Here is a 72,089-nt window from a genome sequence, read left to right as displayed (position 1 = left end):
TCTCTCTGGGGATCGGATTGAAATTTCATAAGAAGGTGTAGAAAGAGAACGGACTGTAGTTTCTTGGTTGTGTGTTTCCTATTCAAAGGTTGAAACAGTGACTTGTGGCACGTCGTACAAGTTCGATCTACTGAACAAGTCTAAAAGCAAGTCACTGTGGGAGATTTCACATAACTCTTCCTTGGAGAATCCAATTTGGCTCAGACTTGTGGCATTGGAAAGAGGACACAGAAGGCTACTACAGGTAGCAATTTTAGAACTGGATGATCTGAAATTACAGAGATACATCAGATTCAATATCATGCTTCTATAAAGTGAAAAAAGGTGTGTAGTTTTTTTTTTAATTTTTGTGTAAGCTTGGTTTAACGGAATTCAAAGGGCATAGTAAAGCATTATTATCGGTAACTGATGCCCCGAGGAAAGAAAATGCAAACACCTAGTAAGGAACCTGAAAGCTCTAGCATGACTCATGAAGAAGAGGAAGAAATGCTACATGATATATCAAAATTACAAGAACAAGTGCAACAAATGTCACGCTCACAAAAGCTAACAGAAGCTAAGATAAGTGGCGTGGAATCTAAGATAAATGGCATGGAATCTAAGATAAAGGGCATGGAAGCTAAGATGGAGGATTCGATGGCAGATTTGAAGATAGACTTGAAGACAGACATGGAAGAATTGAAGAAGTTGCTACAAGAAAGGGTCACTAATGGTGAAAAGGTAGTAAAGGAAACTCATGATGAGAACAAAAGAAATGTTAATCATGATTCCATAGATGCTAATGTTGGATCGAAGAATCACCATATTCCAAAAATCGATATGAGGAAGTTTGATGGCAAGGATCCCACCACATGGATATTACAGATGGAGCAATTCTTCGATCTCAATAATGTGCAAAACGCACAAAAGGTACGTATGGCAACTGTATATTTGGAACCAAATCAGTTTGTATGGTATCAATGGCTTTGCTCTCGTAAACAATTTATCACTTGGGCAATTTTTACGGAAGAATTGATAGCACATTATGAAGATACAAAAAGCAACACTTTTTTTAGCCAATTGATAAGTCTCAAACAAAAGGGTTCAGTAATGGAGCACATTGAGGAGTTCCAAAAATTGAACATAAGGGTAAAAGATATTCCAGAGGAGCATAGGATTGATGTGTTCATAGGGTCTTTAAAGGATAATATCCAACATGATGTTCGCCTTTGGGAACCTGATTCATTAGAGAAGGCATTCAGGTTAGCAAGAAAAATGGAAAGCAAAATTATGGCAACCAGGAAGCATACCACTCACAACTATAAAGACGGAAGTGTTGTTGCCCCTAGTCTTCCACAACCTATAAGGTTGACACCACAACAATTGGAAGAAAAAAGAGCAAAAGGGCTTTGTTACAGTTGTGATAGCAAATACACTAAAGGTCATAAGTGTGCTGAGAAGAAATTATTCTACATAGATTGTGAAGAGGAAGAAGAAAAGGAGCAAGAAAGGTCAAAAGAAGAAGATATACTCCAGGAACAAAGCCTAGATGAAGAACAAATAAATCCGACCATATCTTGTAATGCATTGGCGGGAATTACCACTCCTCAAACCATCAAGATAGAAGGACAAATCAAGAAGAAAAAGGTAATAGTGTTGATTGATTCAGGAAGCACCCACAATTTTATTCATTGTAGGGTAGCAAAAGAATTGAATTGCTTCCTATATCCAGCACCAGAGTGTCAAGTGATGATTGCAAATGGAGGAACAATAAATTGCTCTGGAAAGTGCCATAATATCAAGCTATCCATGGGAGAATATGTATTGACTAGCCCAATGCTTTCCATTCCAATGGGAGGTGCTGATGTTGTACTAGGAGTCCAATGGCTACAATCCTTGGGTACAATAGCTTTTAATTTTCAAGAACTTTTCATCAAATTTTCTATGGAAGGAAAGGAAGTTGAATTAAGGGGTATTGCAGGGAAACCAGGAAAGATAATCAGCTCTAATGGCATGACAAAGCTTCTAAAAAGGAGCAAAGAGGTGTAATTGCACAATTATGTTCGCTAGATGTTTCCACATTGGAATCATCTATTTCTCCAGATCTCCAAAAAGTCCTGGACAATCATTCCAAGGTATTTGAGACTCCCAAAGGTCTCCCACCTATGCGTGATCATGATCATGCTATTCATCTGATTCCAGGAAGTGTTCCTCCAAACATCAGGCCGTACAGATATCCCTATGTCCAAAAAAGTGAAATTGAACGTATGGTTGCAGAAATGCTAGAGGCTGGTATAATTCAACCAAGTCAAAGTTCTTTCTCAGCTCCAGTAGTATTGGTGCACAAGAAGGATGGATCATGGCGCATGTGTCCGGATTATAGGGAGCTCAACAAGCTCACTATTAAAGATAAGTTCCCCATTCCTGTTATTGATGAATTACTGGATGAATTGCATGGATCAATTTACTTCACCAAGTTGGATCTTCGTTCGGGATATCATCAAATCAGAATGAAGATTGAAGACATTCCGAAAACGGCATTTAGAACTCATGAGGGTCATTATGAATTTTTGGTCATGCCTTTTGGCCTTACCAATGCACCTTCAACATTTCAAGGTTTGATGAATTCAATTTTCAAACCATTCCTTAGAAAATTTGTGTTAGTATTTTTTGATGATATACTAATCTACAGCAAGTCTTGGAAGGATCATGTTGAACATGTTGACAGGGTGCTACAACTATTGGAGGAGAAACAATTATATGCAAAAAGATCCAAATGTTTCTTTGGAGTCCAGGAGGTGGAATATTTGGGTCATATTGTATCTCATGAAGGAGTTAAGGTAGACCCTAGCAAAATTAAAGCCATTAAGGAATGGAAAATCCCCACATCCATAAAGCATCTGCGAGGATTTCTTGGGTTGACAGGGTATTATCGCAAGTTTGTTAAGAATTATGGGAGAATAGCAGCACCTCTAACAACATTATTGAAGAAAGATTCATTTTCATGGACTCCGGAAGCAACAAAGGCCTTTGAACATCTTAAAGAGGCAATGTGCCAAGCACCGGTCTTAGCTACACCGGACTTCACAAAAACCTTTATTGTGGAATGTGATGCTTCAGGAAATGGAATTGGTGCTGTTCTAATGCAAGATGAAAGACCCATTGCTTTTGAAAGTCGTCCAATCAAGGGAAAGTTTTTAAGCAAAGCTATTTATGAGAAGGAAATGTTGGCAATACTCCATGCACTTAAGAAATGGCGACCCTACCTAATGGGAAGACACTTCAAGGTAAAAACGGATCATGATAGCCTTAAATACTTTTTAGAACAAAGATTATCCTCTGAAGAGCAACAAAAGTGGGTCACAAAGATGTTGGGTTATGACTTTGAAATCATCTACAAAAAAGGGAAGCAAAATGTGGTGGCAGATGCACTCTCAAGAAAGGATGAGGATGTGGAAGCATTGTTGTGTGCCATTTCTATTATCCAACCAGATTGGATAAACGAAGCAAGGGAGGAATGGAAGAATGACGAAGAAGTGTGGGCACTTATTCGAAAGCTACAACAAGATTCCAGTACTTCTGATACATTTAGCTGGCAAAATGATTCGTTATGGTACAAAGATCGCTTATACCTCTGTAAGAATTCCCAGCTAAAACAAAAGATTCTTATGGAATTGCACACTTCTCCCTTAGGAGGGCACTCAGGATTTTTAAAAACTTACCACAGGGTTAAGAAGGAATTTTTTTGGGATGGCCTTAAATCAGATATTCAAAAGTTTGTGGCGGAATGTTTGGTTTGCCAGCAAAATAAAGTTGAAACAATTAAGACACCGGGTCTATTACAACCTTTATCCATTCCAAGCCAACGTTGGGAGGAGGTTTCAATGGATTTTATCACAGGTTTACCCAAGTCTGAGGGAAAGAGTGTCATCATGGTGGTAGTTGACAGACTTACCAAGTATGCACACTTTTGTGCATTATCACATCCATTTAAAGCCAGTACAGTTTCTACTGCATTTATGGAAACAGTTCAAAAGCTACATGGAAACCCAAAGATTATTGTAAGTGACAGAGATCCCATTTTCACTGGAAATTTTTGGACAGATTATTTTCTTGTCTTGGTACTCAGTTAGCTCATAGCTCATCTTATCATCCTCAATCTGATGGGAAAACTGAGATAGTAAACAAATGTTTGGAAGGATATCTTCGTTGCTTTGTATCTGATAAACAGACACAATGGGTCAAATGGTTGCCTCTGGCTGAATGGTGGTATAACACTTCCTTCCATACAGCAACAAAAATGACCCCATTTATGGCACTTTATGGGTATCAACCACCATCCATCACATCATATTTAAGAGAAAATTCTAAGGTTCAGGCAGTGGAACATCACATCGAACATCAACAACAAGTCCTCCAACTCTTAAAGGATAACCTCGTGTTGGCACAAAATAGAATGAAACAACAGGCAGATCAACATCGCAGTGAAAGAAGTTTTGATGTAGGTGATTGGGTATTCCTACGGCTACAACCATATAAGCAAATGTCCCTAAAGCAAGCTAAGAAGGATAATAAATTATCACCAAAGTATTATGGTCCGTACAAGGTGTTGCAAAAGATTGGTACTATGGCATACAAATTGGAGCTTCCTGCAGCTTCTCGATTGCACCCAGTTTTCCATGTTTCATGTTTAAAGAAGGTTATAGGTGACAAGCTCCCAATTCAAACAATATTGCCAGAACTTGACGAGGAAGGAAAAATTATATTGGAATCGGAAGCAGTCACAGAAACAAGAACTCGACAGCTACGAAATCGATCAATTTCAGAGTATCTTATCAAGTGGAAGAACTTATCCGCTGAAGATTCCACATGGGAGGATGAGAATTTTATGCAGAAGTATCCAGAACTACTCAAGCGTTGAGGACAACACTTTTTTGAAGGAGAGGGGCATGTTGGGTCCCTATAATACTAGTGATTACCCCATTACTATTGTAGTTATACCCCTTATTTATATTGTTGTGCCCCTATTACCCCCATATTGTTATTTCTATGCCCCATAGAATCCCTCTATTGTTATTTTTGTGGCTTTATGTTATTATTGTTAGGTCGGCTGGATTATATTGTGACTCCTTAGACTCCTATATATAGAAAGGAGGTTTTTTCATTTGTATCATCGAAGAATTGTTCATTTATGTAATGTAAAGGAGGTTGCCCCCTCGAAGAGGCTGAATTCTAAGGCGTTGATCTATCTTTTCTATCTTTTCTTGAGCTGGTTTCATAACAAATTACCATGTCTGTAGCTTGCCTTGTCAGAATGGCCTCAATCCACTTGGTGAAGTAATCGGTAGCTATCAAAATCCATCTGTGTTGTTCTGATGATGTAGGATGGATTTCTCCTATGAAATCAAATCCTCACTGTTGGAAAGGTGCATTTACTTCCACTGGCTTTAGAGGAAGAGGAAGCAACTTCCTTTTTCCTTGAAAAACTTGGCATTCATGGCAACTCGTAACTGTCTTATATAAATCTGAAAACAAAGTTGGCCAATAATATCTTGCTCTCAACACTTTGTTAGCTGTTGTTTTCAAAGACAAATGACTGCCACAATCACCTCTATGAAAATCATTCATCACCTGTTGAGCTTCATCTTCAACCAAACAATTAAGAAGAACCCCTCCTGGATCTTTCCAATAGAGAGAACTATTTGAAAGGCAGAAATTTGCAGACTTTAGTTTTAGTGATCTACCTTTACTTATTAACATTCCAAGAGGTGGTGAAATATGTTGAAGAACATAAACTATATTGGAATACCAAGGCGATTTGAGAAACATTTTTGATACTTGAATGAGTGAGCCACCATCTTCATCATTTGACATTACTGCAATGAGATTTATGTCTAGAGCATGCAAATTTGATTCAGCCATTAGTTTTGCCAAGCCTTGTCCTTTGATCAGTTTGGTAGGCTTAATCTCAAGATCATATTCCAACATTGCTGCTATCTACTTACCTCTTCTTCCCTCCGGATTAGTTTGCATGAGAACATCCTTGACGGCTGTGTTAGGAACATATGCTATGGTATGTGAATGCAGAATGTGTACTCTGAAATCCTTCAATGCTTTTATAAGAGCCAGAGCTTGTTTTTCAATGATATTGCAACGCAAGGTAGCATCTCTAAAAGTCCTACTGAAAAAAGCAATGGGTTGCTCCACCTGATCCCTCTTTTGCATCAACACCGCAGCCATAGTGTGCTTAGATGCAAATGAAAATATAATAAAATCATGAGTATAATCAGGACTGATCAAAACTGGGGTTGTGGTCAAAGCAAACTTTACCAAGTTGAACGATTTCATGGCATCCTCGATCCATTTCACAGTGCTGTCCTTCTTCAACATATTAGTTAATTCACGTAAATGCTCAGCCAAATTTGGTATAAATCTGCGTAAGAAATTCGTCTTACCATTGAAAGATTGAATCTCCTTTTTGTTGCGTGGAAAGTCTATTTCTTGGATTGCCTCCACCCTTGAAGGATCAATGCAAATACCATCTTTAGAAATTATATGACCAAGGAGTTTACCTTCTTCCATGGCAAAAAGACTCTTTTTCGGGTTTAGAGAAATCTTGAACTTCCTACATTTCTGAAAAACAATCCTTAAGTGGTGCAAATGCTCATCATTAGAACCAAAAAATACCATCAAATCATCTAAATAGACTACCAATAAAACATCCTTCTCATTAGCAAAAGCTATGTCCATCGCCCGCTGAAAAGTGGCTCCGACATTCTTCAACCCAAATGGCATCTTGGCATATTGAAAAGTTCCCCATGGTGTTGTGAAGGTAGTTTTGTCTTGGTCTCTTTCATGCACCAAGATCTGATTATAGCTCGAGTAGCCATCTAGTAGTGACATCTATGATGCTCCAACTACTCTTTGCAGAATATGGTCCATCTTAGGAAGAGGGTAATTATCCTTTAAGGACACTTTGTTGAGGTTCCAGAAATCTATGCACAACCTTATCTCTCCAGTCTTCTTTCGTACCGGGACCAAATTTGAAATCCAATCAGAAAATCTAATTGGAACAATGATGCCAACTTTAAACAATCTATTTACCTCTTTCTCGATGGATGGCAGCAGCTTTGGATTGATTCTTCTCAACTTTTGTCTAAAAGGTTTTTGATCCGGCTTGATAGGAATAGTATGTTGAATGATATTCTTGTCATACACTTTCAAATCTGAATAATCCCACACAAAAACATCAGAAAATTCAGAAAGTAACTTAACATACTTAGCCTTTATTTCGAGAGACAATGTTTTTGATAACTTTACAAGCTTGGGCTGGTCGGCTATTCCAAGATTTACATCTTCAACTCCTTTATCTGTAGGAATCAAGGTCAATTTTCTCGCCACATCATCCTGATCAAAGAGCTCCTTTAAAGGTATGAGACCTCTAGGAATAATATTACCCTTTAGCTCTAAAACCTCCATCTGATTTACCTCAATATATTGTTCATCAGAATCACAAACATCATCAATGAAAGCATTCTTAAACTTTTCTTCATTCTGCAAGAATGCATTAATTTCATTGTCATCCGACAAAACTTGCCAATACCTCAAATTATTAGGAACAGTAGGCCAATGTTTGACATGAATTTCAAATTTATTACTAGAATTCATTGGAATCTTCAAATTGCTGTCTGCAGTGGTGAGTGAATCTGAAATGATGTTTTGACTCCGGGGTATCATTTTCAAGGTGTATTACAGAAACATCTTCAAAATATCCAGAACTGCATTTATGTAGGCTCTCATCCGCGTATGATTTTCTTGATATTCTCGTTTTACTTGTTTAATCGCTAGCTTTGAATCACCATAAACAAAAATCCTTTTTGCACCCAGTTTCTTCAAGTTTTTTAGACCTGTAATCAACGCCTCATACTCTTCTTCATTATTAGATGAATCAAAAGCTAACTTGTAGGAACATACTCTAACATTACTTGGGACTTTGGCAGGCTGGAAATTAGGGCTTCGAATCCAAATTCCAATACCAACACCATATTTACCCACAGCACCATTGAAGTCCATGCTCCAAAGGCCAGTTTCATCTTCTAGATGCTGGAATTCTGTTCTTTCTCAACCTTACCTTCACTGATTACTTCATTTTTCTGCTCTTCACTAATCTTTTGCTGCTGTGTAAGTTGCTCAAAAGAAATTGCTATTTTTTCTTTTTCTTGATTAAGAACTGCTCTAAAATTCTCGAAAATTTCTGGTACATCATCTACTTCTACAAGCTGAATATCTACATCATTCAATCCACTATCAGAGTACAAAACAAAAGACTCTAAATCAATATGTACAACATTTATCGGATGATTCACAGGATTCTCTTTACTAGTGATCATATACTTCATTTCCTTTTCCAGATACAACTTCTTTAATTGACGAAAAATAGGGATTGTAGCATAAGAGAAGTCAAGTTGTAAAGTGCCTTTGAGTTTAGCTCCCCACGATCTAGATAAGAGAATACCAAATCATGGTGGTATATCAGCAACTACCACATCCATCAAGACATTTTTAGCTGGGATTTGATCTAAATAAACCACCAAATCTTTGATGAGACCAATGCAATGAGCTCTACCATAATCAAATGAATACAAATCGTGATATTTTTGGGTGATATCCAAGCCCAACATTTCCATAATGGCTTTGGGCATCAAATCATGGGAAGCTCCGGAATCTAACTTGGCATTATGGAGAATATACTCATGCAATCTAAGACTCAGATAAAAGGGGGGACTTCAATATCTTCAGGCTAACCTTCTATGCATGGACCAAAAATGAGTTTAGGATGATCATCCTTGACATTCACCATGTCAGTCAAAGGATCTATTTGCAATATTCTAGATACATGGTGTTTATAGTTGCTATTCTTAACAAGCTCAGTCAAAGGAATGGACACTTTTAATTTAGCAATTTCACTTTCTAAATTAAAGGATGAAACTTTCTCTACCTCTTTGACACCAATGTCCCTCTTATCCATTTTCTCTTTGGTTGCACTATATTTTTGCTGATTGTTCTTCTCGTTTGCAGTGGCACTTGTTGATGGTACCTTGCTAGGATTCAGATCAGAAAGCTCTTTGCCTTTCTTCTGAATTTTTGAGGAATCATTCTTTGATTGCACATCTTTTCTTTTCTGAATGGGATTGACCAGTACATCTCTGCTCCTTAAAGAGTACTACCTCTGCTGTGCAGTCAAAGCATTCATATAACCACGCTGATAATCATCAGATTTAGCCTCCAAAACCACATCATTTGCTAAGATGTAATCCTCATCCCTTTGAATGTCTGGAACTTTTGCGTATTCTTCATCTTCAGTTAGAAATATGTGCATACCATCAGTAGTGAAAAAGTGATTTGTTTCAATTACCAGATCGTCCTCATCTTCTTCTTCCATTCTTTGAACATAATTCTGTTGTAAGGGAGTTATGATTTTTTGTTGTTATTGTGCTGGTTGCTCTGGTGCTTTTTGTTCTCTCTGCTTGATTCGGAATTGGGACTGCTGCTGTCCTCTAAAATTTGGATTCTGGATTTGAGGTTCAGGTCTATCTGTGATGGAAACCGATAAACCATCCTTTCCTCTATTCGAATCAATGTATCCATCTTTACATCTGAAGTAGATGCTTCTTCTTTCATGGCCACTCTTTTCTTAGAACTCATTCTTTCTCTTTTTGCCAACAAGTTTGCTTCTACGCTCATAGCATTCTTTTGCATGTCTTCTAGTGTTGTAGGATCACGTTCCTACAACTGATATGCCATACAGTATTGAAACCATCCAGAAAATTGAGCAAATCCAATCCCTCCAGTGGTTTAATGTTTGCAGGAATAGCATTGTATACTGCATTAAACCTCACACAATAGTCTTGCACACTCTTGCCAACATTTCTTTTGATGTTCTCATACTTGGACGAAATATGAAGTGGATTCTTCTTCACCTCCCATCGATCCAGGAACTGCCTATGGAGGATTGGTAAAGTGGTGATAGAAGCTGTTGGTAAGGCTCTGAACCATTTCCAAACTTCACCTCCAAAACTTTGTACAAACAACCTCATCGTCACATCTTCAATTTCTACTTCATGGAGGTCAAAGAAATCATTCATTTTATCTACATGTTGCTAAGCTGTAATGGTTTGAGTGGCATCAAAGAACGGTATTTTGGTTTGATAATCAATGGGCATAGCACCAAGATTCTGAGGTAAAACAAGGGGTGCATACCAGGTAGCCATAACTCGAGGTGGGGGAGGTGTATTTAAACCAAGGATTGGGGTACTTGGTTGTTGGCTTATTGGGCCTCGACCCAGGTTCGGAAGAGTTATTAGCCAAACAAATCTCACAACTACCGGCCCTTTCGGCAACAGCCCGCGGAGCGTGGACTGAGGTCTCACCTGAGGTAGCAAGGGAGGGTGCTGGAACCAGGTTTCTACACCCTTGGGATGTTTTGATGTGGTCTAGAGGGGTCACAAACCGTTCTTTGGCCTCACGCCACTCTGTACTATTATCGGGCTTCCACATGGGTGTACTTTCTTATTAATGAAATTATTACAGATTTGATCTTCTTGTTACAATCTTTAAGAAAACATTTAACAATAAAACCCAGTGTGCGCAATTATAAAAAGATATAAACTCATATAACAGATGCATAAACCAGAATACGACAGATCCGCAATATTTCAGAAACAACTTATCTTTATTAATACCTTCTTTCCAGTACAATCTTCTTTCTTCCCTGCGCACACAGCTGCAGGGCTTTGCACACATAGTTGCAGACTCTATCAGGCCTCCGCGCACACAGCTGTGAAGCCTCTATCTACCCACTAACACCCTTGACTCAAACTTACAAATGCAGAACTTTGATTACTTTCACCAACCCATAATACATCAGATCTAGTCCAGAACAAAAACTGCCTTCTACCCTTAGAGCCTTGCTCTATTTATACATTCCCATGGTCTACAGACCATGGGTAGACCGACTTACTTTCTATTATTCTATATTATTTTTGGGCGGACAACCCCTTGACTCAACCTATTACATTTCGCACTCTGCGCATTTCGGAGATTTACAATATTATTACCCTAACTTCTAGGCTTTAAGCCCCAAAACCATTACGTGGGGCCTCCACTACCCAACAAGCCCCCAACACAATCATCGTGACTCGTCCTGAGTCACTCGTTGGTGTAGCAATACGTGTTTCCTAGACTTCACAGTCCACCATCCCTGTGAGTGATGCACTTCGTTCTGCTGCTCCCTCTTTGTCTCCTGCAACTCTTCTTCTATCTCCTGCTCCATTGCCTCCACTAATTCGCGAAACCGATGATGCTCATTCTACTCATAGGATTTTAGCTCAAGCTGGGGTGCCGCGTATGGGAATTCTTCATGCCAATGCAGCAAGTTTCCAATTTCTGGTCTCCTATATGCATTGTCTGCTGCAGCTTGTGTTGCAATTTTGCAAGACAATTGTTGCTATCCGCGAGATCCCAATCTTCAAGGTGCCTTAGAGACGAACTGTTAACTACACTTCCATCATTTGTCTCTGTATTGATAGTATTTCCCTTATCTTTTATGGTTCACCGGCCAACCCATGGGTTAGGCAGCAACATCCGGACTAGTTCTGCTTCATGTCTAAGAATTTCCAGCACATCCCCTATCGTTGGTGTTGAACTCTGCGCGGTGCCTGTGATCGTCGACACCATACTTACCAGAAAGTCCAGCATCTCCATTGGCCATATCACAACCCTTGGGCTTACTCCTTGAGTGTAAATAATGAATAGTTCCATATCAGCGAGAAGGCACAATAGCTTACTTTCCTCAAAATCGCAGATTGTTCGGCGGATGTCCCCCTGTGATTTATAAATGTTTCGAAATTCAAATTGGTCAGTTCCCTCCTTTTCTGGTGTCGTAACGTTAAGCCTGCAGTAGATCATTCCAGATTTGGCTCGTACTGTGTCTCTTAATTGCCCACCACCCACTCCCTTTTGCCATAACTGAGACATCTTGTCATGAATAGTGTCAGCAACAGTCACACTTTTGCTTGTCCACATAGCAGCGCAGCCCCTTCTGCGGAACCGCGACCCTGGTGACATACCAATTCTACGTGTCCCCTAATTGTCGTGCAACTTCCCCACAGACTGTTTTAATGTCCCGCACTCTCTTTCAACTGCCTGGAGCGGTGAGACTATCCTTCGGTCGGTTAGTCATGCGGTCGGCCCACCTGTGTAGAGCTTCAGGTGACTACCATTTACTCTGCCTGGGAAAAGTTCTCCATTCAGCTTGGCAAGCTGGACCGCGCCCCCATCTATGACTTCTTGGACTACATAGGGTCCCAACCAATGCATTCAGAGTTTTCCAGGGAATTTCTCGAACTTGTTGTCATAGAGTAATACTAGATCATTTTCTTTGAATGTGCGCATCTTGATATGGCGATCATGCCAAGCTTTTTCCCGCTGCTTCTGTACCTGCTGATGGAATCCTGCTAGAAACCGTTCCTCCACAAGTTCTTCTAGTTTCGTGATCCTCTCTTCCGAAGCCGTGCGGTCTGCCATGCCTGTCGTTGCTGCTATTCGCAAACTGGGTACAATGTATTTCATTGACATGATGACTTCCTTTCCATAGACTAACCGGAATGGCGTCTGGCTCGTCAACTTCTTGCACGTTGTTCGATATGCCCATAGCACAGTAGGTATGCACAAATCCCAATCATTCCATTGTGCATTACATACCTTTATCAATGTCATCTCCAAGATTTTGTTGAAATCTTCAGCAGTCCCGTTTTCCTGTGGATGGTACGTTGTGTTTTGTTGATGATATATCTAGAATTCCTCAGTGAGTGCGCTGATAGTCTCATTCAGGAAGTGCATTCCGCGGTTGCTCATTAGAATTTTTGGACATCCAAACCATGTTAACACATTCTTGAACAAAAATTTTGCAGTTGTAGTGGCCGTACAGTCCTTAACCAGCTGTGCTTCCGCCCATCGGGTCAAGTACTCTGTCGCAGTGATGATATAGCACGCCCCCATCTTTCCTGGAGGTGTGATAGGCCCCACAAAGCTGATTGCCCATTTCTTGAATAGTTGTAGCGTCATATGTGGCTTGAGTGGCATCTCATCCCTCCGCGATGGTTTCCCCATCCATTGACATACGTTGCAGGACCGATAGTACGCTTTTGAGTCTTGATGTAGGGTTGGCCACCAGAGCCCTGTGCGAAGAATATTTTGTGCTGTAGCGCGTCCTGCATAATGTCCTCCTGCAACCCCCCCATGTGCTTTGGCAAGGATCTGTCCTCACTCAAATTCCGGTACATATCTGCGTAATATTTCATCATTGCCCATTTTGTAGAGGTGCCCTGCAATAACAGTAAAGTCTGCTACGTGTATCACCAGTTCCTTCTTCTGCTAAACCGAATACCCCTGTGGTGTGGTTCCTGTGGTTAAAAAGTGGATTATATCCACAAAGTGGCCATCCACGATGCGCACTGCATAGAGTTGTACATCAGGTAGTCCCTCCTCTAAGTTTGTGGGTTCTTCACCATTCTCTATTCAGGATAGGTGATCTGGGCCTACGTTTAGACGCCTCGACTTTACGATGACTTCAAAATCATATTCCTGAAACAATAACAACCATCTACAAATGCGCCCCCCCCAACACAAACTTATTCACTAGGTATTTTAGTGCAGAGTGATCAGTATACATCTTAAAGTGTCCTCCGAGTAGGTAGTGGCAGTATCTCTGGAGCGTGTATACCATCGCCAATCCCTCACGCTTAGTAGTGGAGTAGTTCTTCTCAGCTTTGGACAATTGTTGACTTGCGAACACGAACGGGTGATCAATTCCTTCTTCTCCTTCCAATGTGAGTACCGCGCCCAACGCGATACATGACGCATCAACATGCACGTGAAATTCGATATCCCATTTTGGAAAGACCAATATAGGAGTTGATGCCATTTTTTCCTTAAGCATTTCTAGACTCTTGTTACATTCCTCATTCCAGCAATAAGTAGCGTCCTTTTTCAACAACTGTTCCATTGATTCCATGATCTACGTGCAGCTCTTGATGAACTTTCGATAGTAACCAGTGTGTCCCAACGTGGCGCGCAACTACTGACACTTCGCGGCGCTTGCAGATTGAGTATGACAACAATCTTTGCTGGGTCTACCATTAGGCCTTGCTTGCAGACCACATGGCTGAGCAAGTTCCCAAAGTGGATGAGGAAAGTACACTTCTTTATATTTAGCAAAATCTGGTGCTGTCGGCAAGTATCCAACATTAATTGTAAGCTCCTTGAATGTAGCTACCATAACGCGCAAGAATATCGCCAGCGCGTTCTTTAGTCCAAAGGGCATCATCTTATACTGAAAACATCCCCATTCAGTAGCGAACGTTGTTGTACTCCTATCCTCTGGCGCAATCTTGATCTGGTGGTACCCTAAGAAACCATCCCTAAAGGAGTAGGCTTGTCCCCCAACATTTTCCAGGACTTCGTCTGTAAATGGCGTTGGGAATGGATCGTTGACACATGCATCATTGAGCTTCCTGAGATCCACACAGATGCATATTTCTCCCTTCTGCTTTTTCTCCTATACAACCATAGGACTTACCCATTCGGATTCATCTACTGGTTCAATTATTCCTGCTGCAAGCATTTTATCCAATTCTTCACAAACCTTTACTTTATATTTTGGATTCAACTGATAGGGCCGCTACTTGAATGGCTTAGCATCTGGCTTCAAATTTATCTTCATCATCCCTAGGTCGCCGAGGATTCCTTTTAACTCCATGATTTTGGTCGGGAATAAATCCTGATATTCACAAAGTAACTCGACAACCTTATCCACCGTTGCATCATCCCAATAGTCCCCAAGCATTGCATACTTCGGTTCCTCCTCCATACCAATGTTCACTTGTTTTGTTTTCACCGGCGTGGTGATGTCAGGGTCCTTGATCATTGGTTCGCGCACCTCACGGCTCCCATCTGTTTCTGGAATATTGATGTTTCCATGGTCATCCTCATCATCTTCAACCTGTACATTGTAACATTTAAGGGCCCGGCTCAACTGGTGCGACTAGTCTGGCTGCACTATTTCTTCTGGTTCCAATGGTACTTTGAAAATGGCAGCCTTTACTACTTGCAATGCATCGTCAACAGTGTCCATCCATTGGTCCTCAAATAAGAATGTTAATAAAAACCCTTCGCTCAAGATATCCCATTCGCCTGTACCATGTCGGAGCTCTATTTCAGTGTACCAGTTCCTTCGGATGACATCAAGGGTATGATAAAATAAGTGTACCCACTCCAGTTGAGGCTCTTCTCCATAGACTCGGGCCCATCTGGTAAGGTGCATGTGTGGGTCATCACGCCCATCGTATTTCTCAGTTATTCATAGTTCCGGCTTCCCAAATGTTATTTGCATCATGCATCTGCAGCCGCGCCAATCTTCGAAGGTTCCTTCATGTGTTCCACACCAACGCGCAGGCATCACATGCAATGCCCATTTTAACGCATCGAACTGTTGGTGCTATGGTACCGTGCTTTCGAACTTGGTCAGGAATTCATCTGCTACTGTCAACCCATCATACATCGGCAGTTCGTGATCCTAAGCCCTTACACAATACATCGACCTAGTCATCATATTGCAATTTAACATTGTTACTCCATTCAACCAATTATGCCACCGCTCGTCTTCCTCATCTGAATCTTCAGTGCAGGACTCTACACGCTCCCACGATATTCTTCCTTCCACAGTTGGATTGACCCAATCTTGTTTTCGTGCAGTAATCTTGTAAATACAATCTAGTTCATCATCACTTCCTTCATCGTGCACGGGTTTATTGTAACGCGGTCCTTCAGCCGGGTCTAGTGGAATGACTATGCGGAGTGACTTCTTCTCAAATATCATTTTCCGCTTCTTTAAATTAATGACCCCATTCATATTAGTGGCCCAGCCTATCCCTAACAATGCAGGGTAAGTGCTACTTTCATCCACGAGTTCTATTACCTCGAAGTCCATTTGGGTGCTCGTGCCTTCTATATCTACTGTAATTCCTTGCAGTCTTCCCATGGGCAGGATCTTCTGTTGGTTCGCCATCCACAATTGAATAGGAGACCATTGTAGTGAGGGCTTGCCCATGCACTCCCAAGTCTATTTAGGTAGTACATTTGCATCCGAGCCTAAGTCCAGAATGATCTGATCCATCTCATAGTCACCAATCTACGCCATTAATCGCATTTCCCATCCAGTACGTGAAGCATGTTTCCCCAATTTTCGGACCACACGAGGTTCACCTGACCCTACGCACCTAGTTATCAGCTCTTGTAATCCTTTAACCGCCCTATTGTCACGAAGCAATTTCATGCATGTCTCTAAAAAGGTAGTTAGTATTGAGGGATCCCTTTCCGGCTTGGGTTGATCCTTACTACCTGGGGTAGAGACCTCCGCAAAGCTCTTCCTAGCTTCTAGACATGTCTCCTTGCGAACCCCTATGTCTTCCTTGGTTAGTTTCCCCTTATCCTCCCTTGTGGCCATGCCACTTCTGAGCACCATGCTCACGTTGGGATCTTCCTCGCACGGTTCAGACCTCATCATTTGGACGTTTTGTGTCGTCGTAGGTTGTGCTACCCTTTTCTCATGGATATGCGCTATCAGTGTGGGGCAATCTATCATTTCATGATCGAACTGCTCGCAATAGGGGCACGATATTCTAGTCGGGTTGGTACAATCTCGCGCGTAGTGCCATGGTCCTCCACAGTTGTAACAGATCAGTTGCCCATGGCCCCTTCTTAGCCCCATTCCTCCCCATCCTCGTCCTCGCCCTTGGAACCCACTGCGCACTATCGCTGTGGCTAGATCCTAACCTCGTGCCTCAGTCTGCATCCTGTAGGCAGGGGTGCAATCCATCAATAATTCATAACTATGGCAGTTTCGTTCATTGTGGCCCACCAATCTGCAAAAATTACAAAATAGCTGTTGGGGGGTCTGGGTAAACTTTTGCAGTAGGTGACAGTTGTCCGTGTTGTGCTTTCCTCCCACCTGACAGATTGCGCACCAGAGCGAGGGTGTCGCGCTTGGCCCCGCTTGTGCCTCTGGTCGCAATGGCATTGGTCCCCCTGGTGTCAAGTAGTTTGTGAATATCGGACAATGATCCTTATCGTGGCCCTGGCCTTTACACTTTACACACCACACCTCCTTGTGCACTTCTGGCCTGGGCACCTTCTCCTGTTTCAGACTCTGCATTTCCAAGCATAGATTTTGTATTTGCGTGTGGATCTGCTGAACTCCCAACCCAGGATCCTGTATTGGAGTCTCATGCAACCTCATCGCTATTTCTAATGCTTCAACCTGGGTCGAGATCTTCTACTGTGACAGCGTTGTCCTCAGGTGTGGTGTTAAAGATGCCACAAACCACGTGTAGTGCTGTGCATCCATTACCGTCGTGTTAGCCTCTCGGATCATACTCTTCAATCTCTGATCTAGATCCCAAGGGGTTTCTCCTGGTAGCATCATGATCTCATTGAATCCTATAATCGCTTGCGTTTCTGATTTCGGCCGACTAAACTCATTTTTTAGCGCATCCCTGATCTCTGTTATTCTAACATTGGGGTGATTGCTATAATGCTTAATATACCAAGTCACCACGTGATCTTGTAGTGCACTTACCAGGGTAGCCTTTTTAATATTATCGTTCGTAACTCCGTGCGCTTCCCACACTGCCCTTACTACAAACCAAAACTATTCTAGATCTTCACTTCCTACTCCTTTGAATACGAGCAACTTGATTGTGTTCAACATGCTAAACTTCTGGTTTGTGCACAGGTATGCTAAGGCCACCTACGAACTCGTGCTGCATCTGACCCAATCAATCTTCAATCTCTTTCTTCGTGGGGTTCCAAACTCCCAAAATCAACCATCCCTTAGGTAGATCCCGACCCCGGCAACGGAACCATTTGTTGGCTTATTGGGCCCCGACCCAGGTTCAAAAGAGTTATTAGCCAAACAAATCCCGCAACTACCGGCCCTTTCGGCAACAGCCCGCCGAGCGCGGACTGAGGTCTCACCCAAGGTAGTAGGGGAGGGTTCTGGAACCAAGTTTCCGCAACCTTGGGATGTTTTCATGTGGTATGAAGGGGTCATGAACCGTTCTATGGCCTCGCGCCACTTTTTACTATTATCAGGCTTCCGCACGGGTGTACTTTCTTATTAATGAAATTATTATAGATCTGATCTTCTTGTTGCAGTCTTTAAGAAAACATTTAACAATAAAACCTAGTGTGCACAATTATAAAAAGATATAAACTCATATAACAGATGCATAAACTAGAATACGACAGATCCACGATATTTTAGAAACAACTTATCTTTATTAATACCTTCTTTCCAGTACAATCTTCTTTCTTCCCTGTGCACACAGCTGCAAGGGTCTGCGCACACAACTACGGAGCCTCTATCTACCCACTAACACCCTTGAATCGAACTTACAAATGTAGAACTCTGATTACTTTCACCAACCCATAATACATCAGATCTAGTCTAGAACAAAAACTACCTTCTACCCTTAGAGCCTTACTCTATTTATACATTCCCATGGTCCACGAACCATAGGTAGACCGACTTACTTTCTATTATTCTATATTATTTTTGGGTGGACAACCCCTTGACTTGACCTATTACATTTGCACTCCACGCATTTCGTAGATTTACAATATTATTACCCTGACTTCTAGGCTTTAAGCCCCAAAACCGTTACACGGGGCCTCCACTACCCAACATCGGTATATTCAAAGGGGAATTAAAAACAGCTGGAGTAGTATGAATAATTTGTAAAGATGAAAGCAGTGGGTAAGGAATTGTTTGAGTTGCAGTAGATGTAAAGGAGCTATTTCAAAAATTAAAAGATGGCCTATTTTTCACCCAAGTGTCTACATTTGAAGAAAGGTTCTGCAACTGATCGAGAGCATGAATAAGCTGTGACCCTGATTTACTTTGTGTAAACAAGTCTTCAATGGGGTATTCAAGAGATATAGAGGAATCAACAACTATTTGATCAATCCAACTCAAAGATTTACTGTGAAATAGACTTTGCTCAAAATGAACATCAAACTCAATATCTTGCAGAGTGTCTAACCTTTCCGGGAGTGAATGAACATGAGGAATGAAAACTTCACTTGATTGTTCTTCTACTACACTGAATTTCTCTACAGATTTCTTAGATTTCCGCCCAATTTTATGAGGATCACTGACAATGGTTGGAGGATTCAGATCTGGATTGGATCTAGTGTACTTTCGCGAAGCCAATATGCTCAATTTTGAAATTTTATATATTGCTTTACAACTTTCCAATTCAGCCTAGTAAATTCTAAAACTCATCATCCACAAGCTTAAGAATTCAAATGAAAGATATTACCAACGTGATTAATCTTTCATTCCCCAGTATGGTCACCACTATGTTATCACCTGGATTAAACCTCAAGTTGAAGGAAGGCAATGATAGGGTAACCACAAACCACGCTTAGCCAAGTAGCTAAACCTACTAGGCCGAGAGAGGGCTCTCTCCGCAAGGACCTCAGCCAAGATGACTGGATCAGGAAAAGGATATTAGGCTAGGTATAGTATCATAGGTTTTATTTGATTTTGAAGGGGTTTTGTCGGATCAGGAGGAGCTGGACAGTTAGGGCTAGGGAATTAGGTCAAAATTGCAGGGTGTTCAATGGGGCAAGGTAGGCATAAGGTTTAACACTCTAGGGATTGATGGGTGAGGTGTTTTAAGACTGGTGAGAAGCTAGGAAGAGCATGTGATTACCATGGATCCTTCCTAAATTGTAGAAAACATATAATGGTGAATATTTCCCCAAAGCAGAGCAGTGATGTTATGAATTCTGCCTATCAACTTGAAAACATTCACTTAGAAGCAATGAAATGATTAATGAAGTACACAAAACATATTAACATATGATCACAAGAGAAGAAACTAAACTAAACTCCATACCACATGGATCCCAAAGAAATCGTTGCAATTTTTATTAATCTCCTGCTAAACTACTACAAATGATGTACAATCAAGGCATACGCATCTAGCTGAGTCCAACCGTTTACATTGAGAAAGAAGAAGAAGATATAGGAATTGTTTCAACCTCCTCCCATCCTTAGGGGTCAAATCCCTAAGATGAGGAGCTAATCTAACCAACACTGAACAAGAAACTGGAATATAGGCATCCTAACAACTTGCCTCTAAAAGTGAGAAAACTGATTCATTTGTGCTCAAATTGACTTTTAATCTAATGAATCTACCCTCTACTACTAATTATCCATCATATTTACAAGACAAGTAATCATTTACATCAGTAAAACATCCTCCATGAGAGAAAATCCATGAACATAGTCAAAACACAGAAAAATGGCCATCCTGTGCAAAATTTGTCCTACGCGCAGCGCCACTGGCCCTAAGCACAGCACCACTTTTAGGTCCCATTTGGAGGCCTTCCTGGAATCCAAACTAAGCTAATGATAGCTCATTGGAAATATCTTCAAGTGTACTTTCCAAAACATTTGGAATTTCATCATTTGAAGCTCATTTTACCCCTCAAAAGTTTATTCTCCCAAGACTGCTTCTGTGTGTCCAAAAAGTGGCAGAAAGGTCATTTTTAGGGTGTTTTTTGACTTTTTGGTGGACCAGTTCTGCCCCAAAATATTAGAAAATCCATAGGTTGCATGTACTCATTGCTCCGAATCCAAAAAGGCAAGCCATTTGTCCATTGGGTGTCCCTAGGAAAAGTGCAGCGCCGGTATCGCTGCACGTTGAGCCAGATTTTCTGTGTGTGCAATTTCCAAAATTTGCAAAAAACAAAATCTCCTCCAAACCTGACCAAAATTGGTGAGAAGCACCATCATCAAGAATCTTGATGAGCCAAGGAAGCTTCAGAAAGAATCCTAAGCCTGTCCTCCTCTTTTTTTCCCTTTAGAGCTCGCCTTAGCCTAGCTTTCATCTATTTGACCCTCATGTTGCAAATTTTGTTTCGAGTCCTGTAGTGGTAGGCCAAGTGCCCGATCATCTGGTTGTCCCTATTGGACTTCTGAAATAGCTTCTCTTGGTGCAAATTGATTCTTTCAAGCCAAATCTCTCTATCATCCAAAATTTCCTTCTCAATAGGAGTCAAAGTGACCGATGCCTCTTCCTTTTGCATAGTTGATTCACCCTTGTCACCTTGTCATTTTATCTTGAGAAGTTCCAACTCCATGAGGACTTGCTTGTCACTCAACTACTTGTACTCTTGTTCCAGATATATGATGACATACATGGCTCTCTCCAAATTGTCCATCAATGCTTGGACCTGAACCTCATTTTCCTATATGATGATGTCCTTTATTGTTTCTTCATCCTGAGCCTCTAATTCAATTGTTTCCATGTCGTGATGAGTATAATGCTACTTCGGGTCATCATGCCCTGTCAAATCAAGGTCTCTCTCTTCCTCCTCATCATCAAAACTTTCCTCCGGCATCTTTTCTTTCCCTTTGTGCAAATGTTGCACCTATTCCTGTTATGTTGATGAAGAAGGCAAAGCCCCTTTCACACCCTGTGGAGCAAGCATTTTCCTATCAGCTGCAAACAATTTCCTTGTGCCCCTCTAGTATGTCATGTAAGTCCCGGGCACCTCAGTAGCTCTGGTCTCTTTGGCCTTCTCATCACTGCTAGAAGGTCCTCTTGATTCTTGAGACACTGGTGGAGGAATTTGGGGACCCCTAAAGATGTCATGAGCAATAAATGTCTCCCAAGAGATGTTGAGGAGGCTGAGATGATGAATCAAAATCATCTTGATCAGGGAATAATGATAAAGACTACTCATCTGCTGAGGGTATGGATTTTTCTGCACAAAGTGGGCCATCTTCTCGATATTCCTGAACAAGAAATAAGGTAGGTTTAACATCCTCACCCTGGTAAAATGCATGAGAAGCCTGATGTGATAGGTGTACGGTCTAGAAAATCTGCCCTTGCAAGTGAAATATTTCATGATGATTTTCATCATGGGGGCATACTTGTCTTCAATAAATCTGAAAGGAAAAAGCCTTTTTGCCTCATTTTTGTTCTTGGGTTTGATATAAGGCTCATAATAGTGTTCATCCAGGTCCTGTGCCTTGTACAACTTCTCCGCTACATTCGGAATAACAATGTAAACTTTGAAACGGGACCTATAAACTCAAAACCAGAACTTTGGCCAAAAAACCCCAAAAAAACATCAAAAACAGTGCTAAAAACGAAAAGTGTGTATACTGGAATGATGATTTTATTTTTTAGGGGTTAATTTTGAACATGTTTTAAAAATGGCAGTGTCTATGAAATTCACTACGAAATTTTCGTACAAAATATAGCTTCAAAATGAAAGTGATGATACTGGAACAATGATTTTTTTTTTAGGGTCAACTTTCAAACTTTTCAAAAAATCTAGTAAAACCAAATTTTTATGTGCCAAACAAAGTTGTTTATGAGGAAAAAACACATTAATGTTTTTGGTAGAATATCATTTTTCTTTCCTAAGTATAAATTCAACATGTTTTCTGGGTGGGCGAGCGGGCTTGGGCGGTTCTCAGAATCGCCCAACCCCCGCAGCGGGTGGGGGAGGGGGGGCGCTGGCCCACCCGCCCCACCCCCACACCCTCACCCCAACCCCCTCCCCCCTCACACCCACCTCCCCCCCTCACACCCACCTCCCCCCCACACGCACCCTGCTCACACGCAACCGCCCCCACCCCCTCACACCCACCGTAACTCCACCCCCCACCCCTCTTCACACGCACCCTCCCCCCCCTCTTGCCCATCCCCCTCACACACACCCTCCCTTCCCCGCACACCTACCCACCCCCCTCACACGCACCCCCCCTCACAGCCATCTTCCCCCCCCTCACATGCACCCTCCCTTCTCGCCCACCCCCTCACACACCCACACTCCCCTCTCGCCCACCCCCTCACACACCCACCCACCCCCTCAGCCACCCTTGCCCTCCGCCCCATCACACGCACCCCCCCTCCCGCCCCCCCTTACATGCACCCTCCCCCCCATCTCCTCCACCCCCTCACACAACCACCCAGCCCTTCACCCGCCCTCGCCCTCGCCCACCCCGTCACCCCCTCACCTGCCATCGCCCTCGCCCACGCCCGCACCACCCCCTCACCTACCCTCGCACACACACCCGCCCCACCCCCTCACCCGCCCTCGTCCACACCACCCTCTCACACGCCCTCGCCCATGCCCACGCCTTCCCCAACTCATCACTCGCCCCCTCACCTGCCCACGCCCACGCTTGGGGTGCGCCACCCCGGCGGCCTGCCCGCCAACCCGGCTGGTGGGTGGGTGATTCTGGGAATTTCCCAGCCACCAGCCGGGCAGGCGGGCCGCCGGTGTGGTACCAGCCCTAGCCATGCCACCCCGGCGAACCGTCCGCTCGCCCAGCTGGCAGCTGGGCAATTCACGCTCGCCCACCCAGCCACCAGCCGGGTGGGCGAGCAGGCCACTGGGGTGGTGACGAGCAGGCCGCACCACCCCGGCGGCCCGCCTGCCCGCCCAGCTGGTGGTTGGAAGATTCCCGAAATTGCCTAGCCACCAGCCGATCTGGGTGATTTCGGCCGCAAGGGTGCCGTCAGCCTGTGCCACGCCACCATGGCGGCTTGCCTGCCCGCCCGGCTGGTGGCTGGGTGATTCCCAGAATCACCCAGCCACCAGCCGCGAAGGCGGGCGAGCCGCTGAGGTGGCGCGACCTAGGTTGGCGCCACCCCGACAGCCCGCCCGCCCGCTCGGCTGATGGCTGGGCGATTCTCAGAATCACCCAGCCACCAGCCAAGTGGGCCACCTGCGTGGCACGGCCAGGGCTGGCGCCACCCCGGCAGCCAGCTCACCTGCCTCGCTGGTGGTTGGGCGATTTCCGGAATCAACCAGCCACCAGCTGGGTGGGCGGGCAGGTCACTGGGCTGGCGCCACCCCGGCGGCCCACCCGCCCGCCTTGCTGGTGGCTTGCCGATTCCCAGAATCACCGAGCCACTAGCCAGGCTGGGCAATTCCAGCCATCGGGGTGGGGGTCGGCCTACGCTGCGCCACCCCGGCGGTTTGCCCCCCCGCCCAGCTAGTGGCTGGGCGATTCCGGGAATCACCCAGCCACCAGTCGAGCGGGCAAGTGAGTCGCCTGGGTGGTGCGGCCAAGGCTGGCACCACCCCACCGGCCCACACGCCGGCCCGGCTGGTGGGCGGGCCGCCAAGGTGGCGCGGGCTGGGTTGGGGCCACCCCGGCGGCTGGCCTACCTTCCCGGCTGGTGGCTGGGCAATTCCAGGAATCGCCTAGCCTCCAGCCAGGCAGGCGGGCAAGCCACCGTGGTGGCACAGCACAGGTCGGCGCCACCCCGACAGGCGGAATCACCCAGCCCAGCTGGTGGCTAGGTGATTCCAGGAATCACCTAGCCACCAGCAAGGCAGGCAGGCGAGTCGTCGGGGTGGTGCCAACTTTGGTTGCACCATCCCGGTGGCCCGCCTGCCCAGCTAGTGGCTAGGCGATTCCGAGAATCGCCCAACCACTAACCAGGTGGGCGGCCGGGCCGCTGGGGTGACGCCAGCCCAGGCCACGCCACCCCGACAGCCAGCCCACCCGCCCAGCTGGTGGCTGGGCGATTCCGGCCACTGGCGGCCCGCCCGTCCGCCTGGTTGGTGGCTGGGCGATTTCCGGAATCGCCTAGCCATCAGCCGTGCGGGTGAGCGGGCTGCCGAGGTGGCCCGACCTGCACTGGTGCCACCCCGGCGGCCCACCCGCCCGCCTGGCTGGTGGCTGGGTGATTCCTGAAATCGCCCAGCCACTAGCCGGGTGGGCGGGCAGGCCGCCTGGGTGGCGCGGCCAGGGCTGGCACCACCAAGGTGGCTCGCCTACCCACCCAGTTGGTGGTTGGGCCATTCTTGGAATCGCCCAGCCATCAGTCGGGCAGGTGGGCGGGCTGCTGGGGTGGCGCGGCCTGGGCTGGTGCCACCCCGGCCGCCGGCCTGCCCACCCGACTGGTGGCTGGGCAATTCTGGGAATCGCCCAGGCCACGCCACCCTGGTGGCCCGTCCGCTTGCCCGGCTGGTGGCTGGGTGATTCCCGAAATCGCCAAACCACCAGCCGGGTGGGTGGGCAGGCCGCCAGGGTGGCGCTACACAGGTCGGTGCCACCCCGGCGGCCGGAATCGCCCAGCCCAGCTGGTGGCTATGCGATTCCGGGAATCGCCCAACCACCAGCCGGGTGGGCGGGCGGGCCGCCTGGGTGGCGCAACCTAGCACCTAGGTCGCGCCACCCAGGTGGCCCACCCGCCCGCTCGGCTGGTGGCTAGGCGATTCCCGAAATCGCGCAACCACCAACTAGGCAGACAGGCGGGCCACCGGAGTGGCGTGGCACAGGCCAACGCCACCCGAGTGGCCGGAATCACCTAGCCACCAGCCGGGCGGGCGAGCCGTCAAGGTGGCGCCGGCCTGTGCCGCGCCACCCCTGTGGCCTGCATGCCTGCCCGGCTGGTGGCTGGGCGATTCCAAGAATCGCCCAGCCACCAGTTGGGCGGGCGAGCGGGCGGGCCGTGAGTGTGAAGCGGCCAGGGCTAGTGCCACCCCGGCAGCCCACCTGCCTACCCAACTAGTGGCTGGACAATTCCTAGAATCGCCTAGCCACCAGCCAGGTGGGCGAGCGGGCCATTAGGGTGGCGTCGGCCTGTGTCATGCCACCTCGGCGGCCTGACCACCCGCTCGCCCGACTAGGGGCTGGGCGATTCTAGGAATCGCCCAGCCACCAGTCGGGCTAGCGGGCGGGCCACGAGGGTGGCGGCGGCCTGTGCCGTGCCACCCCGGCGGCCTGCCTTCCCACTCGACCTCCCCTTCCTCGCATACCCACCCACTCACGCCCGATTCAAAGATCCATTAGAAGAGGAAAATGAGCAAAAGGAAGCAAAAAATATTGTGGAAGAAGACAATGATGAAACTCTAGAGGACGAAGAGTTTGGATTACGTGACATTGTTGATTAAGTTAAGTTATGCTTGGAAACCAAGTTTTGCATTGTTTTGACTTTGACATTTTATGAGAAGAATAAACACTCAATTAAGGTTGTTATGCATTCAATATTTGTAATATGTAATTTTCGCATTGATTTTTAAGTTAATCATTATTTTAAAAAAATGATTATTATTATTTTTTTGACATGAAATTCATAAAAAAAAAAACTATTATTTAACCATTTTTAGTTAAAATTTTCGTATAAAAATTGTGATTTTGACATGTCAATTCCAACAAAAAATTATCAAAACATGTAGTTTTTTAGTTATATTTATGTTAAAAATGGTTATTTTTATGTCCATTGTTAAAAAATATTGTTTTTTAGAAACAATTATTTCATGTGAATTGAAGAAATAATTAAGGATGTATAAATATGTAGAATATCGAAAATTCAAAATATCAACCTTCTAATTTAAAAATGCAAAACAATAAAAACCTCACTACAAAAAAATTAAAATTAAAATAAAAAACAAGAAAATATGAAGAAAACGACCACTTCAAAAATTATCAAATTTACAAAATAATTATTTACATTTCATACATTAGAAAATTTAAAGCCAAAAAATAGGTCTTTTAAAAAAAGGGTCTGATGCAGAATACCCACTTTTTTAAATCAGCATGAAAATCACTACCATTCTAAAACGTAATGTACATAAAAAAATTAAAGTGCCAAAAACTATGCTCTAAAAAAAACATGTGTGTTCTGCATCACTCCTTTTCAAAAGCCCCTTCCACACCCTGTGGAGCAAGCATTTGCCTATCAGCTGCAAACAATTTCCTTGTGCCCCTCTGGTATGTCATGTAGGTCCCAAGCACCTTAGTAGCTCTGGTATCTTTGGCCTTCTCATCATTGCTAGAAGGTCCTCCTGATTCTTGAGACACTGGTGGAGGAATTTGAGGACCCCTGAAGATGTCATGAGCAATAAATGTCTCCCAAGAGATGTTGAGGAGGCTAAGATGATGAAGCACAATCATCTTGATCAGGGAATAATGATAAAGACTACTCATCTGCTGAGGGTATGGCTTTTTCTACACAAAGTGGGCCATCTTCTCAATATTCCTGAACAAGAAATAAGGGAGGTTTAACATCCTCACCTTGGTAAAATGCATGAGAAGCCTGATGTGATAGGTGTACAGTCTGGAAAATCTGCCCTCACAAGTGAAATATTTCATGATGATTTTCATCATGGGGGCATACTTGTCTTCAAGAAATCTGAAAGGAAAAAGCCTTTTTGCCTCATTTCTGTACCTGGGTTTGATATAAGGCTCATAATAGTGTTCATCCAGGTCCTGTGCCTTGTACCACTTCTCCCCTACATTCGGAATCCTGGTTGCATCCGCAATAATGGAAGGTGAAACTGTAAATGTCACCCCAGCAAGAGTCACCTTGTTGTCTCGAAGATTGGCTACAAAAATCCTGGTGAGCTCAGGGTGGTGTTGAACTCTCTCTACCTGCTCACAGAACTCATAGCACCCTAGATGTCTGAAACAAGTGACAGCCAACTAAGAGGCCTGCAATTCTCTGAGGTTTGATGGCTCTTCCCTGATAATTCTGCCTCCCTTGTGTGGTTTTCTCTGATGCCGAGGTTTATCTGTCGAACTATCACTGCCAGTGTTTTCCTCCTCCTCATAGTCTCTGTCTTCTCTATCCATGTTTGAAATTTTGTAGGCTATGCACTCCTAGAAAAGGGATGAAGGGAGTGAGCAAGAGTGATTTAGGAGTAAGGGAATGGGAGATGACCTTGTGAGGTGTTTGGTGGGCTAGAAAATGAAGGGGAGGGTATGAATCATGAAAATGAGGGAGAGGGGCTTGGGTTCATTTTTGAATTATAGCTTGTGGGATGAAGGAAAAGGGGGTATAGAATGTTATGGAGTGATATAGGGGATAATTTCAAGGCTTTAGTAATAGATGGTGGGAGGAATAATAGGGGTTAGGGTTTTAGGCATAACTAGGGGAGAATCTAGGGTTTTACATTGTCATGATAAATTACCTTCAAACACTTCAATTGCAAATCAATGATGAGGTATAGTGAGGGCACTTACTTGTTTGAGGGATGAGAGGGTGATTTTGGAAGTTTTTATGAAGCTGGAGGCTTTTTTGGTCCTTGCTACTCAACGCGCAACGCTTGCTACAGTTGTGCAACGCCCTCCTGAATGAGTAGCGCAGTGTTATTTTACATTGCCAGAAACGCCCTATGCGCAACGCTCAGCTTGTATGCGTAGCACCACCCACTGCACAAGCAACACCACCTCCACTGCCTGAAACATGCAGCGCCAAACTCCAGAAGCGCAGTGCCACTTCTCCTTGGCCCAAAACTCACTCAACTTCTCCTCTTTTCTTCACTTTTTGACTCCTTCTTTTCCAAATGAGAATGATGAACTTGAAAATGAAATGTGACACCTTATATAGGAGTAGATTTTGATTTTTCACTAGAAAAACCCACTTTCTAATGTTTCTTGACCTTTTTCAAATGTCTGTTTTTAATGCCTTTTCTTCTTTGTTCATTTGCAGTGTTTCTTTGTCTTGTAGCAAGGAGAGATGCATTGGTGTAGCCGGGATCATTTATTACATAAAGTGACTTAAAATTACATAAGAAATATAAATTAACTCAAAATACTCTGTTTTCACCTCAAAAACATGTTTTTTGAGGTGAAAATTACATTAGTTAAAAAGATAATTATATAGTGACTATGACTTACTAGCCATCATTCTTGATTTATTTATCATCCTCATCCCCTTGCTGCCTTTTATTTACACCTTTAAATCATGCCTTTGACCTTGGAAATGAAACCCTAAGACCTAATGAAAACATGCCCTATGACCTAATGAAAACATGATTGCATTTTGACCATGAAACCATGACTGAAGACAACCTGAAGATGGGTCAGCAAGTATACTTTATGAGGGAGAAATTAGATTTTCTGAAGAGAAGACAACCATCAATGGATCAGTTTGACATGACCTAATGAAATGATGTAAAAATTTCAGTATGGGACCCCTAAAATGAAAATTCAAAGAGAAAATTTGATCCCTCATGGAAGTATGTAGATATTGACACTAACACCTGGAATGAGGTTTCCACATCCTTAAGATGTTTGAGGGGTTGATTTGGTCCAACTGTGAGTCCCTTCACGTAGGTTACTTCACGCACTTCCCTAGCCTTTGCGCCCTGATATATTCACCTTTGCGCAGCCCTAAATAGGGTTTGTGGGGCTTTCATGCTGTTGGAGCAGCAATCTGCACTATTTCCCTAAGTCACACCCGAGATCTTTACCTATCTTCTTATAACAGTTAGTTATCTTCGTGTAAATAGATGCCTTATATTATATTTACTTATTCAGCACATTCATATGAGTTCACGCAATGAATAAATAGTAAACTTGAAATTCATACCCAATAATAAATAAAACAGGAAAAGATACATAGAAATATGGTAAAACTTCTTTTTTATTAATTCTCCCAACGGTTACAAAATCGACCTGCCCTGCACACTCAACTACAGGGGTCCACGCACTCAGCTGCAGACTACTAGGCTTCTGCACACTCAGCTGTAGAGCCTTCTCGTACTCTACAACCCAAATACATGACTTACACTTCAACTCAATGCCTCTATTCCTTCTTTTCCATAGATAGATGTCCCTCTTACACTTAGAGCCTCACTCTATTTATACAATCCCATGGTCCGTGGACCATGGGAAGATCTTTCAAGCCGACATTACATTACAAAAACAAGGGCAGACAACCCTATGACTCTATTACGACTTCGTGCTCCGTGCCCACAATTCTCAGATTGTTTACAATGGACTTAGTCAAAACTTGGGCTTTAAGCCCCAAAACATGCCTTGGGGGGATTTCATGCCCAACAAGCCCCCAACACAAACATCGTGACTCGCCCTCGAGTCACTCTTTCGGTGTTGAGATCTTTGCATGGAGACCCTCCAACTCTGCTCAGATGGCTGCAATGTCGGAAATGCACTGAACGACTGCCTACTGAATCTCCTATAATCATTGTTCTGAGACCGCGGTGTTGGAAATGCTCCTCTGCATCTGTTTATAGTCCCGTGCCTTCTTCTAGCTACTTGGAGTGCGAAGAGTGTGCTTCTGTCGGCTAGTCAGATAACCAGGCCACCCATGTATGGCTTCAATCAACTGTCATTCACTTTGCCTGGGAAAGGTTCTCCATTTAGCTTTACCATCTGCACTGCGCCTCCATCTGTGACCTCCTTAACAACATATGGTCCCAGCCAATGCATTCTAAAATTTCCCAGGAATTTATCAAACTTACTGTCATACAGTAACACTAAATCGTTTACCTTGAAGGTGCACAACTTAATATGTCGATCGTGCCAGGCCTTTTCGCACTACTTTTGTACCTGCTGATGGAAGCTAGCTAGACATTGTTCCTCTTTGAGTTCCTCCAATTGTGCAAGCCTCTCCTCCAGGGGTTCACCGTCCGTCATACCTGTGAGCACTGCTATGCGCACACTAGGCACAATATACTCCATTAGCATGACAGCTTCCACACCATAGACCAACCGAAAAGGTGTCTGTCCCGTCAGTTTCTTGCACATTGTCCTATAAGCCCACAGTATTGCAGGTACTCGTAGGTCCCAATCACTCCGCTGCACGTTGCATATGTTGGTCAGTGCAGTCTCTAGTCTTTTTTTAAATGCTTCTACCATCCCATTGGCTTGGGGGTGATACGGTGTGCTTTTCTGATGGTACACCTGAAACTCTTCTGTCAGCGCGCCGATAGTTTCATTCAGGAAATGTGTACTGCGATCGCTCATTAGGATCTTCGGACATCCAAATCGTGTAAATATGTGTTCAAATAGAAACATCGTGGCTTTGGCGGCCATGCAATCTTTGATCGATTGTGCTTCTACCCAACGAGTTAGGTACTCCGTCGCAGTGATAATGTAACGAGCCCACATCTCTCCCTGAGGTTTGATAGGTCCTACAAAGTTGATCACCCACTTTTCAAAGTGCTGCAACATCATTTTTGGATTCAAAGGTATCTTGTCCCTCCACGATGGTTTACCTATTCTTTGACATACATCATAGGCCTTGCAATGTGCTTTTGAATCCTGATGAAGGGTTGGACACCACAACCCTGCGCGGAGGATCTTCTGTGTGATTGCTGGCCCTACATAGTTTCCTCCTCCAGTGCCCCCATGCTCGTCTGCAAGGATACAACTTTGTTCAAATTCAAGTACATACCTTCGCAGTATCTCATCATTGCCCATCTTATATAGGTACCCCGCAATGATAGAAAAATCTGCCCCGCGCACCACCAATTCCTTCTTCTTCTCGACAGAGTACTCTTTTGACATAGTTTGAGTTGTCAAAAAGTGGATTATGTCTTCAGATTGTCCATCTGTTGGAGAGGTAAATCCCCTCTATGGATAGAGGCGATCCCTACTAGCCCAGGATGGGTCTAGCAACAATCAATCAATTCTACTATGCAAGTCCCTAATTGCAAATAAAAGGTAGGCAATGAACACCTACTTGGATTCCAACGCTATTGTTTGATGAAGAGATGCCGCTCTCGCTCCTTTGCTTTGGCCGGTCATGATCTTCCACAATCCTTGTGGATAGACACCTGCACACACAAAGAGAAACACAAACACAAGCGTGAAATCTAATAAATGTAATTATACATCAGTCAGAAAGGACATAACTCACATTAACCATTACAAAGACAAATGAGAGTGGAACCATAATAGTAGTCATCTATTATTAATCAATAACAGAGAAGAGTACAACCAAAGTTCTGACGTTGAGTCCTTCTCAAGAGGGTCCATCCAGCAAGTCTCTTAAGCATTCACCCTTGGAGGTAGATCTCCCAAGACAAAAACTCTCTCTCACACAAGCAACACTTCACAACCTTCCTTAAGCTCTCTAGCAATCCCACATTTGTCACACCAACTACCTACTAGCAGCAGCACTCTAAGCACTATCAATTCCACACTATCCAAAACTAGCTGCTCATGGAAATGGTAGAGGCTTAAATAGGAGAAGGAGTCTCCATGAATGGTGGGAGGATGAGCTTATCTCCAAGGAAGGTGGCCCAAATGACAAAACAGACATGCCATAGAAGGGAGGGCGACATTCACAAGGCCAACAACCAGGTCTGGAGTCATCTGGAAGGCCGGCTGTTAGAACAAACTCGCCCAAACAAGATCAGCGCGGGCGTATAACTGCACTGGAGCGCTGACATCGCATCTGAATAACAGATAAGGTTATGTCAGCGCGACCCAATATAAACAGAGGATGTGCTGGTTAATGAAATTCGACCAGTGCGGAAAACACATGTGCTTCCGCGCTGGCAGCGCATTTGTTGTATTATGAGGCGCCAGTCAGCGTAGTTATTTTAATAACAGTCGCGATGATGGAAAAAACTTTGGAAAAGTGAGTCACTTGGCAGCATTAGAGAGCATGAGCATGATTGATTTGAACTCATGACACAGTAGGGAGACTGACAGGGAGACAGTGAAAAATTACTGTGTAACAGATGCCCCCTAAAGCATGAAGCCCGACAGAGTGGGAGGGGTGAAATGCTTTACAAAACTCGCTGAACTGGAACACCACCAGGAAGAATCTACACGTATGTACAACTAATATCTCTATTACATGTAGTCTAGGCATGGGCGCAGCCATCCAAAAGACATACGAAGAAGGTCTTTGGCATGGACGCAGCCACCCAGCTGAAGAGACCATGATGATAATAAGGTATGGTCGCAGCCATCCCAAAAGACTCAGGTATGGGCGCAGCCATCCATCAATGAGTCATGTAATAATAATCCACAAAATCGCAACCTGGTTTGCAACAGACAAAAACCAGGGTCTTGCGCTCCAACCCGACCCGAACAAAGTACAAGTCCAAGCATGGGAATACATGAGCTAAAATCGAACATGCATGAACATCGTCTGATTACCAGCTAATAATGAAAATTGTTAACAGACGCGAGAGGTACCACCAATAATGACAATGGTCCTCAAGGTACTTATAGGTACAATCCGCGGCGTGTGAATTAATGAGCTGGTGTCAAACACCCGCAGAATCATTCGATCGGAGGCCAATGATGAAAACCTCACGTCAAACACGAAGAACCTGCCATTGAGGCATGCAGGCTCTAAGGCACCTGAAGGGAGTATCTAAGTCACCTTCCTGGATAATGAGCTGAATTCGATAGGAAGTAACCTTGATCGAAGGTGGGCCATAATGTTTCCCACATCATCGACACGAGACAGAGAAGGATAAAATATTTTGTGTGAGGTATCAGAGGGAGGTTGTAAGTTTGCAGAGGTCAACTTCTCTTGAACATATCGGTGGCACGACAGTGGATTTGGCAGTATCTGACGTCAAATGAGCAGAGGTCATGGTGACAAGGCAATGAGCAGATGAGAGGTCAAATAGGATAACCCAAACCCATGGAGGCTAGTGTAAAACAAGATGAGAAATCCCCACCCAGACACGAATGCAGACTAGTGCCATGTTCAAGAGCGACATACTGCCGACACGACAATTATTACAGTTCCATTTTCCCCACCATTCCTGGCAGGTACCCCGATTATTTTTGGATGACAAGCTTGACGGGGATAGCATATGCTTGGAAAGCGTCATTTCGACAGTGTCCGATGTCATTAAGTTTTAACGAGTCTGACAAAGGAAGAACTCGGCGTCTTTTCCTATTTAGAGAGTCTGAAAAGACAACGGAAAAGAAAACTCCAGGGGGGTCCTTTTTCGTAAAGTTGTGTCTCTCGAGCCCGAAAAAGTATAAAACAATGCTCGAAAGAACCGCCCGACCAGTATGATCGAGGAGTACTTTTCGTAAGTAGTGACTTTGACCCGAAAAAGTAGAAAAGCGGTCAGAAGTACGTCGTTTTGGAGCCAATAACGAGTTCGAAACGACAAACACCCGACAATATTTTTATTTTAAATGGTCTAAAGAGTAGCTTTAAAAGCGACCGCCTCTCATTTCTTTAACGAGTCAAGAGGGGGACTCGACAATCTTTTCATCTTTAAACGGTCAGAAAAGAGCTGAAAGCAGACCTCCATTTTTATTCTCTTTAATGAGTCAAAAAGGGAAAATACTCGCCAATCTTTTCATCTTTTACGAGTCAGAAAAGAGCTTAAAGGAGACTCGTCCTAGAGGAATGAGTGGTATAAAGGGTAGCAACTAGTTCCAGTAATGGTGGAACTGCTCAAAACATGTAATGGTCAAGAGGCTAGCTAATAAAACCACTCATCGCTGCGGTTCCTCAGGAAAGGATAAAAAACCAAGTGAGAGCATATGATCGGCCAAAGAGATGGTAGCAATGGAATGAAACAACCAAGGCTCATCTAGCAGAATTCAATGGATAAAAATGGCAATCACGAGATGTAAATCAGGTATGGGTTCATTTTTACACAAGCTTGAACCATGGAGAACTCTGCTTGGATTCGATTTCATGTTTACACAAGCTTGAAACGAAAAACTATGCTTGTTATAAGTTCGCATGCCCCCAGCATAATAACGCAAATCGAGGTACATGCCCCCCAAGCTTCATTGCATTCAACAAAGTGGATGGAATGAAGGTTCACTCTCGAGATCGATGAAAGACTCGACTTGTATTTTACGAGATCTTAATCAAAAGACTCGATTTGGAAAGGGAGGTGTTTCATTTTTTAATGAGGTTGACACAGTAAAAGAACTATCCTCATAACCCTTGTTTCATTTTTTAACGAGCTTGACACAAGATCAGGAACTATGCTCCACTAGACCCAGTTTCATTTTTTAAGGAGCTTGACATAGGAAAGTGAACTATGCTCCGATACCTAGTTTCATTTTTTAAGGAGCTTGACACTGGAAAGGAACTATGCTCCACCCGAACTTCATCATAATGAATAGAAAGTCGGGGCTTCCAAGATTGTCACTCCCAGTGGAAGGGAAACATCTTGGAAGTCAGGGCCCAATGCCCCCAGGACACTATGCACGATGGCGGCATCACTGGATCCAGGCATGGGATAGGTGGCCACATAGTTGATCTGTGGTGGGGGAGATGCAACTGGTGGATGAAAACTAGGAGGGGATGACAACGGCGCAGGAGGCATCGGGGGACTAACGAATGACACTTGATCGATAGTCACAATTCTTCCATCATGTGGAAAGAAAACCACACGGAAAAGCGCAGAAACGAGGGCCCCCATGGCATAAACATAGTCGCGACCAAGGAGAAGACAAAAGTCTAAAACACCTTGGGTAACCAAGACGTCTATATAGACGGTTTTGCCTCCCAAAGTAATAGGGAACTTTGGGAGAACTCCTAGAGATGGACAGGCTCCTCCGTCGAAAGCCAACAGATTCTGAGTGACTGGCCCAAGCTACGGGGAACCTAAAGCTTGCCAAGTAGTGTACGACATAAGACTGACAGATGCCCCTTCATCCAATACAGTGCCAGGTACTGCCTTAGCACATGCATGTACTATGATCTGGAAAGGCATATGGGATGGAAGGCGACCGGTGATCAGGCGATTCCAATCAAAGGAAGCGATCAGACTACTTGGTGGGGGAATCGTATGATTGCCCCCATGAGCTAAAGGAACCGAAGGATAACCTTTGGGAGCAGCTGGGTTAGGAGAGTCATTTCGAGACTCAGGAGAATCTGAAGAGACGAAAAGAACATGGGCATGATTCTCTTCCGAAACAGAGTGAGCGAGTGGCGGACTCGAGTCAACACTCTTTTCGACCAATGGTTGGTCTGGAATAGGCTGGACACAGCCGGGTTCGGGAAGAGGGGCTTGGACAAGAGAAGAATGTGAACCAATCTCATTGTCGGGAGGTGGATGATCTGCAGCTGCAGAAAGACGTTGATATCCAACGGGGAGTTGGGGTGAGGGAGCTGGGAGACTTTCCAAGACCCTGGAGGCTTTATCCATGAGTGGACAAAGGTGAAGGGGATGATTGCCTTCACAAAGTCTACAGGGGATTCGAATCTTCCCTTTTCCCTTACCATTCCCAACTGATAAGGTAGCATCGCCGTGGGCTCCAGAGGACGATGAGGGGTGGGCCGGATCGCGAGACCATACTTCTAGTACCCTGGGAATGCCCGGACAATCGCGAAGAAGATGGTCCTCCTTGCATAATCTACAAGGAAATTTGACCTTCCGCGGAGGAGCAGAAGGTAGCCCGACTTCAGGTGTACTCGGAGTAAGAGCTGTACTTCTAGCCTCTCCCTTGGGAGCCTTCTTCTTCTTCGTCTTCTTCTTCTTCTTAGCCACCGGGTTACTCGAATCGAGACTTTCACCAGGCGAAGTAGAAGATGAGTAAGTAGAAGTAGGCGTAGAAGGGGAGAGGTCCACCTTAGAATCAACATGATGTTGTTCAGGTGGAGGGACTAATTGATCGGTAGGTGAGACGACAGGGACCCAACAGTTAACCCTGGGAGGGACAACGTTGCCATATAAGGAGCACCAACATTTCCAAAAGGAGCAAAATGACTAGGGTTCCCATCAGAGGGGATCCCTGGGTTGGTGAACCCCGGAAAAGTTGCCATCGAGAACGAAAAGAAGCCTACTCAAGCTAGCGCAAACAAGATCTAACCATGTAATGTTAATCGTGGCCAAATAAATTTTAAGACGCAAGGACACAACTTGACCTTTTCATGTTTTAAGAGTCGAGAAAAGGACAAAAAGGTGACTCTAGTCGCCTTCGAATGTTTTGCGAGCCTGAAGTGACAAACTTCTCAAGTGAGCCTTTTCTTTTAAGGAGTCCGAAAAGGATCAAAAGCGACTACTCTGGAGAGACTAGGCAAAGGGTTTACCAAACAAATCCGTAAAACTGCATATACACCTTGGCAATCATATGAAAACCGAGGACTTCCCGTACGGCAGTCAATCTTCCTGAATGCTGTGTTCGGTGCGTTACGGCTCGTAAGGTGGTAGACATGGCTTCATATGGATCAAGGATAAAAGCCTGGTGGGGTCTCCCCATATACGCGACGGTACGTGGGAGCACAATCTGTGTTAGACCACTATCGAGTCACAAAAGGAGGAATCACCCAACCGTAATGTGAAACAATAGTGACTATGTTTAAAGACGTCGGAACACGTCTCTAGCCTAGACCTCGAATCAGTGAGCGTTATGTTCCAATGCATTTTTAAGTTCATTCAGTTCATTTTAAGGTTGATCTTTGATTAGGTTTCAATTTCCAGGTCCTACCGTATGTAATCTCTCGCAATTCCCTAAATGCAAGCTATAATGAATGAAGTATCCTTTTCTTCGATGAACACCTACCTATGGGAGGGTAGAAATATCATTCCCAAACCATGACAAGTGAATTCAAACACTAAGAAACACAATGCATCAATACACTAATCTCACGATGCATCGATACTACTAATGAAAGATTTAAATTTTTCTTTCAATTTCTCAAACATGAAAATTCGTAATGCAAATGCACTTTCACTTTCGTATGCTAAATGAATGCAATTTTTTTTTTTTGTGAATTCAAGAAGACAAACAAGCAAGTGTGAACTGATCGATCCAAACAATTGTGATCTATGCTTGGTAGTGAAGAAATCGAATCAACATAAAAAAGTGGTTCAATAATCGACACTAAAAATCAACCAGCAACAAGCAGTGAAAAAGCCTCAAGCAAATCAATAAGAGGGTTGTGGATGAACCTTGAATAGACAAGTAACCCAAGCAAATGGTTTCTCGATGAAACTTCTAAAGGGCTAGGTCACATGGTCTAAAAAACACAAGACTCACTCGAATGAAATCAAAGAGAGAGTTTCCCTAACCAAAAGTAATCAAAACAAGCTAGTGAGAGACAAGAAACAACAGGGGATAAGAAAGATTGATGAATTCCGGAGATAAAGTTATAAAAACAACTTTTCAGGAATCAGCGCAAGTTACACATTGAGAACTCGAGATGATCACAAATGTCAGCGCAATTTTTACACAGACAACTCGAGATGTCAGCGCAATTTTTACACAGACAACCCGCGATGGTCACGGAAAAACACCTATTTTCCGCGATGATGCGATTTCAGGAGTCGTCGCGGGAATTAAGCTAGCAACCCAAGATCATCGCAGGTAAAAAGCTACCAAGTGGCGCTGACATCGCGACTGTACACGTCTTTTCCGCGATGATCCGATTTCCAGGATCGTCGCGACTGTTAGGCGTAATTACGCGATGCACAGGATGTTGCAAAAGGGTGAGCGCGATGACAGCGCGACTGTTAAAATTAAATCCGCGATGGAGCTCAAAAATAGTGACAGGCAAATCAAAACTCCCAAATCAAAACAACCAATATTTCAATCAAACAGGGGCATTTCCCAGATCAACCCAGGAAACGCAAAAGACTGATAATTAATCCCCAAAACTTCAAAAGAGACCAAAACAAAAACTCAAGGCAAGAATGAACAAAAAGGGACAAAGGCCAGCTCCCCAGCGGAGTCGCCAAATTGTTGGAGAGGTAAATCCCCTCTACAGATAGAGGCGATCCCTACTAGCCCAGGATGGGTCTAGCAACAATCAATCAATGCTACTATGCAAGTCCCTAATTGCAAATAAAAGGTAGGCAATGAACACCTACTTGGATTCCAACGCTATTGTTTGATGAAGAGATGCCGCTCTCGCTCCTTTGCTTTGGCCGGTCATGATCTTCCACAATCCTCGTGGATAGACACCTGCACACACAAAGAGAAACACAAACACAAGCGTGAAATCTAATAAATGCAATTATACATCAGTCAGAAAGGACATAACTCACATTAACCATTACAAAGACAAATGAGAGTGGAACCATAATAGTAGTCATCTATTATTAATCAATAACAGAGAAGAGTACAACCAAAGTTCTGACATTGAGTCCTTCTCAAGAGGGTCCAGCCAACAAGTCTCTTAAGCATTCACCCTTGGAGGTAGATCTCCCAAGACAAAAACTCTCTCTCACACAAGCAATACTTCACAACCTTCCTTAAGCTCTCTAGCAATCCCACACTTGTCACACCAACTACCTACTAGCAGCAGCACTCTAAGCACTATCAATTCCACACTATCCAAAACTAGTTGCTCATGGGTAGAGGCTTAAATAGGAGAAGGAGTCTCCATGAATGGTGGGAGGATGAGCTTATCTCCAAGGAAGGTGGCCCAAATGATGAAACAAACATGCCATAGAAGGGAGGGCGACATTCACAAGGCCAACAACCAGGTCTGGAGTCATCTGGAAGGCCGGCTATTAGAACAAACTCACCCAAACAAGATCAGCGCGGGCGTATAACTGCACTGGAGCGCTGACATCGCATCTGAATAACAGAGAAGGTTATGTCAGCGCGACCCAATATAAACAGAGGATGCGTTGGTTAATGAAATTCGACCAGCGCGGAAAACACGTGTGCTTCCGCACTGGCAGCGCATTTGTTGTATTATGAGGTGCCAGTCAGCGCGGTTATTTTAATAACAGTCGCGATGATGGAAAAAACTTTGGCAAAGTGGGTCAATTGGCAGCATTAGAGAGAATGAGCATGATTGATTTGAACTCATGACACAGTAGGGAGACTGACAGGGAGACAGTGACAAATTACTGTGTAACACCATCTACTATGCACACAGCGAAGATTTGTGCGTTAGGTAATCCTTCCTCCAGACTAGTAGGATCCTCTCCTGTCTCAATGTGTGATAGGTGATCCGGTCCCGCGTTCAGGCGTCCAAGCTTCACAACTACCTCAAAATCATATTCTTGGAACAATATAAGCCATCTGCATATGCGCACCCCAACACTGGCTTGTTTACCAAGTATTTCAGTGTGGAATGATCTGTATACATCTTGAAGTGTCCTACTAGAAAATAGTGCCGATGTTTTTGGAGCGCGTATACCATAGCCAATCCCTCGCGTTCAGTTGTGGGATAGTTCTTTTTTGCTTTAGACAACCTGTGACTCGCAAATGCAATAGGGTGATCCAAGCCCTCTCCACCCTCCTATGTTAGTACTGCTCCCAGTGCTATATATGACACATAAACATGGACATGAAACTCCTCGTCCCATTTCGGGAACACCAAGATCGATGCAAAGGCCTATTTTTCTTTTAGTACCTCCAGGCTCTTCATGCAGTCATCATTCCAGCAGAACGTGACATCCTTTTTCAATAGCTTCTCCATCGGCGTGGTGATCTGGGCATAGCTTTTGATGAACTTCCTGTAATACCCCGTGTGTCCCAGGGTAGCACACAGTTGTTTAACACTTCACGACACTTCCAAATTCATAATCACTGCAATCTTCGTAGGATCCACCAATAGTCCCTGTTTGCAAACCACATGTCCCAACAGGTTCCCAAATGGAACGAGGAAAGTACACTTCTCAAAGTTCAGCGCAATTTGGTGTCGTCGGTAGGTATCTAGCATCAAGCATAAGCTGACTACATGGTGCTTAACCAATCAAAATACAGTCCAATCATCCAAATAAACCTCTAGGAACTTGTGGATATATTCCTTGAATGCTGCAACAACTATGCACGAAAAGATGGTCGGCGCATTCTTCAATCCAAACAACATAATGGTGTATTGAAAGCAGCCCCATTCAGTCACAAAGGTTGTCTTACTCCTATCTTCCAGTGTGATTTTGATCTGGTGGTACCCTGAGAATCCATCCATGAAAGAATATTCTTCCTAGCCACCAACATTTTCCAGTATTTCATCTGTGAACGAAGTTGGGAATGGGTCATGCACACATGCATCATTCAATTTTCTAAGGTCCACACATATTCTTATCTTTCCCTTCTGCTTATTTTCCTACACTAACATAGGGCTTACCCAATCGGATTCTTCCACCAGCTCAATGATTCCAGCTGCAAGCATCTTGTCTAGTTCTATGCGGACCTTCTCCTTGTACTTTGGATTCAAGCGGTAAGGCCTCTACTTAACTGACTTCACGTCGGGCTTTAATGTGATCCGCATCATTCCTAAATCTCTGATGATTCCTTTTAAGTCTATGATCTTGGTGGGGAATAGGTCCTGGTACTCACAGAGTAACTCAGTGACTTTATCCACCATCGTGTCATCCCAGTAGTCACTGAACTTTTCATACATAGGTTCAGTTTCCGTACCAATGTTCACCTGCTTTGTTTTTACCGGCACAGTTATGTTAGGGTCTTCAATCAGTGGCCCTTGAACCTCGTGATAGCCTTCAGTTTCTAGAATGTTAAATTTTCACAGATCCTCGTCATCTTCTTCAGTTTTTACATTATAACACTCCAGCACGTAGCTCAATTGAGTCACCCATTCAGGCTGAATCAATTCTATTGGCTCCTAGGGTATTTTAAAGATAACTGCTTTTACTGCTTGTAGTGCATCATCAACAGTATCCCACCAATGATCCTCAAACATGAAGGTTAACAGGAACCCTTTGCGTAGGACATCCCATTCACTCGTCCCATGGTGGAGCTTCGTCTCTATATACCAGTTCATCGGTATAACATCTAGGGTATGACAGAACAGGTGTACCCACTCAGGTTGTGGCTCTTCCCCATAGACCTTTGTCCACTTGGCGAGGTGCATGCGCTAATCATCCTGTCCATCATACTTGTCTTTTAAATGCATCTAAGGCTTCCCAAACCACATGCGCATCATTCTCCTGCATTCGCACCAGTCCTCAAAGCTTCCTTGGTGCGTACCCCACCACCTCATGGGCATAGCGTATAGCACCCATTTTAGAGCTCCGAACTGTTTTTGTTTTGGCACCTCTCTTTCAAATCTATTTAGGAAGGCATCGACCTCGCTTAACCCATCATACGTAGGCAGATCCCTTACTTCCATTAATACACAATGCAACGATATTTTCATCATGTTGCAATTTAGCATGGCTACCTCGTGTAACCGGTTCTGCCATCACTCTATCTCTTCATCCGAATCTGACGTATAGAAGTTTTCGTGCTCCCATGAGATTTGCCCATCCACGGTGGTATTTACACAATCATGCTCCAACGTGGTTATCTTGTACATGCAATCTAAGTCATCATCACTTTCATAGTCATGCACTGGCTCCGTGTAGCGTGATCCTTCTGCAGGGTCTAAAGGTACAACTACGCGCAGAGACTTTTTCTCAAAAAATGATCTTGCGCTTCTTTAGATTTATCACCCCATTGATGTCAATGGCCCAATCTATTCCTAATAGTGCAAGTTAGGGCTTGCTATCATCAGCAATCTCTATCACTTCAAAATCGGCCAGTGCACTTACTCCTTCAATATCCACAATGATTCCTTGCAATCTTCCCATAGGTAGGATCTTTTGCTAGTTCACCATTCATAGTTGGATAGGAGACCATTACAGTGTAGGCCTCCCCATGTGCTCCCATGTCTCCTTCGGTAGAACGTTCGCATCCCATCCTAGGTCCAGAATCACTTGGTCCATCTCATATTCTCCAATCTGTGTGGTTAACCTCATCTCTCTTCCCGTCCTCATCGCATGCTTTCCAATCTTTTGGACTACTTGCGGTTCTCCTGGCGCAATACTAGCGCATCGATTAATGAGTTCCTGCAGTCCCTTTACAACCTTGCTCTCGCGCAACAGCTTCATGCATGTTTGCAGGAATGTTGTGAGCATCCATGGGTCCATTTCCGGCTCTGGTCTACCTTTGCTTCCTGAAATGGAGGCATCAGTGAAACTCTTCCTATCTTCCATGAAGGTTTCCTTGGCACGCCCCAAAGCAAACTTTGGTTATTTCGTTGGAGCCTTGTGAACCCACATACTATCTTCAAGTTGCTTGCCTTTATCATCCCCCGTCGTCATCCCACTTTAGAACACAATATTTACGTTAGGGTCTTCCTCACGTGGCTCAGACCTCATCATTTGCAGGTTCTAAGTTGGGGGACGTTGGAGCACTCCTTTCAAGTGTAGCCTCGCTATTAGTGTGGGACAATCCTCTGTCTCATGATCAACCAATGTACAATACAAGCATGAGGGGTGTGTTGGATTCATACAATCACGGACATAATGGCTTGGTCCTCCGCAATTGTAACATATCAGCTGTCCGTGACCTCTTCCAAGTCCTCCTCCACCTCGGCCTCGTCTATGCCCCTGAAATCCAATTTGCACCATCCCTGCACTCTGGTCAAGGGGCCGTGTTTCGGCCTGGACTCTATAGGTGGGAGTCCTATCCATCATCAGTTCATAGCTTCTATAGGTGTGCTCATCATGTCCCACTGATCTACAAAAATTACAAAACATCTATTGCGAATTCTGTATGTACTTCTGCAATAAATGGTAGTTGTCTGTAGCATGCTTTCCTCCTATTTGACAAATCGCGCACCACAACGCAGGCTCCACAATAGGTCCTTCTTATGCCTCTGGTCTTAATGGCATCGGTCCTCCTCCTGCGAGGTAATTCGCGAACACTGGGCAGTGGTCCTTGTCATCACCCTGAACTTTACGTTTAACACACCATACCTTGTTGCGCACTTCTGGGCAAGCTGTCTTGTCCTGTTTCAGACTTTGCATCTCAAGGCATAAGTTTTTCAACTGCACGTGGATCCACTGAACTCCTAGGTTAGGATCCTGTATTGAGGTTTCATGCAACGTCATCGCAATCTCCAAGGCCTCGACTTGAGTGGTTAGCCTTTGTTGTGACAATGCGTTCCTTAAATGCAGTGTTAGCGATGCTACAAACCATTTGCTGTGTTGTCCATCTGTCAAAGTCATATTAGCTTCATGAATTGTGCACTTCAGTCTCTGATCCAACTCCCAAGGAGTCTCACCTGGTAGCATCGTGATCTCCTTGAACCCAATGATCAATTGCACCTCTGACTTCGACCTGCTAAATTCTCTGTTCAATGGATTTTGGATATATGCGATCCCTGTATTCGGATTGTCATTAGAATGCTTAATATACCAGGTCAGCGCGCAATCCTGCAGAGCGCTAACCAATGTTGCTTTCTTTATATTGTCATTCGTAACTCCCTACACTTCCCATACAGCTTTTATCACGAACCAAAACTGGTCTGGATCTTCATTTCCTACTCCCTTGAACACCAATAACTTTATCGTGCTTGCCATATTGACTTGCGGTGGTGGCGGAGGTGGTATGGGCAAAGATGGGGGTGAAGGCGGTGAAAGTGGTGGTGGTTTGGGTGGGGGTGGTATGCATGGAATCCTCCGCCTTATCAAATTTATCGCACTTCTTGGTGAGACCTTCGCGAGCTCTTCCTCGTTCCCTCGCGAAGGTGAAATCAAGGGGCTAGTTTCTAGTTTTGCACTACCTTCGTTTTTATAAATTCTCCCACTTCGCATAGCCCCAAACATTAATGTATCCGCATAATCCATTTTTCACATAGTAGCATTCTAATCCAAGTGTTCAGAGACTTAACGTACTTACCTCGCAATCCTTTGAGGAAGTGTCACTCTGCCTCGCTATAGCTGACTGAAGTATCTACCGCGAACTCAGTAATGAATCCTCCTATAATTCGATCAAGCCAGTGATCAATAGCACGCACAATCTTATCCTCTGATGCTTCCATTCTGAGCACCAACTTTGGGGTCCACACAATAGGACTATTGAGCTTGCACCTCCCCTAGGTATCTGCTAGCTTCGCGATCCACTCATACAGCTCAGTAGGGAAAGATGCGAAGAAAATTTTGTGGATCTCTGTGTACAAGTAGCAGTCTAACCACTCTTCTTTTGATAGTCACAGATTCATGTTCTCCTGTGCCGCGAACTCGTGAATTCTTCTGTCCAACCAACCTTCAATTTCTTTCTTAGCTAGATTCCAATGATACGACATCAAACATCTCTATGCAGATCCCAGTCCTGGCAACGAAACCATTTGTTGGCTTGTTGGGGCCTGACCCAGGTTCAGAGTTAATTAGCCAAACAAATCCCTATACTACTGGCTCTTTCGGCAATAGCCCACGGAGCGCGGACTGAGGTCTCACCCGAAGTAGTATGGGGGGGTGCTGGAACAAGGTTTCCGCACCCTTGAGATGTCTGAGGGGTTGATTTGGTGCAACTGTGAGTCCCTTCACGCAGGTTACTTCATACACTTCCCTGGCCTTCACTCCCTGATATATTCACCTTCACGCACCCCTAACCAGGGGCTATGGGGCTTTCGCACTGTTGGAGCATCAATCTGCACTATTTCCCTAAGTCACACCCGAGATCTTTACCTATCTTCTTACAACCACATTCATATGAGTTCGCGCAGTGAATAAATAGTAAACTTGCAATTCATACCCAGTAATACATAAAACAGGAAAAAATACACAGAAATATGGCAAAACTTCTCTTTTATTAATTCTCCCAATGGTTACAGACTCGACCTGCCCTACGCACTCAGCTACAAGGGTTCGTGCACTCAGCTGCAGACTACTAGGCCTGTGTGCACTCAGCTGCAGAGCCTTCTCCTACTCTACGACCTAAAGACACGACTTACACTTTGACTCAACTCCTCTATTCCTTCTTTTCCATAGATAGATGTCCTTCTTACACTTAGAGCCTCACTCTATTTATACAATCCCATGGTCCACGGACCATGGGCAGATCTTTCAAGACAACATTACATTACAAAAGCAAAGGCGGACAACCCTATGACTCTATTACGACTTTGTGCTTTGCGCCCACAATTCGCGGAGTCTTTACAATGGACTTAGTTAAAACTTGGGCTTTAATCCCTAAAACATGCCTTGGGGGAATTCCATGCCCAACAAAGCCTTACTTCTTAATGGTTGGCTTAGTGATGTCATAGGTAGTGCAAGATATGATATATTTTCCATCATCCTGTCAAATTTTTGGCCTATTAAAATACTTCTGCAGTATTGCAACTATCTTCTCCACACCAAAATGTCCCATGACTCAACTATAGTGCACCTCCTAAATCATCTTAACATGCTAACTTGAAGGAACATAAAGGTTTCCTAGGTATCCAATCCCAAATGACTTGGATCTTATCTAGATCCACATGCATTCCTTTCTCATCAATTATGTATGCCATATATTGGGCCTGATCCATGCCAAAGGTGCATTTATCTAAGTTGGCATAAATATTGTGCTACAGCAAGGTTTGAAGGACCTACTGAATATGTTGGAGGCACTCTTCCCAAATCTTGATGAAGATGAGGATATCATCCAAATATACAACCACAAATGATTTGGTGAAATGCCACAAGATGTCATCCATCAACCTCATAAAATTTTTAGGGAATGTTTTCAACCCGAAGGGCATGACCAACCATTTGAGGAGACCTCCTTAGACTTGAAGGTGGTCTTCCATACATTTTTGGGTTCTATTGGAACTTGGTGATAGCCAGAATTCAAATAAATCTTGCTAAAGTAATTATCCCCCTTAAGTTGGTTAATAAGGTCATCAATTTGTGGAATTGGGTATCTATTCCTGATAGTGATTTTATTCAGTGCCTTACAATCAAAATAGAGTCTCCAGGTCCCATTTTCTTCTGTACTAGAACAATTGGGCTCCCAGAAGGTGAGGAACTTGGTCGGATGTGCCCATTTTGAAGCAATGCTTGGATCTTATTCTTGAATTCCTTGTTTTCTAGAAGAAAGCGATGATAGATTGGCCCATTAGGTAAATGTGTTGTAAAAGTTAGATCAATCAAATGCTTGACCTAAAAGTGTAGATGTACCCCTATGGGTGAGGAGAAGATGTCTTGATACTATTCCACGACCTTATCAACTTACATTTTCTACATGGAAGAACCTTTTCGAGGGCCCATGGATGTGGCCATGATCTTCCTCTTACTTTGAGAGTGAATCAGGAAGAAAACAAAATTCCCAGTCTAGGGCATGATCTTATTGCATTTCATAGCAGACATCAAAGAAATGGCAGCAGGCGGGGATACCTCTAGTATCCTGTATAGTTTTCTACCCAAAGTAACAATAAAAGTATGAGGTCTGGACTCATACATAGCATGACACTTCCACAAGTATGGTTGGCCTAATTAAACATCAAAAACTTCAAGAGGAGCAACATCACACACTACCTCATCCATCAAGGCTTGATGTTGTAGGGAAGATGACATTGTTGGCTGACACAAATATCTCACCCTTGGTCAATATACCTAATAATATTTTCGTATGGACGTGTTGTCTTTCGAAAGCCTAACCTCTTAACTACCTTTATGTATATGAGGTTATTCTAGCTCCTACTATTGACAATGAACTACATAAGTGGAAGAGGTACTCACCCTCCTATGATCTTCGGGCTCAATTTTGTTGACCTTGGTGGTGGCAGAAATGTATGTGTTGTAGGTTTTAACCCTATATAGAAATTACCTACAAATAGATTCTTAAAACAGAAAAAAAAAAAATTGGTGAGAACATAAAACAAATATACACATATATTTTCCCCTGGATACCAAAACCGAGACTAGTAGATTGTTTTTTCATTACATTCCTGTCAATGTTGCAATATATATATATATATATATATATATATATACTGAAGAATTCATAAACCCCAATCCAAGAACCCTAGATTAGAATATAATTGTAGTTCCCTTGACTGGATCTACAAAATACCATGGGCAGAAAATCATCCTGTGCAAAACCATGTGCAAAACCCCAAAAAACCATGGGTAGGTCCACCCACCATCTTTGGGGTCTACCCCCATCCTTGGGTCCGCTCCCCATACTTGGGACCACATATATATAGGAAAAAAAAATTCTGAGGGTGTTGTTCTAGGCCCAGTGCAAGGGGGCTACCGCCCCGTATAAACCCCTCAACAAGGGGGCTGCCGCCCCCCCTGTGAACCCCTACTGCGACTAGTTGTGGAATGAATATAATACACACCCAACATGTGCAACATGCAATGTGTCCTTCTTTTCTTGATATGATGCAATGAAGTGAATTTCATGAAATCAAACAATAACCTAATTGAAAAATGGAAACATTAATCTACTTGTAGAATGTAAATTAATGCTCTAATTGCAGAATGTGGAATGTTGTTTTGGAAAAGGAAATTTGATATTTTCAAAAATAATGCTCATAACTAAAACCTTAAGGAAGAATGAGTTCAATAATCAACTCTAATCTAATTTACATTTATGAAACTTCCCTTTTATCACTTTGTTCAAAGAAACTTAGCTTTAGTAACAAAATCCATGTACATTTCGTAAGAAAACATTCATTTTCATTCAAATGTGGAAATGTTTCTTCTAATTTTAATTGAATATTTGTACTTGCAGTGAAGGAAAGGTGGTTCTATAGTGGTATTTGGTCTTCCTCAATCATGGATTCAGAGCCTAGGGGTCATGATTCAAGCCTAAGATACAAAAACAAAGATTTTGGAGAAAATACGGTCAAAGTTTACACGTTCTACATGAGGTGCAAACAAGAGGCCATGTTTTGCTATAGGAGGATATAACTCATCTGTTTAAAACATCCACCCATGTTTTCCATGTTGGCATTATGATGCATATGTTGTCCTTGATGGAAAATCACTTGTAACAAAACAAGTATATAGTAACTAGATGAATCCATAGGTCAGATCAAAGGTGACAGAGTGATGGAACAAAATAGCAGAATTATGGGACAAATGTTTACAGATCAGAATCAAAAGTTTGATAAAGGTGAATATTTGAAGTCACGTACATGTTGGTGCACTAATTTAAGAATACCAAGGGTCCTTACCATGGTCTTATCCCACAATATTGAGCGTGGTAACGGTTACTTGATTGCGTCCAAGATTACCATCGACACTCGTGTAGTTTTGACTCATGTTATTGGCTAAGGCTATAACTATATAAGGAGGTGAAGATGAAAGTTCTTAGTGTGCATGTGAAAAAGTTTTTGATGAATACTTCAATCTGAAGTATATTTGCATTGTAAGGGCCATAGTTGACACATAGATCTGAAATAATTATGCTTTTGGGAAGGGGTCCCCTAGGGTCAATTTTGGGGCAAAAGGCCAAGTTTTATGTAAAGAAATGTAAAGTCTCCGCAAATTGTGGTCGCGGAGCGCATAGATAGTTAAAGAGTCAAAAAGGGTATTACCCTTTTTTTGTAAGTTAAGTCGGCTTTTTGAAGATCTACCCATGGTTTGCAGACCATGGAATTGTATAAATAGGTGTGCCTTAGAGAGTCTAAGGCAGGAGGAAATTGATGAAGATGAATGTAATGGCTCAATAGAAGGAAGACTGTAGAGATCTTAGAGGAGGAAAAGGCTCTGTAGTTATGTGCACAAAGGCCTAGAGTAGAGTCCGCAGCTGAGTGCGCAGACCCCTATAGCTGAGTGCACAAGGAAGTCTTGAGTCTGTAAGCTGAACCGAATATTAATAAAGAAGATTATTACAAAAATTCTTGTGTTTTACCTATTTACTTCTATTGTGTACGAATGCACTTTATCCTGTGATGAATGATTGGTTTATGAAATTATTTTGTATTGATGTGCGACTTTACTGGATCTATATTGTTATATGAATGTAATTGACATTAAGGGTTTACGTGAAGATTATATCATTGTATGTTAGAGTTATCGAACACTTAAGAAGATCTGAGTAAATACTGGGTTAAGAATAATCTTGGATGCGTGTAAGTAGTTAATTTACCTATTTAGGGTCCGCGAAAGCCAGTCGTAGACCTTCACGGAGGTCTAGAGGTTGATTAAAGGAAGTTACATTGATAAGCCATAAAGGCTTATCGATCTGCGCGAAGGCAGATTGAGGACACAAAATGACATCACGCTGATCCCTAGGTGTGGAAAATTAGTTCCAACAACCCCTCATACTACTTTGGGTGAGACTCCAGCCCGCGCTCCACGGATTTATGCCGAAAGGGTTAGTAGTGTAGGGATTTGTTTGGTGCAAATAACTATGAACCTGGGTCAGGACCCACTAAGCCAAAAAATGGTTTCGTTGTCAAGACCGAGATCTGCATAAAGAGATGTGTGATGTCGCATCACTGGAATCTGACAAAGAAATAAATTGAGAAGTTGTTGGCTAGAAAGATCCACAAATTCGCGGCGCAAGAAAACAAAAATTCACGTCTGACAAAAGAACATTGGTTGGATAGATATATATACACAGAGATACATGAAATTTTATTCTGCACCTTCTCGATCGAACTGTACTAGTGGATCACTAAATTGGCAGACAACCAAGGAAGGTGGAGGCTTGACGGTCCAATAGTGTGGACCCCGGAGCTAGCACGGAGGTTGGAAGCTTTTGAAGATAAGATCGCAAGCGCTGTTGAGTAGCGGCTTGATTGACTCATCAGAGGATTTGTTACAGAATTCACGGTCGATACCTCAGTTAGCTACAGTGAAGTGGACTGCGAGGTAATTATTTGAGATATTTGAATACATGGATTAAAATTCTCTTTTGTGAAAAGTGGGTTATGCCACTGCCTTGATGTTTGGAACTATGTGAAGTAGACGATTCTTTATAAATAAGGAGAGAGAAGGTCATAAATACAACCAATTGATAGAACCTCCTTCGAGTGACGATGAGGGAGCAGTACAGGCCTCACCGCGAAGCGATGTACAGTTGATAAAGCAGAGTTTTCCGCGAATACCTCATCCACCGACACAACCTCCACAACATACACCTTCACCCACACCACCACCACCTCCGCCACCATTCAACATGTCAAATACCATGAAATTTCCCATTTTAAAGGGCGTGGGAAGTGAGGACCCATATCAGTTTTGGTTCGTTGCAAAGGTTGTATGGATGGAACAGAATATTATAGATGATCATATAAAGAAGGTGCAGTTGGTTACTGCTTTGTAGGATCGTGCGCTGACATGGTACATTAAGTACTGCACCGATAACCCATTGGCATCATTAGTAGACACTCAGACCACTCTAAACAAAGAATTCGGTAAGCCCAAGTCTGAATCGCAATCAGTCATTAGATTCAAGGAAATCATGATGAGGCCTGATGAAATGCCCTAGGAATTAGATCAAAGATTGAAGTTCTAGATCTGCGAAGCTAATATGAATCTCACGGATAGTCAGCACTACGAATGGTTTGTAGCCTCGCTCCTACCCCACCTAAGGGTTGCTTTATCACAACAAAAGATAGGGACCCAGGCAGAAGCCCTGGAAATTGCGATGAGATTGCATGAAACTCCTATTTAGGACACTTCTTTGGGAGTTCCTCAGATCCATGCAGAGTTGCAGAATCTCTTCTTGGAATTATAGAGCTTGAAAAAGAAAAAAGTGGCTCATATGGAGGTGTGTGAAGAAGTTTGGTGCCTCAAATGTAAAATCCAGGGGCATGATAAAGATCACTTCCCTGTCTTTGTGAATTATATTACAGGAGGAGGGCCAATGCCTTTGAGGCAGGAAGCTTCAGTAGGGCCAAGTACTGGTCCTGCGCTATGGTGTGCTATTTGTCAGGTGGCTGGAAAACATGTTACAGACAATTGTCATTTTCTACAGAAATTTGTATAGATGCCGCAAAAATTATTCTGTAACTTCTGTAAATCGGTGGGCCACGATGAGCGTAATTGTCATAGCTATGAATTGATGATGGAAAGAACGCCTGCATATCAAATGCAAACAAAAAATTAGCCTCTGGATCAAGGCACTGGGGGAGTGCGGGGAGGATATCAAGGGTGCAGATGAGGTCGAGGAGGAGGAGGACCTGGTTGAGGTTGAGGTCGAGGTCGAGGGAAAGTTATTTGCTATAATTTCAGAGTGCCAGGACACTACGCATGAGAGTGTATGAGCCAGACACACCTGTCATGCCAGTATTGTACTTAGTTTGACCACGCGATAGAATAATGCCCTATATTAATAGCTAAGATGTAGGAGAAGAAGGCGTAGCCTCAACAACCTACTCAAAATTTATAGATGATGAGGGTCGAGCCCTGTGAGGAGGATCCCAATGTGAATATTGTGTTGCGAAGCGGAATGATGACTAGTGATGATAAAGGGAAACAACTTGAAGAAAGTGAATGGATCCGCAATGCTCCAGAAAAAGAAGTTGGTTTTGAGCTGGAGCACGCGAAGGAAATGTTCATGTAAGAAAAGAAAAGCTTCGCTGACGCCTCTACCTCAGGAAGTCAGGACAATAGAAGTTGACCCCTCCATGCTTACTGCCTTCTTGGAGACTTGTATGAAGCTCCTACACGATAGCAAGAATGTAAAAGGGCTACAAGAACTAATAAATAAGTGTGCTGGTAAGGAAGGTGCTCCTAAAGGACACCGCGTAGTCAGAAAAATAGGCAAACACAAGACGAGAACAGGGCACGAGATGAGACTCACTGCGCAAATAGGAGACTATGAGATGGACCAAGTTATTTTGGATCTGGGGTTGGATGTGAACGTTTTTCCTAAACAAACATGGGAAAGAATGGGGAGACTTGCACTGTAGTGGTCCCCAATTCAATTGAGGATGGAAAACCAACAAAAGATTATCCCTATGGGGCGATTGCATGGAGTGACCATAGATATAGGAGTGAGCGTGCTGGCTAATTTTGAAGTGATAGAGATTGTTGATGACAACAATCCATATCCCGCACTCCTGGGAATCGATTGGGCTATCGACATGAATGAGGTAATCAATTTGAAGAAGCGGACAATGTCATTTGAAAGGAAATCGCTCCACGTGGTAGTCGCACTGGTCCCTACAAAAGGACCACGATATACTGAACCAATCTGTGACTATGAGGGAAGCGATGATGATTTGGAACATATCTGTAATATAACAATGCGAGACCAAGACTAGGTTAATCCGACAGCTAATGGATGAATTGCATTGGACCGTAGAAGTTCCTATACCTTGGATTCAGATGAAGAATTGGAATATTGGCAAAACAGGCTACATGAAGTATCCACACTACACTACAACATGATGACCAAATCGTTGTGCTGTGTGTCATTGGAGGTAAGAAATTTTCCTTATTATGATGGTTTAACTAACGTGGATAAATTTTTGGATGCTTTTGAAAGAGAAGTTCCAAAGGATTACCGCTTTCAAGCATTGGACTAGGCACTGCACACTACGCCTGCTTGGTGGTGGGGTATGCACAAAGACAACTTTGATGAATGGCGTGACTACAGAAGGATGATGAGAACACAGTTTGGTCGGCCTAAGGTATGGGTAACAGAGAAGTATGATGGGAGGAATGATCTGCACGATCACTTGGCCAAATGGACTAAGGTTTATGGAATGGAGTTGCAGCCAGAATGGGTGCATTTATTCTGTCACACTCTGGATATGATCCCTATGAACTGGTATTTGGAGACAAAGCTCTGCCACGGCACTGTGGAATGGAATATCTTAAGAGAAGGATTCGTGAGGACCTTCAAGTTTGAAGATGGGCTCAAAATCATTGATGAGGTGCTGCAGGAGGTTAAGGCAGTGATCTACTGAATACCACATGATCCTTTGGAATTGATTCAACCAAATTGGAGCACCCAGCTACGCCATGCGTTGGAATGCTAAAATGTGACTGCTAAAGGAGACAATAAGGATCCAAGGAATATTAACATTCCAAAAACAGAAGGCCACCGCTAGGTAGAGGGACCACAGATAAAGAATCTAGACATCACCAAGCAAATGAAAACTGAGGAAGTAAACAATGGCATTGAGGCGGAGCCGAAGTTTGTGAATATTGGGGATTATTGGGATGATGCCACAATAGATAAGGTCGCTGAGTTGCTCCATGAATATCAAGATTTGTTCCCTACAAAATTTTTAGACCTTAAAGGTATCATTGGAGACTTGGGCATAATGAAGATTACCTTGAAGATGGATGCAAAGCTGATTAAGTAGAGGCTGTATCACCTTAATCCCAGATACAAGGAAAAGGTTCGCTTGGAGTTGGACAAGATGCTTGAAGTAGGTATTATTGAACCCATGGAGGAGTTTGATAGGGTGAGTCCAATGGTAGTTCAGAAAAAGAAGCAGAAGGACGAAATAAGGATCTGTGTAGATCTTAGGAAGCTTAACGATGCATGTGTTCATGATCCTTTTCTGACACTATTCACAGATGAAGTACTGGGTAATGTTGGAGGGCAAGAGGCCTACTCATTCACTGATGGGTTCTCTAGCTACCATCAGATTAAGATCACTCTAGAAGATAGGGGTAAGACCACATTCGTGACAGAATGGGGATGTTTCTAGTATATAGTGATGCCTTTTGGACTTAAGAATCCGCCACCAATCTTTTCACGTGTAGTCATCACAGCATTCAAGGAGTTCATTCACAAATTCTTGGAAGTATATTTCAATGACTGGAGAGTGTTCGGGCTAGTAAAGCGCCATGTAGCCAGTTTCCATGTGATGTTGGATACATGCCAAAGGTATTAGATTGAACTAAACCTGAATAAATGCTCATTCTGTGCCCCTTTTGGAATATTGTTGGGTCATGTGGTGTGCAAGCATGGATTAATGGTGGACGCTGCTAAGATCATGGTCATAATTAATTTGGAGGTGCCAAGAAGTGTCAAACAGCTACGCGCAACGCTGGGTCATACTGGATACTATTGGAAGTTGTTGTGGGGAAAAATGCCTATGCAGGACGATCCTATCCACCTAAGGTGTGACAATGCCTTAGAAACAAATAGAGACAGCTATTCTAGTATTCTTCCTTTATGAATTAAGAATGAAGAGAGATGGATGGACTAACCGGTGTCTTCCGTTTGTCCCTCGATCCGGTTTCTCTTCTCTTTGAGAGTTCCCAGCTACTTGCCTTCTCGCCCGCCCAGCTTCAAGAGGTTTCTGCAAGATCACAAGAAGAGAACACTACACAAGACATAGATTCATATTCATAACTAGTTCAGGATTAGAAATAAACTAAACATATTAATGCAATCATACATCAAAGATACATCAGTATATAGGAGAAACCAAGATAGCTTTATTGATGAATAACAAGGTTCAGGAAGAGATACAACCCAGAGGGCTCCAATCCAGCATCTCCTTCCCAACAAATGGAATTCCTATCTTCACCTCCTTCAAAGCATTAAGCACCCAATGATTCCAATCTCAAACCAACAACAATTCTTTGCAATAACAAAATTCCATCCCCCAGATCTCATGGAGGAGAGATCCATATATAGATTTTTGGAGAGAGGATGAGTGAGCTTGAGATCTGACTAGTGTCCTCTCCCTCTGTCAGTTCTTGATTCCACTTGGAGGTTCTTGCTTCCACTTGGAGATTTGGAACCTCTTACTCATCACCAGTCGAATTCCCTGAGGCTAGTGTCATTGAGGAAGATTTTGGAAGCTTCCTGGGCTTTGACACCTCGTGGAATGAACTTGCCACATGTCAACTCTCACTCAGCGCAGGTAGCCAGTGTTGCCTTTGACATTCAGCGCAGGTATCCAGTGTTGGCTTTGACATTCAGCGCAAACAGCTAGTGGAGCCACTGAATTGATCCTGAATTGACTTGTTTTTGAGCAGTTTCTGGTGGAGAACTTCTGTGAATTGTTGTGGTTTGTTAGCCCTGTTCCTCTAGGGGTAGGAAAAACATGTTTAGGGACTTTGGATCCCTTAGATTATGGACATTTCATGCTTAATGTTGTAAGGCACAAAAATGTCTATAACAGTTGCCCCCTAAAGTATGAGGTTGTTTATCGGGTGAAATGCTTTATCAGGAGAATCCGAAGTTCATCCAATGCTGGGAGGGAACCTGTAATAAGATACAATACAATACATTATTTTTCATACTGCTTTCATGATCTAGCTGAGGCGGGCATTCCCATGTTCAGCTTTATAAATTCATTTTTCTGTACATAGAACAGACAATCGTCTGATGGTAGACTGATAATTTTGATGAAATTATCATCCTTTGAGTAGGATGATTATCTGCTGCAATGATGTACATGTCAATGTCTTTATCTTTCCTGAATATATATATCGCAGCCCGGATGGATGAAACTAGATCCGGGGTCTTCAAACTCGTTCGATCTTCACTCTAAGTACAAGTCGATCCATGTGAGAAATGTTCTGAAGTCGAACATGGAAAGACATCGCTTGATTACCGGTCAATGATGTAAACCGTTAACAAGCGCGAGAGGAATCACCGATAATGATAATGACCCTCAAGGTACTGCAGTACAATTCACGTGGTGTGAATAAAGGACTTGGCGTCAAACACCACGCAAAATCTTTCGGTCGAAGGCCATTGATGTATACCTGTCGCCGGAAGTGAGAAACTTGCCATTGAGGCATGCAAGCTTCAAAGTACTGAAGGGGTTGTTCCTAGATCAACTTCTTGGATCATGAGTTGATGTCGACAAGAAGCGATCCGTCAAAGGAGGTCCTTAATGAATCCCACATCAGTGACACGGAACAGAGCTAATGATTTTGATGGAGGTGAAAACGATCTGTGACATATGATTCAGGGTGGCGGTCATGAAAGGATGAAGGATAATGTACGGCAGTGGATGGGACACGGTTGACTTTTCTAAACGACTTCTCTTGAACATATGGCGACACTAATGCGATGGATCGGTAGCATCACCCCAAATATGGATGGTATGGCGAGACCATGGATGTGACCGGTGAATGAAACAACCCAACCCGATTGTGGTACGGAGGAAAAGTGTCATGTTCAAGAGCGACTTGCTACCATCAAAGTTTTCTTGAGTTTCTCCCAATTTTTCCCCAGTCATTGCTGACCAGTACCTCTTTATTTTTGTCAAGCTTGAGGAGGATAACATATGCTTGTTCTATAACCTGCCCTTCGGGCAAGCCCATCGCTATGTTTTAACGAGCCTAGCGATAGTGAAACTCGTTCTCGTCTAAAGACAAGTTTGTCGCTATTTAATGATTTTAACGAGTCTAACGACAAAGATAACTCGGTTCTTTTCATTTTTAGAGAGAGTGAAAAGATACATAAAGTTAACTCCAAAAGTCCTTTTTCGTCATCTAATCCCTTAAGTCCGAAAAAGTATAAAACAATACAGAAGGGATGAGTTTTCGATAGTTTTAACGAGCCGAACAAAACAAGCGCTCGATCGTTTTGTGCAATAATCCCTTAGGTCCAAAAAGATTAAAATCTAGAGGAGGGATAGCACTTCCTATCCCTTTAACGAGCTGGAAGGCCAAGGACTCGGCAATCTTTTCATATTTTACGAGTCAGATGAAAAGAGCTTAAAGAAGACTCATCTTTTGAGGAACGAGTGATGAAACAGGTTAGCAGCTGATTCCAGGTACAGGTTGGAATTTTCTAATCACGGCAGTGTCACAAGGATGGCTAGTGAAATCACTCTTCGCAGCTGTTCCTCAAAATGGGTAAACAAACATATGGAGGTGAACGATCGGCCAATGAAAAGTGGAGGTGACGGGCAAACACGACCAAGGCTTTAATGGCTGATGATATTACATTCACAGTGGTTATTTACCGGGATAGTTCATTTTTTAACGAGCTTAAACGCGGGTGGAAACATTTTCTCGATCTTATGTTTATTTTTTAACGAGCATGAACTATGCGCTAAAACTGCTCGGATCTTGCGTTTATTTTTTAACGAGCATGAACTGTGTGCTAAAACTGCTCGATAACCCAGTCATATGATAAGAGTGTCTCATGTAAGATTCCATTTTTTATGGAGCTTGCGCCTTACCAAAGCTATGCCCCGCATCCTTTCGTTATGCAAGTTCGGAAACGACTAATCCTACGAGTTTAAAGGGTTAGACCTACAGGTTTAAAGGGAGGACCTAAAAATTTAAAAAATAAATAGCCGCCCCTTGCTTGCACTCCAAAATGTTTGCATGCCCCCAGGCATAAAGTACGATTTCAAGGTTACCCCTCAATTTGCAAATAAAACATTTGTTTTACCGGGAGAGGCCTACCTCTTTCAGGCTACCCAAAGATTGTTCTGTTATTCTTTCAATAAAACACTTCTTCAGCGATATCTACCGAAATAGACAAAGGTGAGTGACAACGAGCGCCAAACACATAGCTTTGACAAGAGACTCTTATTCCAGAACAACCCCTCTTCCAACCACGGACGGGGTACGGACTAGTCATATTCTCCCGCGGAAACCTACCCTATACCCAAAGTTTTCCTACCGAAGCAGACCAGGATGCATGCCCCCTGGGTTCTAGTCATATCCTCCCGGATTACTCGCGCTCATCAGGAGGACGGACCGTGGGTTGAGACACTTCTTGCGTGAAGAGACCATTTAGGGATGGTATATGACTATTTGCGATGCGTGATCCGGGAAATGAAAGTTGGTCCACGAGCTTGACCACTCTTCCTTCATGCGGAAAACACATTACTCTAAAGAATGAGGAGACGATGGCTCCCATGCAATATATATAGTCTCGTCCAAGGAGTAGGTTATAATCCAAGGGTCCTTGAATGACCATCACGTTCATTTGAACGGTCTTCCCTTTCAATGTTATGGGCACATTGGGGAGGACCCCTAAAGGTCGACTAGTTCCTTTATCAAAGCCTGATAGATTTCTCATTTCAGGCAAAAGCGCCGGCGAACCAAGCACTTTCCAAGCAATAGAGGAAAGGATACTCACAGATGCCCCCTCATCAATGATAGTGCCAGCCATTACCATTATGTATATTTGAACGATAATTCTGAATGGTATGCTTGCTGGCAACCGGGGTCTGCCTAGTTGGTTCCAGTCGAAGGACACAACCAGGTTGCTTGGTGGTGGGACCGAATAGACGGCCGGGTACAACTCTGACGAAGTTCCTTCCTTCGATAAAGGAATGGGCAAACTTCCCCCTTGTTCGTCAGAGTCTGTGTTGATGAAGAGAATTTGGACGGTGTCGTCTTTATTCTCCTCTGTGATGGTATCATTCGAAGATAGAGCCTCTGAAGGCAAAACCGGGTCAACCGCCGTCTCAACCTCTTGACTTTCGTCAGGTATGGATTCAGACGGTTCATCTTCAATGATAGGTGCTTCGGCTGACCACCTGGGCGGGCCAGCCAGGTTCTCAACTAGCGAAGGACTCGGCAGGAGTTTTTGATATCCAGGAGGAAGTTGCACTGGTAAAACCGGGCGATCTTCCAAAACTCTTTTAGTCTCGTCTAAGAAGGGACAACGGTGGATGGCATGGTCGCCTTCACACAGTTTGCAGGGGAATCTAGCTTTCCCTCTCTGTCCTGTGGCTTCACTTTCACTAGTTGACGGTGAGCAGTCAACATGGCTATCAGAGGTTGACGCTACCGAATTGTGCAAACAGGGAGACCAGTCCCTTAGTATCCGAGGGATGCAGGGACAATCTCTGTGGAAGTGGTCTCCCTTGCATATGACACATGGCGATTTAGGACTAGTTCGTGCTGTGTGTGGATTTTTGTCAGATGACACTTGTTTGCCCCCAGTCGCTTTTGGCTCCTTCTTCTTCTTCTCTTTCTTCTTCTTTTCCTTCTTCTCCTTAGGAACTTGGTTTTTTGTTTTACCAGTTCCGTCAAGCGAAGAGGAAGGAGGAGAGGAAGAATTAGATGAAGTGGAAGGCTGGTGGGCAACTCTGGTCTGATCTAACTGTTGACTCGACTGTTCAGGAATAGTGGTGTTCTGAAGGACATTGGTTGAAAAGAGCCAGACTGGCAAGCCAATTGTCAGTCCTGGAAGTGACAATGTGGCCATATGGGGCACACCAACATCTCCCCAAGAGGAGAAGGGACTAGGATTTCCACCAAGGGGAATTCCTTGGTTGGTGTGCTCCATTTTTTCAACCTAAAGATCAACACAGGAATAAAGGGTGATTGTTCCGTTTAAAATAAATTTTAACGACGCTTTAGACACAACTTTCTTTTTCAATTTTAAAGAGTCGAGAAAAAGCTAAAGATGACTCTAGTCTCCTTCGATGTTTTAACGAGCCCGAAGTGACAAATGCTTAGATGGAATTTTTCCGTTATAGAGTCTGAAAAAGGCCAAAAGGAACTGCTCTGGAGTTCTAGGCAAAGGGTGTGCCAAACTTTTCGCAAAACCGCAGAATGCTTTTTAGGGTACGGGCGGTCGATCTTCTTGAATGTTGTGTTCAGTGCATTGCGATCAGTAGGGCGGCCGACACTGCTTCCTAAGGATAAAGGTTTTATGCCTATAGGGGTCTCCCAATATATACGCGATGGTACGTGGGAGCACAATCCGTACAGGCGCTATCGTCCCTCAGGAGGAATCACCCACCATCAACGAGATCGACAGTCACCAGGCTTTACGACGCCGGAACACGTCTCTAGTCTAGACCTCTATGTTGTGCGTTATGTTGCAAAGCGTTGTTAAGTTCATTCAATTCATTTTAGGTTGATCTTTTTAGAAGTTTGCCTTTTGACGTTCACCACGAGATCTATGATACAATTCCTAAATGCAATCTAAAGATGATAAGCAAGCTTTATATCTTTTCAACTTTGAAAATCCTAGCTACTAAGGGAAAAGAAAGACACCATCTTTTCTCAAAGAGCAATCAGCACACTCTAATGCACTTTTCCTAAATCAAACATGCAAACTATCAAGATGCAAATGCACAATGCAGGTGTTTGTTTTCCGCTTTCTTAGTATTGATGCCTACGAAGAAAGCTTTTTGTACAACTTTGAATTTGCTTTTAAATGACAAATACAAACAAGTTTACTTTTCTGAAATCAAAGAGGGTAGAAGAGATTACAACACTTAACGATTTCCGAAATGAATACTTGTTTCGACACTTAAAAGAGACAAACTCAAACAAATAAGCAAAAGCAACTGTATAATCAACTGTAAACAGCCAATGAACTCTCTCCTAAGATCACAATCAACATATCTGAATCAAGGGCTACAGGATGACTATTTCACTCTTGCAAAGTAAAACTGCAAATGACGCCACAAACACATAAAAACACTCACAGTCTTTTTGTACAAAAGGAGGCGGAATTTAAGCAGAGAAAAGGAGTTATTAGACTGGTACCTATGCTGGTTACAGGCTGCAAAAATCAGAGATCAAAACAAGGCAAAACAGAGCAGAGAACCCCAGCTGCACAAGGCCAAACTGGTTCAGCGCAACCTCAACACAGGGGTTTTGACATTCAGCGCAGGTAGCCTTCACGGGACCTGCGTTGAAATGCAGAATCCCTTCACAGGGTCTGCGCTGAAGGAGAAACTCTCGTTTTTCACTAGTTCTGGGTCACAGATTGCTATTTAATCTACTGTTTCAGGCCAAATAAAAGCAACAAGCAAGGTGTAATCAAAGGGATGCTTTGAGGGAGTACTAAGATCTATCACAAAGGATCATCAAATCATTTGTGAGTCCATTGTTCAGATAATAGACAAGTCCAGTGATTGGATCAAAGCAGCAACTGTCTACTTTGCATCTGGGAGTAGCAGATGCAGTTTGATTGTTGCTGTCAAGTCTATGAAACAAACAATGATAGAGACACAAATAAAATGACTTAAACAAATTTCCCCAGCGGAGTCGCCAATTTGTTGTGGGGAAAAATGCCTATGCAGGACGATCCTATCCACCTAAGGTGTGACAGTGCCTTAGCAACAAACAGAGACAGCTATTCTAGTATTCTTCCTTTATGAATTAAGAATGAAGAGAGATGGATGGACTAACCGGTATCTTCCGTTTGTCCCTCGATCCGGTTTCTCTTCTCTTTGAGAGTTCCCAGCTACTTGCGTTCTCGCCCGCCCAGCTTCAAGAGGTTTCTGCAAGATCACAAGAAGAGAACACTACACAAGACATAGATTCATATTCATAACTAGTTCAGGATTAGAAATAAACTAAACATACTAATGCAATCATACATCAAAGATACATCAGTATATAGGAGAAACCAAGATAGCTTTATTGATGAATAACAAGGTTCAGGAAGAGATACAACCCAGAGGGCTCCAATCCAGCATCTCCTTCCCAACAAATGGAATTCCTATCTTCACCTCCTTCAAAGCATTAAGCACCCAATGATTCCAATCTCAAACCAACAACAATTCTTCGCAATAACAAAATTCCAGCCCCCAGATCTCATGGAGGAGAGATCCATATATAGATGTTTGGAGAGAGGATGGGTGAGCTTGAGATCTGACTAGTGTCCTCTCCCTCTGTCAGTTCTTGATTCCACTTGGAGGTTCTTGCTTCTACTTGGAGATTTGGAACCTCTTACTCATCACCAGTCGAATTCCCTGAGGCAAGTGTCATTGAGGAAGGTTTTGGAAGCTTCCTGGGCTTTGACACCTCGTGGAATGAACTTGCCACATGTCAACTCTCGCTCAGCGTAGGTAGCCAGTGTTGCCTTTGACATTCAGCGCAGGTAGCCAGTGTTGGCTTTGACATTCAGCGCAAACAACTAGTGGAGCCACTGAATTGATCCTGAATTGACTTGTTTTTGAGTAGTTTCTGGTGGAGAACTTCTATGAATTGCTGTGGTTTGTTAGCCTTGTTCCTCTAGGGGTAGGAACAACATGTTTAGGGACTTTGGATCCCTTAGATTATGGACATTTCATGCTTAATGATGTAAGGCACAAAAATGTCTATAACAGAAGTTCATCAAGAGTTATGCTCAGATTACCGTGCCCACAGAAAAGTTTCTAAAGAAGGACGCTACATTCTATTGGAATGAATAATGTCAACACAGTCTAGATGTCTTGAAGGAGAAAATGGTTACCGCACCGATCTTGGTCTTCCCGGACTGGAAGAAATAATTCCATGTGAATGTTGATGCCTTGTGTATTGCATTGGGATCAGTGTTGACACAAGCCAGTGAAGGGGAGATGGATCCTCCTATAGCATTTGCAAGTAGGAAGTTGTCAAAAGCTTAAAATAATTATTCGAGGATAGAGAGTGAAGGGTTGGCTATGGTGTACGCGCTCTAGAAATTCAGGCATTACCTACTAGGCGGACATTTCAAGATGTACACAGACCATTATGCATTGAAGTATCTAGTCAGTAAGCCTATGTTGGGGGCAGAAATAAGCAGATGGATGTTGTTGTTTCAAGAATATGATTTTGAAGTAATTATAAAGCCAGGAATATTGAACGAGGGACCAGACCATCTGTCACGCATTGAAATAGGAGAGGAACCTACTAATTTGGAGGAAGGGTTGCCTAACGCATAGCTCTTTGTGGTGTGCATAGCGGATAGTCACTTTGTGGACATTATCCACTTCCTAACTATGGGAATGGCTCCAGAGGGATATACCAGTCAACGAAAGAAAGAATTGGTGGTGCATGCAACAGAATTTTCGGTCATTGCAGGCCATTTGTATAAGATGGGATCGGATGAAATAATTCAACGTTATGTGCCTGATTTTGAGTGAAACAGTATCCTTGCTAAAGCTCATGGAGGAGTTGCGGGAGGGAATTATGCAGGAAAAGCAACAACATAGAAAATTTTGTGCACTGGGCTGTGGTGGCTGACGCTGTGTAAAGACTCTAAAGCATATTGTAAGGCATGTGATGCATGGAAGAGGATGGACAAGCCATCACGGAGGGATGAGCTACCTCTAAATCTGTAGGTGTCATTACAGCGATTTGAGAAATGGGAAATTGATTTTGTATGATCAATTCAACCCCCAATCAAGAAAACTGGTGCGCGTTATATCATCACTGCAACCGAATATTTGACCAGATGGGTGGAGGCACAAGCTATGAAAGACTATACAAGGGCAACAACAAAATTTTTTTGTTTGAATATGTGCTGACCAGGTTTGGTTGCCCAAAGGTTTTGATGAGTGATCATAGTACATATTTTCTTAATGAAACGATCAGCCTGCTAACAGAAGAGTTCCAGGTTTACCATCAGAAGAGTACACCATATCATCCTCAATCCAATGGAATGGTTGAGGCTTTTAACAAGATATTGGATAATGTGCTGACAAAGGTTTTCAATGCACAATGGAATGATTTGTACGTGTGCATACTGGCAGTGTTATGGGCTTACATAACTACTTGCAAAAAGATCACAGTTCAGACACCTTTTAGGTCGGTCTATGGCATAGAAGCTGTGATGCCTATGGATTACATTGTGCCTATTCTACACATAGCAACTTTCACAAGAATGGCAGACTACAGAGACTTAGAAGAATGGCTCGTGTAGCTAATGGAGCTTGAGGAAGATAGATTTCTGACTAGATTCCATCAACAGGTTCAGAAGGAACATGAAAAAGCTTTGCACGATCGGCACAACAAACTACGTACCTTCAAGGTAAATGATTTGGTTTTATTATATGATAGTAAGTTTGCTAAGTTTCCAAGGAATTTTTAGATGCACTGGCTAGGACCATATGCCATCAAAGAAATTACAGATGGTGGAGCAGTTCAACTCAGGAAGTTGAATGGAGATCCATTTCTAGGACGGGTAAATGGAAGCCGATTGAATCCATACACAAGGGATCTGGCCCAATGACTACATGACGGTAACAAAGTCTTAGCACTCCAGGGAGTTGCAAGGAAGTGTGGGACTATAAACTACATTGCCCGGCTAGTGGAACTAGGCGACAGAGGGGCTACGCGAAAAGGGGTAATGTCATAGCATCAGAAGGCGGGCGAAGGGAGTTGCGCTCTAAGGGGAGATACCGCTCAGCACAGCCAGGAAATGACCATTATAGTCACTGTTCATGATTTGACTGTCAAGATATGGTTAATAGGAGTGGGGGGGAAATTTAAGGCATTTAAGGCTGAAATCTTTGGAGATCTGCTGCTAAATCAGCATTTATGGATGGATTTTGGGGAGAACAGTCGAATTTGAATTTGAATTCGCCTATAAATTACGTGTGGCCATCTAGAAAAGAACACTTTGCATCCTTAGAATTTTTGCGTTGTGTTGTTGATTGCCTATGAATTACTCATATTGGGGGGATTTAGTCACGAGCCCTGCATTTGCAAAGTTATCAAAGTTAAATCAGACATTCATCCTGGAAAAGATGCTACGACCAAGCCCCACAGAAACTATGAGTACTGGTGGAGATGTTGCTTCTGAGGGAGTGGTTCCAGAAGTTCTGAGGCTGTATTGTTAGTGCATTCAAATTCCAACCTACAAGACAGCATTGCTTTTTCTCCTAGTGGGCTAACCAAAATACATCCTGCTCCTGAGCCCTCACTATATTTGGACCCATCGAAATATAATGACCAAAATAAAGAGGTATTAACAAATGTATTTACAGTTTTCTCAGCATCATTGAAACATCTAGACCTATCGGTTTGTGAAAAATTCTCAATCTGAGATGAAAAATGATTGACTGAGAAAGGGGATGACTGGGCAGTAAAGTTACCAAAGAATGACTCAGATGAATAATTTCCCAAAATGTTGTTATTAAATGCTACAGGTTGGTTTTCTTGCTCAAATTCAGTAACTGTATGGGTCATATGTTTTTCTCAATCAATCCTTATTTGATTTGGCTTACCCTTATAGGGAAGCCACATATGTGACCAATCAGTAGAAATATACCCATGTAATTTTTCAGACCAATCCCTACTCAAGATTAAACCGTAAAATTTAGGTATATCGGCTATCAAGAAATCAATCCTTTGTACTACTCTGGGATCAGCAGATAACCTGATAGTTACGGAATTAATTTCTCCCACAACCTGCACTTTGGTCCTATCCAACTGTACAATATGAATAGCAGACTTCTGGGGTTCAATGTTCAGTTTGGAACAAACTGAAGCTGGCATTATGTTAGAAGATGCCCCTGAGTCAATCAAACAGTTGTGCAGGTTTCTGTTATAGATCTCATAGGTTAGAAGGAAAGGTGGAGTATGAGAATTTGATCTATCTCCAATCAGAACTGAATCGGTAGCTTCAACCATACCAGGAGGAGGTTGGCCTGAATCATTAGCAGCTTTAGCACTGGGAAGAGGTGTAGAAGGAATAGCATTCAATTCTTTGAGAAGCAATTTCTGCTGATGTTTTAGTTTACTAAGTTCAAACATAGTAATTTTTGCTTTAGTTTTCTTCATGTCATCAACAATGTTGTACTCCATTGAATCGGATACCACTAATGTTTTAGATGTTGAAGGAGTATTAGAAGTTGAAGGCTGATTTTGGGGAACTGCTGCAGGTGATTTCTTTGCAGGTATTTTTTCTTTGGTTGTAGCAGCGCCTGCACTCCTTTTCTTTGACGTTACCTGAACAGGTTCGGAAGTACTTTTACTCCTAGTAGTGACCGGGAACGCCTCTTCTTCATTATCGGTATCGGAGTTGGGAAGTATAAAATCCCACATTCCATGACATTCTAATACTTCTTCTTCATCATCAGTTGGTGAGATTGTTTCCTCTCCCTCTTCTTCTTCTTGCTCTGAATCTGCATTAGATATGACATTTGGTGGCTTTGATTCATTTTTCCTATAAGTCCTAAAGGGTCTTTTGGTTGAGGTTTCGGCTACCTGTTTTTTTATTTCAACCATTTCATTTGATAAAGTTTTTAGGACCTTTTGCAAACCCTCCATGTCATATGGGTCTTTTGGGGTTTTCTTTCTTGAGTCATCTTTAAAAGAGACTTTTTTGGCTTTTCTGTCTTCCAGAGAAGCCTTCTTCTCTAGAGCATTAATGCGTTTCTCCACAGCAAGTGCTTCTTTCATGTTTTCGGCTAAGGTAGGTTTCCCAGCCCTATCTACAAAAATGGCTATATTGGCAGGTAGGGCGGTTATATACCATTCGCTTCGAATTTGTTCACTTGGTTTGGAGGCTGTCAGGATTTTGTTCAGGAGTTTATTGAATCGAGCATTAAATTCCTTAATTGGTTCCCGATGCTCTATCCTAAGATTGGAGAGATCGTTTATTAGGGTAGCCAAAGACCTATCATCTCCATATTTAGTAAGAAACTGCTCTTGGCAAGTGTTCCAACTGGTAATGGAACCAGAGGGTAAAGAAAAATACCAGGATCCTGCTGATCCTTGCAAGGTGTAAGGGAAAAGTCTAACAACAACATCTTGTTCTGTTACTCCTTTCAAGTTGACTGCCAACATGAAATTATTAATGTGTTCCTCAGCCTGGGTCCCATCATCTGGATTAAATTTGGGTAGCCATTTTTCAGGAGCATCTAGTAATGGATGCAATGGTGCAGGCATATTGACTGCACCAGGTATGGTCCACGGATCTGCCATTATAATAGCAGTAGTGTTTGATACTACTGCTGGAATTCCAGATGTCTGGGAAGGAAATAATATTGAGGAGTGAGCAGGTTGGGATGTTGAAGCTCCTAATCCCTGATGAACAACAATATGTAATGGTGGAGTGGATGGTTGACTTTGTAGAGGGGAAGATGCAATGGAGGATGTGGATGAAAGCTCTTCACTATCAGATTCTTCAGTATATTTCTTTGCCTTTTTCCTCTTGGGTAAAGGGAACTCAGTGGGTTCAATACCGAGCTTTTCGCTCTGAAGTCTGGTGAGAGGGTGAGGTAAATTGAACTGCGAAGTCGCACTGCTTTGTGATACCTCAGATTTCTGTGGTGAAATCGAGAAGCTCTGAAGTTTGTGGATAAGAGACTGGACTTCAGACGATTCAAGACTTAATTGTTTTGGAGTATGATGGGTTTGAGCAGTGGTAGTTGATTCCTCTTCTTCTTGTTTGGATACTAGAGAACCAGCATGCAAATGGGAAGATTGAGGGGATATGGAGGGAGAATTACTCTTGGAATGGCTTGTAGATTTTGGTTTGTGTGCCATTCACAGTTGGGCCCTCCTTCTAGCGCCAAAAATGTTGATGCCTCGAAAATCGCTGCAACAACATTGGGGATAACCACCCGGTCCGGACCTTAGTACAGCTCCTTTTCCGTTTGGAATGGTGGCTCCGACTGGGGATAATGGGACCAGTTTCCCAGCAATGGATAAACGGGATGAATAGATAATTGATTGACTAATCTATTGATGGGTGGATAACTAAATATATCAACAAAAATATAAGAACTATGACTTATCCCGGGAACTTATTGAGCTTTGAAGTGTAGCGCTTGATGGTCTGTGTCTATGGATAGGCATATAGATGACTCCATCTAACAGACATAGACATTAATGCATTCAAGGATTACTTTACTTAAATAGTTAAGCAAAGCGATTAAAGCAACATTACTACACTTGTCATTTATATCATCAACACATATATGATTAAAAGGAAAGCACACCATAAACATCCAATAGTGGAAGGAATACAGAACTGCTGTTAAAACACATATATATAATCGATAATAGCAAAGATAATCAAATAACAATTCATATGAAAGGAATGAATTCAGACATAGATAGAAATACCATATGAGCTGCTGGACACTCCCAATATCAATCGCTACTTGTGATTCTTCCTTCAACGCAGAAAGACTTTAAAACAATGACAATAGTGCACAATTGCATAAAAGGCTTCCTTGTCAAATTAAGAACAACTGGTCCAGTTTCATAAAAGAATACGACTGAAGCACAATAGTGCAACTTCAGTCTTTAAGTCAGGTACAAAACTTTACGACCCTTTCCAAAACAATGAAAGGGTCCATAAATACTTAATTAATCTACCTATCTATAAAACAGAAATCCTACTTAATTGGTATCAATAAATTTTGATCCTATTTTCTTCAGCGATCTGGCAGTCGGCGACATGATTCATCAAGTAGGCTGCTTGCCTTTAAATCTGAGCTGACTTATCGCAAGCATCGGCTCTACTTCTGGTGGTTTGTTGAGGTGCGAGCTGAGCTGGGCGGCATAGGTGGCATCCTGAATATCGGGGATAATATACCCGATTGCATCCGTAAGGCACTTGAGGGAAGCTCTCTGTGTGTGCGGCTTTACCAAAAAGAACCAATAGGTGTCCCAGGTTAAACTGTTAATCCCAGCGATTAATCTCCCCTTTTCTTCTAGATCTGGATAACATGATTGCTCCAATGTTTTCATTGTTGTCAACTTTCCTGGTGTGCATTGGGAAATCATGTTTGATAAGTAGAGAGTGTTATTGACCAATTCAACTAAATTGCTAGAAGTTGATTTACATCTTGAAACGCCCTCTCTGCTTTCATTAACTGGGACTGCCATTCTGTGAAGAGTATATCTTTGTGTGATTCTAAGATCCTGGGTAAATTGGCCGCTTGTCCTTGGTCAGAATCTTGCCAGTCGAGAAATGCAGCTATCATTTCTTCAGCTTGATCCAATTCAGTCCTGGCCTTGTCTACTTGCTTACTTATGGATGCCGTTAATTCACATAGTGGCTCTGCCTGGGCGATTTGTTGAAACAGAAGCTTAATTTGGGATATTAATGCAGTATTTATTTGTAATGCTTCTGCTCTAAATTCAGCCACTTGTGGAACGCCCTTTGTTTTCTCGAGCTGTGATGAAAATTGAGCAATTTGCTCATCTTTTGTTTTCACCATTTGCTCGTTCGCTGCCTTTAATTGTGCCAATGCCTCTGATAATTCTTTCTGCTTCTGGATTGCGCTTTGGTCAATCCTTTGTTTTTCAGCCTGCAATTGTTGAGTTAGTTGACTGTTCACTTACTGTTGCGTCAACAATTGCTGCTCTGCCTGCTCCGCTTTCTGCTTTGCTTCACTTAGCTGTGCCTGTAATGAGAAAATCTCCTGATCCTTTGTTTTCAGTAAAAGGCTTACCTCTGATGCCTTGTCTATTGTTGCTGACGAATAAGCTCCTGCATACTGTGACAGTTTTGTTAGGTCATTGGAGGGGTCGAATTCCTCCTTCCAAACCACATTGCCCGTGACAGTTTGCTCTGGAAAAAGGGAAGGTTGATCAGTCCTTCTTCTTTTCCTTTGTCGTTTAACCACAGCTTTGTGCCTTGGGTTGTAGAAGACATCCAGGGGAGGAATATCTTCTGCCTGCAAAATGATTTGGTTGGAGGGGTCCTTTGGTATTATCTCTACCTCTTTAGAAATGGGTGGGCCGCTGGTTCCACTTAGAACCTGTGGTGAAGTGATTTCCTGTGTGTTTGTTGCCTTTGAAGTGTATGTGCCCTTTGAACATTCCAAACCACTGATAATGGAATCGAATTGCTTCCATTCCTGGAGTAACTTAGGGTCGATATGAGTATCCACATCGACATCAATGGTGGTCTGTTTTTCCTTTTCAGTTTGGGTCTCTTCCCGCACTTTTTCCTGCTCCCTCTTCTGCTTTTCCTCCTGTTCTTTCTTTTGATTTTCCTCCTGTGGCTTCTCTTGTTCTTTTGTTATAACTAGAGGTTCCTTTCACTGTTGCCGATCAGGCTCGCTTGACGATGTCGTTGGGGTTGTCGCTAGTAAATCTAGAGGCAGCGTTTGCAACCTCTGTTCTCTAAGTGTGTTAAATTCAGTCAACCCTTCATCATGATATTTCATTTTGGCCAATGATTTAACCTGCATTATTGACTCAGCTGAAGAGAATAGGTCATCAAACAAATCTTCTTTATGGTCAAATTTTGACAATTTGGCCTGTTCTAATGCGTTATAGGCAACTTTGTTTGGATCAAATTGCCTATTTGGGAGTCACCAGAGTTAATGATTTAATCTTCGCAGCTTCCTTTTCTGCATGTTTGAGATCATGCAGAGTATAAACACCGCATCTTAAAGGAAAAGAGGGCCAGCCCTGCTTCTTATTTTTCTTGAGAGTCTGTGTAACACTCTCAGCAATAATCTGGTAAGAGATTTCCCTTGCCAACAGTTTATCTGGTATGTATAAAGGGAGAACATGAGGTTCGGCTTGGCTACCGAAAACTCTTATGTAAGTGAACTTCTCCTCTCCAAACCATCTCCCTACTGCTGTTAAATCAATCCCAGCTTGGTAGGAAATCTTGGGAATGGGTTTATAAAAAATGGAATAATAAATAGGCAACATAAAGCCATTGCAGACTTGGTACAGATGGTGCTTGTAAAAAGATTTCCATAATTTCTGGTGGTAAATGTGAATAGGCATGGATTCTTGTGGCATACACCTCCAGTCGAGCACAGGAAATTCAGAATTAAAACACAAGGTATCTAGGATATAGGCACTGTAATAAAATGGGGGGATTATCCTTTCAGAGATGCGAGTCTTATTCCTAAACTCAAGAATAGCTTTGGCTAGTTTATCTGAGAGAATAGTGGCCCAATCCATTATTATATTGTTGCATGCGGCTTCCATTAAAGGAACCATTTCTATGGTGAAATTAGAAGAGTCATGCAATCCCCACAATCTACACATCATTATTCTAGCGTAGCAATAAGGAGAAGCCAGGGAATCAACAGAGTACTTACCGGAAGACTCATGTTTGTGCTTTGCCGGATTTTGTCTCCAATCCCGGATGGGTTCGGATTCAACTTCATTCTCGTTTGAGAATTTTTCCAGGATCGCCTTATTGTATATCTTCTCTAGCTCATGCAAATGATACATTTGCCTCAAATCATCAGCTTTGAACGACCCGCAAATTCTCTCGTCTCTGGTGCTGAAGGTTCTATCCAGGATTGGGATTTCCTCAATTGCCCACCGCACTACATCTGTGTATGGGATAATTTGTTCCCTAGCTGCTATCCGATGAAGGAAGGAGTCAGCTAAGTCCTTTAGAGTGGCATCAGATTTCCGAGTAGAATCTGCAGTAGCTTCTACTGTTGTCACTTTGGGTTCTTCAACTTCAATCAAGTTGTAAGTGCTCTGCCAAGTAGTCCTGCTGAGACCAGAACATGTGGTATCGAGAATCAATCCTTTCTTCTTGTTTGAGGGATCAGCGACAACTTGTCCTGCGGCAGGCGCAACAGAAGCGCATGTGGTCTTCTTGGATTTCTTCCCCATTTTGCTTGAGCTTTCTCCTTTGGATAAATTATGCACAGAGGCGAAAATAAACATAACACGGAGAATCGACAGTGAAAACTTCAATATGATGACATATATTGACCGATGCGTGATAAGAGATTAACTTATAAAATGGGCGCAGATACAATCCATGGGAGGATTTTGGGACTTACAATTACATTAAATGGCCGTTTAAAACTTGCCAATCCTTAAATTCCCATTATATCATTAATCGGCCGAATGATTCATTTAAGCGTGCTGTAGATGTTTTGGCGGTTGAGCACAGGTGAATCAATGTTGAACGAATCAAGCTTTTAATATGAATTAATCGTGATATCCCTTTGTTTTAACGGTTTTTTGAAATCCGCGCTTTATTGCAATCGGCCATCGGAGAAAGCTTAAATCTCAAATATAATGTTATCATTTGGTTTTCGGACCCTTTTAAATAATACAAAATTTTT

This window comes from Pinus tabuliformis, chromosome Q, assembly GCF_031772625.1.
Source record: "Pinus tabuliformis cultivar Carrire ecotype Pingquan chromosome Q, CPIR1, whole genome shotgun sequence".
NCBI lineage: Eukaryota > Viridiplantae > Streptophyta > Pinopsida > Pinales > Pinaceae > Pinus > Pinus tabuliformis.
Note: the sequence above shows the minus strand (reverse complement) of the source record.